The following is a 72,089-nucleotide window of genomic DNA, read 5'->3' on the forward strand; positions in this document are numbered from 1 at the left end:
AAATCTCCTTCCCCTCATTTGTAATTTGGGTTGTCTTTGTCCAAAAAAAATATTCAAATAAGACAAAGAATGAGAGAAAAGGGGAGGGGTGGTGGAAGACACAAACAAAATCCCAACCTACATCTAAGACATTTAAGCAAGATTTGCATACAAATCTCTCCAAAAAAAAGGATTTTGTTTCATTAGAAAATATAAAAGTCAAACAATATTTAATTAAATATTTAAATCTTCATTACGTTTTAATCTATTAAATGTTGATCTTAAGTCTTACGGAGTAATAGCTAATACAATATCTTAAGACTGAGTTGCGTCTACTAATTTCAGTAGTACTACATTTAGGTGATCGGTTTTATTCCAAAAACTATATTACGTATCCAATAATTATCTGCAATTTGCTTACCAAATTTAGTTTCTCTGATAAACAAGCCATCTAAAGTTAATCAAACTTTATTGGTCCTACTCGTTTGACTCCAATCTTTTTGCATACAAACCTTTATTTGCGGTATTAAGGTAAGCAACCAACTAAAGGAAGTAGGAACCAAGGTATATAAAATAGTGTCGGATTTAGTGGAAAGGATTGTACCTCATCAGTTATAATTATGAGGTTATGTGATCGGTTCTCACAAGGCCACAAGGGGCACTTTAAAATTAAGGATTGCTTACCCTCGCGTGCCTCTTACCTCTCCTAAGGATTTATAATTATCCACTAACTCCAGTCATATAGACTTTTACCAATATATGAAATATATATATATATATATATATATATATATATATATATATATATATATATATATATATATATCTCTATTCTATAAGCCAAGAGCTGAGGGTATTATAGTAAATTAACTTTTCGTGTCCACTTGCCAAAATACAATTACACCCTCCCCCGTTAACCAGTTATTCACGCGATGCGTTACATTGAGAGAGAAAACTGAGGAGCGTTACATTGATTCAGGCCTTCCTCCCCGTATTCCTCCCGTTTTCTCTCTCCTTCGATCTTCTTCATCTTCCTCAAATCCTCTCCTTCCTCAATCCTTTCATTAAAAAAGGAAAAGAAACGCTCCTCATACCTCTCTCAGAAATTAATTCCAGTCTCTTTCTCTCTCCTCATAAACCCTCTCTCACAAAATGGGGAATGAGAAATCGAAACCGAGGTGGTGTCGCCCCCGTCAACGATGAAAAGGGCGTCCAATTCCATGTACATCGTCTTCTTCCGTGTTCTCCAATTCCCAATCTAAAGATCTGAAATGGGCATCCTTCGAATTTCAGCATCAAACTTTTTTCCAGAAAATCGAATTGCAAATTCACTCGCGCGCGCTCTCTTTCTCTCTCCCAGGTAACTCACTCAATTTCTTTCAATTCTCAGTTCTTTCGATTTCAATTTTTTAAGATTTGGGGAAGAAATCGAGTTCCAGGATCACTCTCTTTCTCAATATTTAGGTTGCTTAGCTAAATTTTTTAAGATTTGGGTAATTTTTAGGATTTCGGCAAGAAACTCTCCAATTTGAATTTTTATTTTTCGATTTTTGTTTTCAGTTGCATGTAATTTGTTTGATCTTGGTCAGTCAATTGAGTTTTTTGATTTAACAGGCGAATAGGTCGGTGAATTTGAAGCAGTGTAAGCTTGATGCTCGCCGTGAACAATGGCTTTCTCAAGGTACTGCATTCATTTTTTATTTAATTTCTTAATTTTTTTGATTTTGTACAATTCTGTATTTTTCTTTATATGTTAGTTATCGGTTAGTGTTTGATGTTTATGTTATGGGGTTTTGAAGGAAAAGATTGTTTGCAGAGAGGGGTTCTGAAAAATTATTTGAGTATATTTTGGAGTCACATTGGCCTTATTTGGATCTTTTCACATTCAAATTTGTTGTAAATGAGTTTTTTTTTATTATTGTCGGGTCAGTTTGGGTCACTTCTTGCTTCAATTTGGTTTTTTATAATCCCTATTTGGATAAGTTTGGAGACTTGGAGTGTGACACGAACCTCTGTTGTATTCTCTTTGTATTTCAGTAAAATTTGATTTGGTGTGTCTAAATTACAGTTTTGATACAAATGATTAGTTATTTCGAACCAAGCCAGTATCTAAATTTGATTTGGTGTGTCTAAATTATAGTTTTGATACAAAGCACTCTTACGTGCCATTGATTCTTTAATAGTGGTGAACTGTCATGGTGATTTTTTGGCTACTAGCGTTCTTAGATAATGTGCTAGGGTCAAAAGGTTATTAATTTGGTGCCTTGGAAGCTCAGATTTTACAAATGATACCTGAAGTTTAGGCTTTACTATCTTTCTTAATTTCAATCTTGCTACTAAAGCCAATACTATAGCCCGTGCATTTATTTTGTTTTTGGGTAATCACCCCTCTGACTTCTTATTAATCAAACATAGTTTGTGGGTGGTTTCATTGGATTGGATTTATTTTATATTTTACTCATGTTAATAACATCTGATTATCTCTGAGGGTTTGGAAAATGAAATTGGATCTGGATAAAACAATTTATCTAAAAATGAACTAATATGTATGCAGGGGGTTTGGAGAGCTATGCTTCTGATTGTTATTGCTGCTGCTTTCTCTACAGGCTGCCGCTATGGCTCCTCTACTTACAGGCTGGTTCTATTACTCTTGGAGTGTGGTTGTTTCAGGCACCTTCTTCGTGTTTGCAGTGTGTTTCTGCTGTTATGTGGGATGGGGAGGGAGAGGAGAGAGAGAGTGTGTTCAAGAAAGTAGGACGTGTACAAAAATTATGGAGTATTACTATATGTACTTTGTATTTATGAAAAACTATGTGTGGTTTCTTTTACTGTTTTCCTTTCATTCTGGCATTTAAGGTTTATAAGCCTGAGTTCTACGAATTTTGTGCTTAATATTGTTAGCTTTATTTTTTGTAATTTGATCCATTGGAGAAACGAAACAATCTCTTCACTTATTTAATAGAGATTTGAATTTATACTTGAGTTGGTTGATTGAAATTGGCGAATACATATTCCGGGTTTGATTTGATCAAGCAGTTTGGTGTTCTGTATTATGAGGTTCATTTAGATGTTGATTTAATTTTTCTGAATTTTTTGGAATTATTTCTGATTATTTGATTTTTTCCAAGTTCGATCAAAAGTGGAGATGCATCAAAGGAGAAGAATCTGTGGCTGTTCGAAGGAAAAAGGATGGACCCTGTGCTAATTTGCAACAGAACCACAAACCTCTTAGGGGGGGTTTGAAGCAGCGAAATTAAGGGACGGGGAAATCACTACCCAAGCTGCTGATACACAACGATGGGATGCCCCTCCACAGGGGACCTTCAAGATCAACACGGATGCAGCAACAGCAAGTGAAACAACGGGGTTTGGGATGGTTGTACGGGACCATACAGGCGATGTGGTAATGGCAGGGACAAAAAGAATTGAGAAATGCAGTGCCAGCTCCTATGGCGGAAGCAGAAGCAGTAAGGTTTGGCATCAGTTATGCCTATGAAGCAGGCTACAGGAACGTGATGGTGGAAACAGACTGCCAAACGCTGGCTAAGATGTTGCAGGGTCAAATGAGAGAAAGAACCTACACCCAGGTTCTGGCTGATGTTATAGTAGCAATAGCAACACAATTTAACTCCATTTCTTTTCATTTTGTTCGTAGGAAATGTAATTGCGTGGCCCATTCAATAGCAAAACTCTCACTCTCCACTGCAGAGGTGAAAGTGTGGCTAGAAGAATGCCCAACAGATGCTCTTCCTTTTGTAATTTTGGACAACTCTCTAAATGAATGATAAACCCAAAAACTCTTTCCCGTCAAAAAAAAGAACAATTTGGGAAAAAATATCTACTAAAGAAGAAATGAAGTAATATATGCAAATTTTGAACTGTTTTAGTTGTTTTTTACTTTTTAGTACTGAATTTGAGTAAATTTTGTTCATTTCTTATTTTAAGGAAAATCGCCATGAAATATGTAATTTGGTCTGGTTTGTGACAATATATCCATCTATAATTTTAGTTTGTGTATAATTTCGCACGCATCGCGTGCATATAAGATCTATAATTTTAGTTTGTGTATAATCTCGCACGCATCGCGTGCATATAAGACTAGTATATATATATGTGTGTGTGTGTGTGTGAGAGAAACACAATTTTCTCGTGCTCAATTCCAACATTGGATTTGACCAAGATGGATATGGACAGACCAAGTAGGATACACTCAAGAGTGGCTCATGATCATGAAAATTGTCAAGTCTTTTTTGAAATTTTATAATGGGGAGTACGAGTACGTGATGATTTGTGTAGTCTCTTTCTATCCCTTTAAAGTGGCCGATATACTGATGTAATAACCTTCCGAACAATTGTATGTACTATGCATTGGTTTACGGGTAATATTAGATTCTGTTTTATTCTACCTTTTTGTTTTAACTTATTTTATTTTATTTTATTTTATTTAACTTATCTAAACTTATTGATAGAAATATAAATCTACTATGATTTAATCTATTAGGATATTTGATGTATACTTCTATTCATATTAGTGTTTTTAATTCGAATTTATTTTATTTTACGAATTAGAATAATTGAATGCTAGTGGATTGTTTTTTTTTTTTTTTTTTTTTTTTACAGGAATGTTAGTTTATTTTTATTCATTAAAATTTTTGTTAAGTACTACTTTAGTATATAGGCCGCTTTTACACTTACTATCTTGGGAAAACATTGTTAATTTTTTTTTTTGGAAATTGGAAAATTGTTAATTAATATCTAGAAATTAGGAATGCAATAACGAAGTATTTCAAGATCTTGATATGTATGTAAAAAAAAAACTTTCAAGATCTTGCTATAATAATTTAGCTTTCCATTTATATCACTCTTTTTTGCAAATACAATGTGTAAATGTTAGATTTTGTATTTATTTTGTTACGTTTGGCTAAAAAGGGGGTTAAGAATACTCCAAATCTCTAAATGACAAAGCCATATAAGTCAAATAAGGCATATGCACCTCCTTAATTAACTCACCCTACTTAGACCTCACCATTCACACCTAATGCATGGGAATTTTTGGGCCCAATTAAATCTCCAAATTAAAATCCCCTGTCCTATAATTTGTGTATCACTTTCGACCACTTTCTTCAATTGGCTTATAAATGTTATAATCAATGTAATTTTTGTTATAAATGAAAAAAATACCACCTTGACCAAATAAAATACAAATACCGCTATGAGTTAGTCTACACAGCTGGTCACTAGTAGTTTTTTGCTCTATACCCAGGGGTAAAATAGTATTTTCACTAAAGGCGTTGAAAAGTCAAAAAAAGTACAAAGTATCAGCAACAATGACAGTAACAACGACAAATACAACAATGACAGTATTTTAATATAACAATGACATTATGTATGCAAACGATGACAATACTCCGTACTTTAATATGCAACACTTTTACCCATTCATTTAATTATAACCGATGAGGTACTTTAATATGCAACACTTTTACCCATTCATTTAATATGCAACACTTTTACCCATTTATTTAAATGGTCCGGTTACTTTTTTTTGGCAAATAAAGGAGATTTATTACTTACCAAAGAAAGCAGTACAACAGCCTACATGCCAACTGAAAATTTAAAGCTTCAGTTCTAAGTTCCCCCACCTTCTAGGAAGGGTTGGGAGTTAAAACTTCATTGGCCACAATAACAATGTGAGTATGACATTATTTTAACACAACCAATAACAGTATATATACAACAATGACAATACTTATATTACCGTTAGACAGTATATAACAAGTTAGCAACACTTTTACATATTTATTTAAAGATGGACCATGTTTTTCATTTTTTTTTGGTGGGTATGGATGATAAAACTACCAGCGGTGTAGTCAACCTCGTATCGCTATCGCACAAACGAGATACAGATTAAGGAATAGAAGATTCAGACTCGTTAATACAAATATATATAAACTCCAAAAACCTTATGCTAAAATCCATTTCCTTTTCTATTTCTTTCACAACCTCTTTGGCTCCTTTAAACCCTCCATCGATCGCTCTCTCCAAACAAAAACCTTCTTCATCAACTACAACTACTTCAACCTGCCCTCCTACGTACGTAGCCATTTTCAATTCCCATCCTTTTTTCTCTGTCTTTCTCCAAACAGAAAACCATGGCGAAAGCGCCAATCAAGCGAAAACAGAAGAGCAATTCTGATGATAATGTCAAGATATCTACTACTAGTACGAAATCTAACAAGCGAACGAGGAAATGTTTGCCTAGAGAAACCCCTTTTCAGCGTAGCTCCAAATATCGCGGTGTCACTAGGTAATTAATCTCGTTTATGCTAAACCATGCGGCATACTCCCTCCGTCTCAAATTACTTGTGACAGTCACATGGGAAAATGACGCGCTTTTTATTTTATTTTATTAATTATTTTTTTTGGATATATGAGCCAAAAGAGCAAATAAATTGCAAATGGGGGTGGGGAAATATGAATCTGAGATTTATGGTACACAGACCGTCAGACCTCAGTCTTAACCGCTAGGTCAAGACCTTATTGGTATGTTTTTTGTTAAATGTATAGGCATAGATGGACGGGTAGATATGAAGCACATTTGTGGGATAAGGAATGCTGGAATGATACACAAAAGAAGAAAGGAAGACAAGGTTTCATTTTTATTCCTGATCTGTACATTTTAATTGAGTATGATCTGATTCTGGTCTGTTTTTTGAATGATAATGATCAATATTGGGTTGCTTCAATTTCGGAATGGAACCATTGAAATCGCAGTATATCTTGGTATGTTTTTTTAATTCTATGGTTATTTTTTGAAGTGATAATTTGACTTTTCAATATGATGTGAACGGTTAAATCTATGAAACAAAACACTAATTCCAGTACAACTAAATAAATAAACACGTATATAATATTGTTTAGAGTAATACTTGTACATTTTTTAGGGGAATTTAAACTAGTTCAGTAATATTTGTACTTTTAAAAAGTATTCCTATGTTTGTTAATTTAGGATATACACATGTGTGAAAGGCCGTATGGCGTATATACGTTACATATATACTATCGATATGAGAGACTAATAAATAGCGTAAAAAGTGTCACAATTTATTGAAGATTAAAATAAAAGAAAAGTTCATTAACATAATAAACATTCATATAATTGTGGACCACTCACTACTCATAAATTGTGTACTTAGTATTTTGCAACACGCTTTCTAAATCTCACAATTTTTTTTGGAGAAATTAGTGGCACCCAATTAAGCTTGGCCAACTAAATCCAACCTAATATGAGAAGTTGACCCAACCTGACCAAGAGAATAGGCAAATTGGTATTGGGGTTATATTAAGATTCGGTGCATAGAAAATGAGTTAGCATTCTCTCCATTTCCTAAAAGAAGTCGTAATGTTACCTTTTTATTACCTTCTTTGATATTAGTGTTACGCTTAATTGAGATTCATTGTCTAGAATGTCGTATCATCTATATGTGTTTTGTGTGAATATCGAATTCTCCAAAAACAAAAAATGACGACTCAGTATCATAAAGATGTTGTCAATTACCCTGCCTCTATCTTTTCATTTCGAATCTTTCCTTTTTACTTTCGCATATTTTCCCTAAAGTATCCTTATAAATATTCTTCTGTTCTGTTCGACTTATTTTGACTTATTTAAGACAAAATAAGTTCAGACAAGTTCAGTTAAGTTCAGTAAAAATAATTTTTTTTCCAGACATTTTCACACACAAATAAGTTTATTTCAGACAAACTAAGTTTTTTTAGATAAAATAAGTTCAGATAAGTTTAGATAAATTCAGATAAGTTCAGATAAATTCAGATAAGTTCAGATAAATTCAGATAAGTTCAGATAAATTCAGATAATATAAGTTCAGTCAAAATAAGTCCAATAGAACGGATCCTTTTTTGACGGACAATAGAACGGAGCCTTAATGACACATTTATCCTAATTTTTCATAGAAAATTAATTATGTCCATATTGAATAAAATATAAATTTGGAATATTTTTATTTTAATTTAAAAACAAGTTGAAAAAAAACATTAAAACATTAATTATTTTATCTCCTCTCAACATTGAATTGTTAAATTTCCTATAAAAATACAAATACAAACGTATAATAAAAATTACAAATCATAAAATATTTCAAGTAACTTAAATACTGTGAAAAATATCAAACGGGAAGATATACAATACCTCAAAATATAAGTCTAAAATTGAGGAAAATATTTACGAATAATAATTCTAGAGTTCGTTCTAGTAGATGTTAACATCAGTGGTGAATTTGGTTAGGTGCTTATGATGATGAAGCAACAGCTGCGCGAGCTTATGACATGGCAGCACTAAAGTATTGGGGCAAAGAGACCATATTAAATTTTTCAGTAAGTTGGGAAAAACATTATAGAACGGTGGGAGTGATGGATAAAACATTATACCGAATATATTTCTTTCTATTTCTATACTTATCGATTTGGTAATGCACTTACTTTTTATGAGTGTTGCATTAACTAATGATATATGTGGATGTAGCTATCAAATTATGAGAATGAGATGAAAGAGATGGATGGATTGTCAAGAGAAGAGTATTTAGGATCACTAAGAAGGTAATCAAATATGGAAACTTTTAGGTCTTAATTTGTTTCAATTTTTTGCACTAATTATATACAGCGGAAAACTCGGGCTAAATCTAAAATGGTTGTTTATTATTTCAGGAAAAGTAATGGTTTTTCAAGAGGGGTCTCAAAATATAGAGGAGTTGCAAGGTAATTACTCGATATAAGACACTGAGACGTAAAATACTTGTGTTTTTGACGTAGTATTATCTTCAAAGTACATAATGTAGTCTATTTACAAGTCGATCTCTTAATGAAAAATCCTAGCAACTTTTTTTGTTTATTTTTTCCAGACATCACCATAATGGAAGATGGGAAGCTCGGATTGGAAGAGTGCTTGGCAACAAGTACCTTTATCTCGGGACATTTGGTACTTTCTTTTCTTTTCTTTTGATTCAAACAATTTCCTAATGTTGGACCACTCTTCTCATTTAAGAATTGAGTGAGATTTTCTAATGCTTTTATGTCTCAACACTTTCTAACAACATTTTTATACTAATCATTAATGCCTAGAATATACCTAATCTAAAAACTTATCCTTTCGGATAATATATAGAGGAGAATAAATCGTTACAAGAGTTAAATCAATAAGAATATGGAAGGGTGATTAGAACACAACTTCAAACGATTTTCAACAGTATTATAAGTTCATGAAAAATAAGCGCAAATCAGGTAAATAAAACGTACCCTTAGACGATATTCAACAGTATTGTCAATGTGGTATGTGGAGAAGGATCTTTTTCGTTCATTAAAAAGGAGAAAATGGAAATTGTATATTCACTACTCAAGTACTCGGACAATAAGTACACCGTCCAATATCGAGAAAGGATCTCTTTCCATTTGTAGGGTACTCTTATGTTGTTCAATTTTCTCTAAGCAACATGTTGTAATGAATAATGTTACCAATGATGTCAATGTCACTTAGTTAGGGAAGTCCACCAACTTCAACGGTTACATAATATATTATTTTTTATCCAATTTATTTGTAACACCAAATCTTTCCAACTCTCAACTAAATTATGCACACCAATTTATTTTATAATTTAATTTAATTTTGTTGTACGTAACTAACTTCATTCTCTTGTCATGTAACAGCTACACAAGAAGAGGCCGCAACCGCCTATGACATGGCTGCAATTCAATATAGGGGACTCAATGCTGTCACAAACTTTGACCTTAGCCACTACATTAATAATATGGAGAAACCCAACAACTCATGTGATGATCATCAACCAATTAGCCCTAATGATGTTGACCTTAGTACATCTACTTGTAGTAGCAATCAAGGCTTGCTAGAGTACACATTTGAGCAGACACATGATCAAATAGTAGATGATGCTATTAGCATCGATCAACTTATCTGGGACGGCCAACTATCAACAACTGATTGTTTGTCGTCAACAACATTGCTAGATTTTAATGAATACGATGAATTGTTGCAATATACTGTGATGGCGAATAATAAGAATAACTTATATTCGTGTGTGGATGGTCAAGGTGATTCCACGGATGATATAGGAAGCGGTGAAAAAGATTTCTTTAGTGATCTTAACTCACTTTTGTGCGATTTTGATGTTATGGAGTCCCAACAAATTGACATTTGAACGCATGTCTAGAAGTTAAAGTTGAGAAAGGGTGATATACGTGTATTCTTTATCAAGATTTCAATATTTGTAGCACTACCTTAAAGAGGATATAGTATAGGTACTCAGATTATTTGTTATTTGTTATGATTGATTGGTACATATTCAACAATATTACTCCGTATGTGTGGGTTTTCTATTTTCTTCATAGAGTTAAGAGAATTTTCTATTTTCTATTTTTTTTTCGACCAAAAACGCTCTTTTTTCGACTACTATTGGCGGTCGGAAATTCGTCGTATTCTTGTAGTGATTGATTGTATTTTTGGGCTCATAGGAAATGGAACAATGTATTTCGTATTAAATTATTAAATACTCCCTCCATTTCTTTTATTCTTTACGTTTGGTTCATGCACGTAATTTAACAATAAACTAATGTGAATTGAGATTCCTTAATTCTTTTTTATTTAAACAATGCAAATTACATTTATCTATGATATTTGACTAAAAATCTGACTTTGCGAAAGAGTGAGACATTTAATAATATCTCAATAAGAAAATGGTAGAGATGCAAAACCCCGATGAATTTATTTAATTAAAATAATCACTTGGAACAATTTTGATAGAATATTAGGGGCATTTATGATATAAAAGAAAAAAAATTAAAATGTAAAAATTAAAATTGGGACACTCGAAACTTAATAAGTAAATAATGAAAAGGGTTGGAGGGAGTAGCTTTTAGCCCATTTATTGTACAGGTTCTCTTAATTGTTGAAACAATGGTGAAGAAAAGGTTTCATAAAAGAAACGGTTGCTCCTCTTATTGCCATATGTTTGAAGGTGGAACCTCCTATGTTCTTGTAAAATGAATCATCCTTCCTCATGACGGGTGCGGCCTAGACCTGTATTTAACAAACTTGAATTAATGCATAAAGGGTGCGATAACTCGTTGATGAGTGATTGAGAGCGTGATTAGGGGCTCTGCGGCGAGTGAGACCTCGTCCGCAAGGACGGGGTAAGCAATAGTTCTTGTGTTGCGTTGCTTCTGGGGCTACGGTTATTTGGGAATTTCCCTATATATTCAGGGAGTAATATATAAAAACCTTCTAGGTCATAAGTCATAACCATTCATTATTAATAATTTGTATTTTTGATTTTTTTTTTTGACATAGGCTTAATCATACATAAAAGAAAGAGTTTTACAACACTACAAGGTCTTTATAGACCTTTACAAAACCTACATTAACAACATGAGCATTAGTAGCTCTTACATCAAAAACTAGAAATGACAAGCTTAAAGTAATTGCTATCCGTGTTGGCCCTTGGCTGTTGGACTCCTGTTTTAAGTAGCACCACTTCAAATTGTGCGTGCCAAAACCTACAATACACATGCTTCCCAATTTTCCTTTTCTACAAAGGGTGAAGCTTGGGTGAAAACAACTGAGATGGTCCTCTAATAACCTGTGGCATTTGAAAGATAATGCAAGACACAAAAGGAAAGTAACGTCACGGGGCAACAAACCTCTAAACCTCCCTTTAAAGAGGAAAAGACACAACTCGATTAGCATGCTATGAATCCCCCAAAAAGGGGGAGCAACGCTCATATATGAAATTTTGAATGCAATGAGAATGGAACTCATCGCAAACCTAAACTGAGACTTAACGGTCAGTCCCAATGACCTCCGATTAACCAAATCGGAACAAACACCCAAATCCCGTGAAAATCAAACTTCCCCCCCAACATAATCCCACACATATTAAATGAAGACCTACATAAAATAGACCCTCATAAACCCCATCAAACCCACTAACAAGGTCACCGTTGTCATCTTTGACAACATCCAGGACAAGAACTTCCCCAAAAATAAGACACCAAATATTGGGGAAGGGTAGGGCATCTCTTCCCTTGACCACCCTATTCCTAGGGCTTAATCCCAAACTTACTTCACCTAAAACCTTTGTAAACTGATACACCCATAAAGGACATTCAAACAAGAAGCCCACTTGCATCCACACTAAGGAAGCATAAGAACCAACATAAACACCAGGAAAACAACCAACCCCTAAGAAAATTACTAAGCTAAACAACCACAACAACATAACAAACATTCCGAGAAACAACTAAAAGAAACACTAAAACTTAAAACCAACAAAAATAGCCAAAACAGGGAAGTATGAAAACTATCAAAATCTGAAATGGTTAGTTCAATCCCAAAACAGAGACCCTCTACTTATCTTTACCTTTACCGTCAAGATCGGGGTTGTCCGACACTACAAGACGGCGGCGATAGGATCCCTCTACTAAACTTTACCTTTACCGTCAAGATCGGAGTTATCCGACACAACGAGACGACGGCGATTAGAAAAGATTTGAGATTTGAAAAACCAAAAAACCCCAATAACAGATCACAACCAAAAATGGCGATTCCAATCCCAAATCAGACACCCTAACCTAAACTTTTACCTTTACCGACGATGTTACGACGGCGGCGTTTGGGGTGAATTTGGAAATGGCGCCCCAAGTTGTTGATCTGGCCTAATTAACCTCCCTTAACGAATTGGCAATCGTTGATGGCCGGATCTAAAGAACACTCGCTAAAAGCACGACGCTCCTCGAAGATGAGCTTCCACCGCTTCCCCTAAACTCTGGACGGAAACGTAGGACAACTACTTCGACGAACTATAACGAAGCCCCGATGAAGCTTTGATGACGGAAGCTTGCCGGCGACCCGAGTTGAGAGACAGACCTCGGGCCGCCGCCATGGAAGAAAACTTAGGTTTTAGGTTTGGTGCTCCTTTTTTTTAGAGAGAAGTCAGAGAGTTTTTAGAGAGAGAGATTTTTTAATGTATTTTTGATTTTCGAAGAACAACAAAATTTGTTGCGATTAGGTGAATTAAATAACCGTGGATTAATAGTTTAGATTTTAATTTATATGGATAAAGGAATTAAAATGCTGAAGGATTAAAAAAAGTACTACTTTTAATTTGTGAAGAAAAGAAAAGCAGTACCTTCTTTCTTAACCCCTAACCGTGGTACCCGGATACATGCAGCCAGCTCTGGCTGTATTCCAAAAAACAACACGCCTGTAATTGTTGTTATTTTTTGTTGTACTGTTTGTTCTTTCATGTTGTTTTTAAATTCATCATAAAATTGTTCATAATTGTTGTATTATTTGTTTTTTCTTCTTGAATTTTATGTTCTTTTTCGTTGAATTATGTGTTCTTTCTTAATTATTTGTTTGTTCATAATAATCATCTGGTTAATGTTCATAATGAAATTAAGCTCTTCATTGATCTTTTACAAGCTCTTGTATTGTTTGTGCTTTCTTTTTGTATTGTTTGTTCTTTTTTTTTGTATTGTTTGTTCTTTCTTGTTGTACTGTTTGTTCTTTCATGTTGTTTTTTCAAATTCATCATAAAATTATTCATAATTGTTGTATTGTTTGTTCTTTCTTCTGCAATTTTATGTTCTTTTTTGTATTGTTTGTTCTTTTTTTGTTCAATTATTTGTTCTTTCTTGTTTATTTGTTTGTTTATAATAATCATCTGGTTAATGTTCATAATGAAATTGTTCATACTTTTTGTTTTATTTGTTCATACCTTTTGTATTCTTTGTTCTTTCTTGTTCTATTATTAAGCATCTTATAAACCCTTGTATCTTTTTAACCTATTTGTTTTCTTTGCATGCCCGTCATTTTCAAATCAGTAAATGTTCATTTTTATATTAGTTGCGATCATCATATCAAATTACTTACTATTTTCATTTTCAGCCTACAATAATGAGGAAATTGAAACCGTGAGAATCAAATGTTGTGTTCAAATCGCACTTCATACACACATTCAAAAGTATAAGAAATCGAGACTACATCAAAAGCAAGATTCAAGATTGAAGATATAGAAAAATAAGTGGATGATTTCTACCAATATCTTGTAATTCAAGTACAAACTTACATAGGCAATGCCTAAAATGTTCAATTTTTTTGGTGAAATACGTTATTTGACATGTTTTAATTGCTCAATATATGTAAATATATTTTCAAAGTAATAACATAGTAATGCAATAACTATGTTCATTTTAAAATTAGCAACTACTCATTTCACGATCAGTAGATAAATGTTCATTTCTAAATTGGTTGAATAAATGAGAATTGCCAAATAATTAGATAAACTTTCATATTTGAATGAGTAGATAAATGTTCATTTCCAAATAAATAAATAAATTTCATTTCCAAAACAGTAAATGTTCATTTACGAAATAGTAAATGTTCATTTCCAAATAAATAAACAAATGTTCATTTTGGAAATAGTAAATGTTCGTTTTGGATGGGGGTACATCCAACTCTGGTTGTACCCGGATACAACCAAAAATTTGCGCTTCTTTATGTTGAGCGTGCAAAATGAAGTTGGGCCCAACAACCTCTAGGCATTCCAACAGCAAGGAGAAGGAAATGAAGTAGTCAATTCATTTTTTAAGGGGAAAACTGAAACAACCCTTGATTCACTGAGCTGGTGCGCCTGCATGAGAACCGAGAAGCCCTGGTGTTCCTACCAGTTTTTGTAGGGTTGTCAAAAGTGATCAGACCTAAGAAATCGACCAAAATCATCCAATATTCTAACTGAATATATCCGAGAAATAAAAGATCTCAAATGACTAGAGATCTGATCTAACCTGTGAACTCAAGATCCAAATTCAAACCGCTAGCAATTGAAGGACTCCCGTAACACGGTTTGCATCCGGTAACTTTTAAACGAAACAAATTCGCATCGTCACCGATAGCAATCCGAAATCAGTTTCATCCGATAACAACCCATGTCGACCGGACACGACATAACCCGATATACGATTAACCCGACTCGCATCAACTTGTATTTGAATTGAAACGAATTGTTGTCATTCCGACATTCGAAATTAACCGGACTCTAGATAAACCAAACCCGATGTAACATGAACCCCATTAAATTAAGTCGTTATTAATTTGACTCAAGTAAACCAAATTGAACATTTAATTATGTAATGCGATTATAATATGAAAAGTTATCTATATTCTTGTATATTGGAGTAAATTTATAATTTTGAGAAAATGTAATAAGAGTCTAATAAATCTTTATCTAGCATTAAGTCTTAGAATAACACTGAGTAAAAGTAGTGATCATAATTTGATTGTGAACTTAAGAGTCACTTGATCCCTATTTTGTATAACACATGAATACAAGCCTAACCCGATCTAAAAGTGATCCGCAAATTACCTAATCCTCAATTGATCCAAATCAGTCCATCCGCTCCGAACTTGATCCAAACCCGAGACTCACATATCCAAACTTGACTAGAAGTCAAAACGGTATTCGATCCGAACAAGAAACATACACCCAGTAAGTCGGTCAAAATTGTACCTAAACCAAACCGCTACAAAACCATTTTAAACCCGAACTAGTTCCAACCAAATTCGAGATTAACCGAATAAAAATTAAGCGAATCAAAACCGACCCAAACCTGAAACAATACATGATCAGAATTTTATACAAATTCAAAGTTTTTCAAACCGATATGAATTGATCGAAATAGAAACGTTGAACGACACTATGAAATTATGACGTGAACCAAAATATTCATAATCGATCCGATGACCCCGTTTGAAAACCCAGTTATATTTGTTGTTTTTTGGTTCCAAAACGAGTTTCAGATAATGCAAGACACAAAAGGAAAGTAACGTCACGGGGCAACAAACCTCTAAACCTCCCTTTAAAGAGGAAACGACACAACTCGATTAGCATGCTATGAATCCCCCAAAAAGGGGGAGCAACGCTCATATATGAAATTTTGAATGCAATGAGAATGGAACTCATCGCAAACCTAAACTGAGACTTAACGGTCAGTCCCAATGACCTCCGATTAACCAAATCGGAACAAACACCCAAATCCCGTGAAAACCAAACTTCCCCCCAACATAATCCCACACCTAATAAATGAAGACCTACATAAAATAGACCCTCATAAACCCCATCAAACCCACTAACAAGGTCACCGTTGTCATCTTTGACAACATCCAGGACAAGAACTTCCCCAAAAATAAGACACCAAATATTGGGGAAGGGTAGGGCATCTCTTCCCTTGACCACCCTATTCCTAGGGCTTAATCCCAAACTTACTTCACCTAAAACCTTTGTAAACTGATACACCCATAAAGGACATTCAAACAAGAAGCCCACTTGCATCCACACTAAGGAAGCATAAGAACCAACATAAACACCAGGAAAACAACCAACCCATAAGAAAATTACTAAGCTAAACAACCACAACAACATAACAAACATTCCGAGAAACAACTAAAAGAAACACTAAAACTTAAAACCAACAAAAATAGCCAAAACAGGGAAGTATGAAAACTATCAAAATCGGAAATGGTTAGTTCAATCCCAAAACAGAGACCCTCTACTTATCTTTACCTTTACCGTCAAGATCGGGGTTGTCCGACACTACAAGACGGCGGCGATAGGATCCCTCTACTAAACTTTACCTTTACCGTCAAGATCGGAGTTATCCGACACAACGAGACGACGGCGATTAGAAAAGATTTGAGATTTGAAAAACCAAAAAACCCCAATAACAGATCACAACCAAAAATGGCGATTCCAATCCCAAATCAGACACCCTAACCTAAACTTTTACCTTTACCGACGATGTTACGACGGCGGCGTTTGGGGTGAATTTCGAAATGGCGCCCCAAGTTGTTGATCTGGCCTAATTAACCTCCCTTAACGAATTGGCAAATCGTTGATGGCCGGATCTAAAGAACACTCGCTAAAAGCACGACGCTCCTCGGAGATGAGCTTCCACCGCTTCCCCTAAACTCTGGACGGAAACGTAGGACAACTACTTCGACGAACTATGACGAAGCCCCGATGAAGCTTTGATGACGGAAGCTCGCCGGCGACCCGAGTTGAGAGACAGACCTCGGGCCGCCGCCAAGGAAGAAAACTTAGGCTTTTACGTTTGGTGCTCCTTTTTTTTAGAGAGAAGTCAGAGAGTTTTTAGAGAGAGAGATTTTTTAATGTATTTTTGATTTTCGAAGAACAACAAAATTTGTTGCGATTAGGTGAATTAAATAACCGTGGATTAATAGTTTAGATTTTAATTTATATGGATAAAGGAATTAAAATGCTGAAGGATTAAAAAAAGTACTACTTTTAATTTGTGAAGAAAAGAAAAGCAGTACCTTCTTTCTTAACCCCTAACCGTGGTACCCGGATACATGCAGCCAGCTCTGGCTGTATTCCAAAAAACAACACGCCTGTAATTGTTGTTATTTTTTGTTGTACTGTTTGTTCTTTCATGTTGTTTTTAAATTCATCATAAAATTATTCATAATTGTTGTATTATTTGTTTTTTTTCTTGAATTTCATGTTCTTTTTCGTTGAATTATGTGTTCTTTCTTAATTATTTGTTTGTTCATAATAATCATCTGGTTAATGTTCATAATGAAATTAAGCTCTTCATTGATCTTTTACAAGCTCTTGTATTGTTTGTGCTTTCTTTTTGTATTGTTTGTTCTTTTTTTTTTTGTATTGTTTGTTCTTTCTTGTTGTACTGTTTGTTCTTTCATGTTGTTTTTTCAAATTCATCATAAAATTATTCATAATTGTTGTATTGTTTGTTCTTTCTTCTGCAATTTTATGTTCTTTTTTGTATTGTTTGTTCTTTTTTTGTTCAATTGTTTGTTCTTTCTTGTTTATTTGTTTGTTTATAATAATCATCTGGTTAATGTTCATAATGAAATTGTTCATACTTTTTGTTTTATTTGTTCATACCTTTTGTATTCTTTGTTCTTTCTTGTTCTATTACTAAGCATCTTATAAACCCTTGTATATTTTTAACCTATTTGTTTTCTTTGGATGCTCGTCATTTTCAAATCAGTAAATGTTCATTTTTATATTAGTTGCGATCATCATATCAAATTACTTACTATTTTCATTTTCAGCCTACAACAATGAGGAAATTGAAACCGTGAGAATCAAATGTTGTGTTCAAATCACACTTCATACACACATTCAAAAGTATAAGAAATCGAGACTACATCAAAAGCAAGATTCAAGATTGAAGATATAGAAAAATAAGTGGATGATTTCTACCAATATCTTGTAATTCAAGTACAAACTTACATAGGCAATGCCTAAAATGTTCAATTTTTTGGTAAAATACGTTATTTGACATGTTTTAATTGCTCAATATATGTAAATATATTTTCTAAGTAATAACATAGTAATGCAATAACTATGTTCATTTTAAAATTAGCAACTACTCATTTCACGATCAGTAGATAAATGTTCATTTCTAAATTGGTTGAATAAATGAGAATTGCCAAATAATTAGATAAACTTTCATATTTGAATGAGTAGATAAATGTTCATTTCCAAATAAATAAATAAATTTCATTTCCAAAACAGTAAATGTTCATTTACGAAATAGTAAATGTTCATTTCCAAATAAATAAACAAATGTTCGTTTTGGAAATAGTAAATGTTCGTTTTGGATGGGGGTACATCCAACTCTGGTTGTACCCGGATACAACTAAAAATTTGCGCTTCTTTATGTTGAGCGTGCAAAATGAAGTTGGGCCCAACAACCTCTAGGCATTCCAACAGCAAGGAGAAGGAAATGAAGTAGTCAATTCATTTTTTAAGGGGAAAACTGAAACAGCCCTTGATTCACTGAGCTGGTGCGCCTGCATGAGAACCGAGAAGCCCTGGTGTTCCTACCAGTTTTTGTAGGGTTGTCAAAAGTGATCAGACCTAAGAAATCGACCAAAATCATCCGATATTCTAACTGAATATATCCGAGAAATAAAAGATCTCAAATGACTAGAGATCTGATCTAACCTGTGAACTCAAGATCCAAATTCAAACCGCTAGCAATTGAAGGACTCCCGTAACACGGTTTGCATCCGGTAACTTTTAAACGAAACAAATTCGCATCGTCACCGATAGCAATCCAAAATCAGTTTCATCTGATAACAACCCATGTCGACCGGACACGACATAACCCGATATACGATTAACCCGACTCGCATCAACTTGTATTTGAATTGAACCGAATTGTTGTCATTCCGACATTCGAAATTAACCGGACTCTAGATAAACCAAACCCGATGTAACATGAACCCCATTAAATTAAGTCGTTATTAATTTGACTCAAGTAAACCAAATTGAACATTTAATTATGTAATGCGATTATAATATGAAAAGTTATCTATATTCTTGTATATTGGAGTAAATTTATAATTTTGAGAAAATGTAATAAGAGTCTAATAAATCTTTATCTAGCATTAAGTCTTAGAATAACACTGAGTAAAAGTAGTGATCATAATTTGATTGTGAACTTAAGAGTCACTTGATCCATATTTTGTATAACACATGAATACAAGCCTAACCCGATCTAAAAGTGATCCGCAAATTACCTAATCCTCAATTGATCCAAATCAGTCCATCCGCTCCGAACTTGATCCAAACCCGAGACTCAAATATCCAAACTTGACTAGAAGTCAAAACGGTATTCGATCCGAACAAGAACCATACACCCAGTAAGTCGGTCAAAATTGTACCTAAACCAAACCGCTACAAAACCATTTTAAACCCGAACTAGTTCCAACCAAATTCGAGATTAACCGAATAAAAATTAAGCGAATCGAAACCGACCCAAACCTGAAACAATACATGATCAGAATTTTATACAAATTCAAAGTTTTTCGAACCGATATGAATTGATCGAAATAGAAACGTTGAACGACACTATGAAATTATGACGTGAACCAAACTATTCATAATCGATCCGATGACCCCGTTTGAAAACCCAGTTATATTTGTTGTTTTTTGGTTCCAAAACGAGTTTAGGATCTGCCCGCACAAATCTGGCCCAATTTCTTTGTTTGGGCGCCTACCCTCTTCTTTACCATTTATTTAGAGGGTACGATTATTTGAAACCGAAAGTGGAGCTTGGGCGGATTATTCCTTTGTATTTCTGTTAAGGTAGTTTGAATTAGGTTATAAATCTAAATACTAGAGTTTGTATTTAAGTCAATTTGCAATTCTATTTTCCTACCTTAGTTTATAATCATATTACTAGTATGATTTGAATAACACTGGCGCTATATATTTGATGTTCGTAATTCAATACGATCAAGCTTGAAGCCTTTAATACAATATATTTTACATGGTATCAAGAGCATGATACACATTAACCATTTTTTAATGGTTGGCGACGACGAGGCAACCCCTCCTCCGCCTAAGAGGATCGAATCAGATTCTTCTTTTAATTTGGGTAGTCAAGATCGTCTGAGTGATTTTATCACCCTTACTCGCTTAAGTAATAATAATTACAATGAATGTGCTAGTGATGTTCAAACAACATTAAAAGCACGACATAAATTTCAGTTCTTGGATGGCTCCATCACAACTCCTATTCCACCATGCACACAATCAGATTGGACTACGATCAATGCCATGCTTGTCTCTTGGATTACCAACACTATTGATCATGAGGTAAAATTTCAATTAACAAAATATAGAGAGCCCAAATGCTTATGGGATCATCTTAAACATCGTTTTTCTAGTTGTCAATGTTCCTAAAATTTAACAACTTAAATCATCTATTGCTCGTTGTGAACGAACAAAGTCTATGTTGGTCTCTCCATATTATGGAAAACTTATTGCATTAAGGGAAGACTTAGGTAATCTTGAACCTATTATTTCCTATACGTGTTGTTCTAATTGTTCTGCTGCAAAAAAGCATGTTCAAAGACGTGAAACGGCTAAACTTCATGAGTTTTGAGGGGTCTTTATAGCCCGTATTATGCTCAACAACGTACTAATATTTTTCTCAAGATCCACTTCCTTCCCTGGATCGGGCTTATCAGTTGGTGACACAAGATGAACGGGTCCGAAAAGCCATGTCGGACGACAACCCAACTGAGGTCGCTGGATTTATATCCGTACACCTACTAACACTAAAAATGTACGAGCCCGTGTAGACACACCATACTGTTCACATTGCAAAAAATCAGGCCATGAGAACTCCTCTTGTTGGGCCTTGATTCCGTGTACTCATTGTAAGAAACATGGCCATTCTGCTGAATCATGCTATGAACTAGTGGGCTATCCAGAAGATCAACCCAAGATTGCGCGCAGCCGGCCCTGGTCTAGTGGGCGTGGCAGGGGGACAAGCTCACGTGGGCCAGCTCGCGCAAGTGATGCCCACTCACCATCACTAAAAAATTCCAATAATGCTGCCCACTCACCATCACCAAATATTTCCAATGCGAAAAATGGTCAAGAACAACAAACCTCGACAAATCAAGCCCAATTGTTCACGCCTGAACAGTGGAAAGCTATTGCCGGGTTAATCGGTAATACACCAGTTCCGGATCATCGTCTAAATGGTAAGTTTAATACCAATTTATGGATTATTGACTCCGGAGCAAGCACCATGTCACAGGTGATAAAAATTGGTTGTTTGATATTACTGATGTTAATTATCAGTGTCCCATATCTCTTCCTAATGGCAAGAATAAAAATGCTACACATGAAGGCTTGGTTCGGTTGTCGGATAATATAATTCTCAAACATGTCCTTTATGTTCCTCAATTTACCTGCAACTTACTTTCTGTTTCCCAACTAAATGATGACTTACATGGAATTGTCAAATTTAATTCCTCGGCTTGTGCTATACAGGACCAAACGGGGGGGGGGGGGGGGGGGGTTGGAACGGGAGTTAGACGAGATGGACTGAATCGGTCCAACATGTTGCGGTGAATGGAGCAATATCGATGTTGGAATTATGGCATAAAATAATGGGGCACCATTCAGAAAAGTAGTAAAGTTACTTTCTCCCGTTATTAACCTTAAGGGTAGTGTAGACACCTAATTCGCGTCTCCCCTCTGGGATGATGACGATACCATTATCCTTACTAGGCGGTTGGAGCAACTCCGTGCGGAAATCCCAATTGCTAAGAACATCTCCAAAATACAAGATCCAAAATCCAATCCCCGAGGCCGTTCCCCTCCCGGAACTCGATACAAATACAATTCTCATAAACCAATTTCAAAATCCAAGTACAATCTCATCTAGTAGACCATTCCATTGGTTTTACTAGGCCTTTTCCACTCAAAATCATATAAGGCAAGTCAAATTCGGGCGCCGACCCACAAAACCGAGCAAGCCGGGCCCAGTCCCGTACAACCGGAATTCAAAACCCGCAACGGCTTGTTTTTTTATGCAAAATCAAGTCTTAACCTCCAAGAAAGCACTACGTGCCAAGCATCGTACTATTCGTACGAAGGTACATCAATACAAGACAAATCAAGGACGGAGTCCGCGTCCTTGATTTTGGCAGCATGCATGCCACGTCACCAGCGCCCAGCGCTGGTTTGGCGTGCTGCGCTGGCACTGGCTGGCGGTTTCCAGCCATTTTTCCTACGAATACCCCCTAATTTTCAGAATTTAGGGAGGCAACTTCAATATACAACGTCGTAATACAAAAATTACGCCTCAAATTCAGATCCAAAAATCCTTCAAAAACACATACAAACTTCAAGTTCTAAGCAATTGGGAGCTCTAAAAGGAAATCTTGCCTAAACCTAAACAGGTAATTCCGAATTCCACAATATTCAATCATGTTTCTTTGATTTTCCTATTTCAAAAATTATTAGCAAGTTGGCATTTTTACTACTAAAAATGTCACTTGCAACAATCATACATCTTTTCAAAATCCAAACTTTTCAAAATACAAAAATGCAAACTTTCAAGATTCAAGGATGTTCAAAGTTGTTTGTAATTACTTCTTTGAACTAGAATCACTTTCAAGTATGGAGTATAATCAAAGATGACACCTTTTTAACTTCTAAAGGTTTAATCTTTTGAGATTCAAGACTCCATTTTTCAATATACAAGTTCAAGTTTTCAAATTTCAAGATCCCACAATGTTTAGGGTTGCTCATGACTACTTCCCTAAATTAGGATCCTTTCAAAGTAAGAGCACATCAAAGATCTAACCTTTTCAACATTAAAAGGCCCGATCTTTGAGATTCAAGTCTCTTAAGTTTCAATATTTCAAGTACAAGTTCAATATTTCAAGTTCAAGATTCAAACTTTCAAGTTCAAGTTCTATATGCAAAATCTAGGATAATTTGGGATGAGCAACTTCTCCCAAGTTGAGAATTTTGGCTTTGAATTCGTGTCGGGCGCACTTATTTTTAAGGAGCCGCTTGGCGTTCGAATTTCATGTGCTCAAGTACAAATTTCAATATCGCAATTTCGATTATGCACCTTTCAATATTGCATTTTCAATTATGCACCTTTCAATACCGCAATTTCAATATCGCACTTTCAATATCGCACTTTCAATTCCGCATTTCAATTCCGCATCTTTACTTGCCTAGTCCTTCTAGGCAATGTGGACCTAATCCCTAGTCCTTTTCTAGGGGGTCTTGTATTTACTAATTCCGCACTTATTTACAATTGTGATGTTGCTTTATTTGCTTTATCGCTTTCATCACCATACATGCTAAATACAACAAAATGCAAGGTTACATCACGCTTAACAAAGATAATTTCTTGGACAAACCGATCTTAGGTTCCCTTAAATTACCTTTAAAGCAAAGTGACCGCCATACAATTAGAGATTCTATTTGCTCTAAAATTCAAACCCACATAATCTAATCTAGGGTATATTTTCGAAAATGTTATGTCACGTACTCGAATAATTTCTAAAGCTTGCAGAATAACCATCTCGTTCCCGTGCCCGGATCTCACCCATCCGTTTCGAGGATTCAAAGCCTTATCCAAAATAGAGTCACTTGCGGTCTTTCCAAACGAGACTTTAAATAACGTTTGGTGGCGACTCCTTCGAGGTACAAAAATACAATGGTTTTCTAAAAAACCGCCCCCTTGTAGGGAAAGAGAATACTTGCGATGCGACCAAAAAACACCCCCTACAATTCTGGCGACTCCACTGGGGACATTTCTAATTTCAATTTCGAAAATGTGAGCAGACTTCGAGCAGCAATCCACTGATCTGCTTAAGTACTGGATGCCAGCACTGGCGCCAGGCGCAGCCACCTGCGCCCAACGCCACTGCCTGCATCCAGGACAGTGGCTCACAGTGGCTTGTCGCCCACTTTTGCTCAACTTTTCGTGTTGGGAGTTAGTCTATTTTTGAATCTGGAAGGACGCTCCCAAACCTCGTGAACGAATGTCGAAAAACGAGCTTTACAAATACAAATTCGAGTAAGATTTCAAATTTCAATTTCTAGGCATTTCATGCATTTTTCGAAAACCATATTGTGCAAAATGAATTTCTACCTTGCCCTAACGGATGTGTTCTACAGTCGGGCTAGCCCCGGGGGCAACGAAATGGTGACTCTCCATACGGTTCCCGACCAAAGTGTGTGACCATTTCCGCGCCTAACGAAACTTGACATTTTCTTGACATTCCCGATGTCAAGTATGGAGGCCGTCTGCCGACACACACGTCCCTTAGGCGGATGTGCAAGTTGTCGCCGGATCCGTCTCTTAGTCAAGTACCTTTTTGACACCCTAAGCCGACCACTTGCATCATACAAAACTTAGACCGACCTTAGGTTGAGAACTTTGCATGTCGCATTCATATACATGTTAGTGTGACAACGTGTTATTTGTGCATTGTGTGGGCGTCTTTGCACGCGTGAATGGCTTACCTCGAGTTCTAGCTTGCCAAACCAATTAGCCTCCAACTAGGAAACCAAACCCCTAGGAGCATCATTCAAACCTCATGCATCTAAAATCGCCGATTTAAGGTCTTTTAGGAGTGCCACTCCTTTTGATTCAAAACCCTTAAACAAGCCTCACACACAAATGTCAAATTCAAGATTCAATCCAACGGCGCCATAATGCCGGATTTTCTAGTCAAAACTTCTATTTTCAAGTTCAAAGTTCAAATCCAACGGCGTCATAATGCCGGACCTTCTAGTCCAAATTTCAAATTCAATCCAACGGCGTCATAATGCCGGATTTTCCAATTCAAGTTTCGAGTTTCAAGTCAAGATTCAATCCAACGACGTCATAATGCCGGATTTTCTAGTCCAAACCTCAATTTTCAAGTTTAAATCCAACGGCGTCATAATGCCGGATTTTCCAAATTTCAAGTTTCAAATTCAAAGTTCAAAACTCAAACCCAACGACGTCATAATGCCGGATTTTCTAGTCAAAATTTCAAATTCCAAGTTCAAAACTCAAATCCAGCGGCGTCATGCCGGATTTTCTAGTTCCAACATTCGAGTCTTCAAATCTCAAACTCAAGTTGCCAATTCCAATCTCAAAACCTCAAGTTCAAATGTCTAAACTCATGACCGGCGTAATGCCAACCTTTTTGACTCAATCTTTCAAAACCTCCAATCCCATGTCAATCTTTCGAGTTTCAAGTCCTATGCTCAAAGTTTCAAGTTCCAAATTCATACCGTCGTAATGCCGACTTCTTTTCCATTCCATATTTCAAACCTCAAGTTCGAAGTTCTAAAATCCAACCTTTCAAATCTCAAGTCCTATATTATGTCACTAGCACCCTATCAAAGATCTGGAAACCCGCAGGGCCGATGAAAACAATTTCGATGGGAAAGGGATTCTTTTTGTCATCATTTGGTCTCAAAAATGATTATGATAGAGTTTTTCTCAAAGGACCTTGGTTCATTAATGGAATCTTCATCTCTGTTTTTAAGTGAACTCCGGGTTTCAAACCATCTCAATCGACTATTGTGGAGTACCCAGTGTGGGTCGATCTCCCGAAACTGCCTATCGAATTTCACAACGAACCAATGCTCCAAATATTTGGAGATTCCATTGGCTCCTTTGTCAAATCTGACTATTTCTCAACCGCTCTTAACAGGGCCAGTTTTGCTAGAATTTTGGTCCTCGTGGATATCCTTAAACCGAGAAAAGAGATTATTTGGCTTGGAAAAATTAAACAGCAGATCTTGTTCAAGGATTGGCCGTCTCTGTGCACACAGTGCAAAGCATTGGGGCACAAGTAGGAAAATTGTCCTGTAAATGGTAAGAAACCACAACATCAGGAGGACTTGGGTAATCAAGGGGCAGTTAGTGGAATTTGAAGGGGAAAGAAATCAGTTCTCAAAAGTTTGACCGGAATTCTAAACCCCAGGCCAAAACGATGACCGGAGAGTGGAGGGAAGTTCAGCGACAACCACAACGGTCACCTTCCAAAAACAGGGAATGACGCCAAAATGACAGTGAAAAGGCTGCAGTAACTCTTTCCACTGTTGCTTTGGTAAATATATTTGCAATGTTGGAAGAGGTGAACCTCTCCCCAAGCGAAACGTGGCCTGCTAATACCACTCTACCTCTAACCCCAGTTGTCCCTAGCCCCACCTTTATTCCCGTTGATCCTAACCGAACACGTGTAAAAAAGACCCCAAACCCCTTCTCCATCCCTCCAACATACCTAATCTGGCATTCCAAGCTTTTTTCCCCAATTCAAACACGAAATTCGCTATTACACTCTCCCTCCTAAAAAATCCTTCCATTATCTCCTGCACCGATAATGGCGGCATGGATTCCAGCCGAAGAGATCAAGCGGCCTCGGTACCTAGACGATCCAGCGTACCACCTCAACTTTATTATGCCGCCGATCAGATTTCCTTCTCAAGTAACCCTAATCTCATCAAACAGTCGAAGCATCCTAACACTTACACCACCCACCCTCACCTTCCCGGAAAATTACCCGAACCAAACAAGCTTTTATGTCGAGACTCTCTTCAAAGACGAATGGATTGGAATCTCGAAATGGGTAATACGGGACCTCATTCTAAGACCGGAGTTTACACCTCAGTTGTTCATGAATTTCTCAATGGTCGACCCGGACCAACCGGGGGTGATGGTTCCCGCTCACCTTCTCCGGATCTCAGATGTGATAGCAATGTCACCACCATTCGGAATTCTCCTGAAGTGGTGGGTAAATCAACTTCGAGAAAAAAAATCCAATCCAGCGCTGCCGGCCGAACTACAGTTTCTTGCGGACCCAACTCCTGTATTACCACCCGTAAGAAAACTCCTGTCAATTACAAAGCAATGGCTGGCGGTACAAGCAGGAAGCGGGACAAACAACGTCAAAATATTGCTACTAACCATGAACACCAAACAGTTGGAGATGCGATGTGCCTGGGAGAAAGCAAAGGAACCATGGTCGAATTGGTTTGTGGACTGCATCTCGGGGGTAAAGATAAGGGCAAACGAGAGAGAAATGTTCAGCCAAATTGTAAGGGGACATGTCAAGATGACACACAATACACCAAGGGGGATCTTTCACGAGATCTTAGTGCTGCCACAAATTGAGCAAGGAATGTTAATTCTTTTATGGAATGCTAGGGGAATTGGTCGTAAAGGTTTTAATAGGAATATAAACCAGTTGATCAGAGAGCACAACCCAGCCATTATCATCTTGACAGAAACAAGGGTGCCTAGGTCTGGGGTCATAAAAAATATTTCGGGCCTTCCGTGTGATTCATTTGAGGCAATCGATCCTGTTGGAGCAACCAGCGGTATTTTGGTACTCTGGAACGGAGCTGCAACCTCCTTCACCATTGTCGCCAAAGAACCGAGGGTACTGCACGCCACTGTACAGGTAAACACTCAAAACCCCTTCTGTCTTTCCGCTGTTTATGCTCCTACTAAATTTAAGGGTCGTCTAGAGTTGTGGGATAACCTTAAATTGTTTAGCTCTTCTGTTGTGTTACCTTGGGTTGTGTTAGGAGACTTTAATGAGATTACTAGCTCCATTGAGAAGTGGGGAGGGAATCAGCCAAAAGAATATAAAATGCGGGCCTATAGAGAGTGTATGGACTTCTGTAATTTAGTCGACCTAGGGGCTATTGGGTCCAAGTATACTTGGTTTAATAAGAGAAAGATCCTGCCTATATATGAGAGATTAGATAGAGTTTGGGCGTCTCCGGAGTGGATTATGGCTAACCCTGAGTCTTCTGTCACTAACCTTCACCGGATGACGTCAGACCATAACCCTCTCCTTTTGTCCAGCAAGGCGATTACCCATAGTCGTCCTGCAAGTAACTTCAAATTTGAGCCTATGTGGTTTTCTGACCCCATGTTTGTGGATTGGTTTTCGGGTAAGTGGAAGTCTAATTCTGAGTTGTTCACTGGGAAGTTGTGTTTCATGGCCAACGAATTACAAAAGTGGGGGAAGGAGAATTTTGGTGATTTGAAAAAATCAAAATCTAAAATCCAGGCTCGCATTAGGGGTATTCAATCAGCCATGGAGCGTGATCCTCTTAATTTTTACCTTTTTGATTTGGAGAAAACCCTTAACAAGGATTTGGAAGAAATCCTGGATCGAGAAAGATGTTTTGGGCAACTAGAGCTAGGTCGGATTGGTTATTGTTAGGAGATAGAAATACTTCCTTTTTCCACCTTTCAACCATCATTCGTAGGAAGCAGAATAACATTTTATTTCTAAAGAATAATGTTGGCCAGGAGCTTCATTCTCAGCAGGATATTCAAGCCCATATCCTCGCTTTTTTCTCTGACATTTTCACTTCATCGGGCTGTGATTTACATGAGTCCTACATCTCCAACAATTCCATTCATTGTGCCCACATGCCAAATCCTCTGGAAATTAAGGGTGCTCTCTTCTCCCTTGGTCCTAATAAGGCCCCCGGACCGGATGGGTACCATGCCTTAGGGTTTCACAAATTATGGGATGTAATAGGGCAAGACCTTTGCTCTCTCATCCAGGGGATCTTCTCCACTCAGTGTGTTCCTGAAAATCTCAACAAAGCCTCCATTGTTCTTATTCCCAAAGTCGACCATCCCATCAAAATTAACAATTTCAGGCCAATTAGTCTTCTCAACTCCTCATACAAAGTAGTCACGAAAATTCTGGTGCAAAGAATCAGACCCAACCTCTTCAACATTATTTCACCGAACCAAAACAGTTTTATCCCCGGAAGAGGTTGTGAGACTAACCTTATAGTGGCTAGTGAGATTTTGCATTCAATGAGTAAGAAGAAAGGGAAAAAGGGGTTCTTTGCCATCAAATTGGACCTTGAAAAAGCTTATGATAGGATGGAATGGCCCTTTATCCACCTTTGCCTCCAATTTTTCAATTTTGACGATCAGACTATCTCCCTTATTATGAGTTGTGTTTCGTCTGGCTCCTCTTCTATCATTGTCAATGGCCACCATATGTCTTATTTCAAGCCCTCTAGAGGTATCCGTCAAGGGGATCCGTTATCGCCTTACATTTTTATCCTTTGTATGGAATTTCTTTCTAGGAAAATTCACCAGGCTTGTGAGGATAAGAGTTGGACACCGCTTAAAGTTAGAGGGGGGCAATCTGAAATTTCTCACCTGTTATTCGCTGATGATGTCATGTTTTTTGGGGAAGCCAATGCCCACACCCTCGATGCTATCCAACTGTGCCTTGAGTCCTTTTTCTCTATGTCTGGCCAAAAAGCTAACCCACACAAAAGTGCTATGGTCTTTTCGAAAAATACTCCCTTGGGAATCATAGATGAGTTTGAACAGCAACTTCAAATAAAAAACACCACTTCCCTTGGTACCTACTTAGGGTTCCCGCTCCAACATAGAAAGCCTTCCAAAGCTAAACTCTCTTTTATCATTGACAAACTCAGTTCTAAACTAGCTTCTTGGAAGTCTATAACTCTCTCAAAAGCCGTTCGTGCTCTTTTAATCCAATCTTCTCTCCTGGCTATTCCAAGATACTACATGCAAGAAACCCACTTTCCTCTTGCTATCACGTCCAAGCTGGACTCTAACTGTTATAACTTCTTTTGGGGTGGTGGTGTGGGAACCAGGAAGATGTCTTGGATTTCTTGGAACAATATGTGTCGCCCTAAGGAAACGGGAGGATTGGGTTTCTTGAAAAATGAGGAGATAAATGCCATTGGTTTAGCTAGACTGTGCTGGAATTTGGAAAAAGGAAGTCGCTAGATTCTAAAATTATTTTTGACAAATACATTAGGAATAAAGCTTCCCCTACTTCCTTTAGGTTGGGATCTCATATTTGGAAGGCCGTAGGCAAGGGTTGGGGTTTATACAAGGAGAGTCTGGCCTGGGAGGTTGGAGATGGTAACTCCATTGACTTGTGGAACGACAAATGGGTGGGAAATGAGCCTTTGAGGGCTGCTCTCGTTGGGCCTATCAATAGAAGGGAGGAAATCCAGTTAGCTAGTGATATTGTGGGTATGTCTCCTTCCCAACTTCAAAATTTCTTGGCTTTTCCTATTTCGCTTGACATGTGCAATCTGATTTGCTCCATCAAGTTCTCCTCAAAAGCTGATTTGATCTTCTTGGATTGGCAATCAAAAGGAAAATTCAGTTCCCGTTTGGCTAGAAAATTCCTTGACTCAAATAAAAAATGCATTCCAACTCGTACCAGGATTGGGCTTGGGTCTGGAAGACTGTAGGACACCCTAAAATGAATTATTTTCTTTGGCAACTCTGGTGGGATAGATTAGCAACAAAAAAAAAAAAAAAATCTGAATTTGAGGATCAAGTCTAACCCTTACTGTTGTTTTTGTCCGGGTGTAAAAGAAGATAATGAGCATATCTTCAGAAATTGTGTGAGGGCCAAGGAGTTCTGGGGGGCAGCAGATATTATGTTAGATATGTCCCCTTTTAATGATTGGGTAAAGTCTTCCCTGCTCTCTAACACCACTGGCAGGGATAATATCCCTTTAAATGTGTCATTTGCCTTTGGTTTGTGGGCAATCTGGAAACGCCGTAATGCTTGGTGCTTCTCGAGAAACAACATCCCCATTGCTTCCACTTATAAACACTCTTCTTGGGCTGCTTTGGAGTGGTTCTACACTCAGAACCTTCTCTCCAAGGAAGAAAAGCCCACCCCCCCAAAGTGGTCTCCCCCACCAGTTGGCTTCATTAAGATCAACTCGGACGCTGCCTTTGTGTCTTCTTCTTCTATCTCAGGTTTGGCGGCAGTAGCTAGGAACCATTTAGGTGTGTGGTTGGAAGGGCGAGTTTCAGCTTGCTACGCTCATGATGCGTATATGGCGGAGCTTGTGGGTATTAAAGAGGCCCTCTCTTGGGCAGAAGGAAAGGGTTGGGACCATTGTATTTTTGCAACTGATTCTAGCAATGCGGTGACTGATATTACTAATGTTTCTGTTTGTAATTCTAGATACAATTCTACAATTGGTATTTGCAGGGCAAAGCTTGATAGGTTACAAGACTCGACGTTGATTTTTGAGGGACGCCCGGCTAATATGGTGGCTGACTTGTTGGCGAAAAAAGCGAGGAACAAATTCACCTTACACTCGGAAGTTTGTTTTTACCAATCCCCTACCCTGGATTGTATTAAACTTTTAGCTGATGATGTGCCTGAGAATGATAGTATTAATAGGGTTGTTGGTGTAGCGCCACACCCATCTGATGTAACCTTTGAGAACTTAGGGGCTAGCAGCAGGTCTCTGCATAGCTCTATTATTTAATTAAGTGTTCTTTTATTCCAAAAAAAAAAAAATCTCATTTTCAACACTTCAAAATTCCAAGTCCACGGCGGCATAATGCCGGACTTTCAAATTCCCAAATTCAATGTCTCAAATTCATGGCGGCATAATGCCGGATTTTCCATATTCGAAGCCTCGCATTCTATATACAAAAGTGCGTCCTTTCCAGTTCAAAGTTCAAACTTCAAATCAAATCCCAACTTCAAACTCATTTTCGAGCTGCAAATCCTTGCCTTCCATTGCTCTCAAATTCAATATTCCAAACATTTCCAATGGGTTGAAACTCCCCTGAAATAATACAAATTCGATCCCTCAAAACACTTCCAATGGGTTGAAAATCCCTTGAAATAGTACAAATTCAAATTCCTATTCAATGGGTTGAAAATCCCCTGAAATAATACAAGTCCAATTGTCAAATGGGTTGAAAATCCCCTGAAATAATACAAGTTCAAAACCCTCTTTTCCAATGGGTTGAAAATCCACTGAAATAATACAAGTTCCAATTCTCTAAAGGGTTGAAAATCCCCTGAAATAGTACAAGTTCAAATTTCGCATCCAATGGATATTCGAAATCGACGGATCTTGGTTTCAGTGGGAGCTGATCGAGATCGTCAAAAGCAAGAAATGAATACTCCGGAAACGATGATATGGATCGTATGGGAAATATAAATATTATCCAAGTCGTAGATGTTTCCAGAAACGGAAACATGGTACGTATCGGAAAATATTATTGGAAATGGAAATATTGCCGGAATCGGAAATATTGCCGGAAACGGAAATATTGTCAGAATCGGAAATATTATCGAAATCGGAAAATAATTCCGAAAACGGAAATATTAAATATTTGTTCGAAACGGAAACTAATTCCGGAATCGGAAATATTAAATATTGTTCGTATCGGAAATGAATTCCGGAATCGGGAATTTAATCGAAAGCGTATCGTACGAATTAGCATCGGACGAGGCTCGCTAGACGAAGGCCCAGCACGAAGCCAGGCCGTCGCCCAGCAGGCCAAGCGCAACAAACCACACGCCAAGCCTCGACCAGGCCCAGCGCAATGCCAGGCCCAGCCTAGGCCTGTGGCGCGCGCGGAGCAGTCGTGGGCTGCGACGATCGGCTGCGAGCAAGTGCAGCTCGCGTGGGCCGCGAGGCTTGCGCGGGCTGTGCTCGTGCTCATGCTCGTGTACGGTTGTGTGCAAAACAAATCCTAAATCTATTAGAATTTGTCATATGATTAAATCCTAATCCTAATAGATAAAGTTTATTTAATAGAGTCCTAGCAGGATTCTAATTAACCTAAACTAGTATTCTAATAGGATTATAAGTCCTTTTCCATAACTCTATAAATAGGGGCCTAGGGTCACAAATTTATACACAACATTGAAGTATTCAAAGGTAAGATTTTGAAGCAAAATCAGCCAAACACTTGCAACCTATTTAGCCGAAAATCCTAGGAACCTTAAGGGCGATTCTAGTTGGTCAAGCTTAAGGCGGATCCGGACGTGCTGTGGACTATCTTCGGAGGGACGACACTTGGAGTCCTAAAGACTTGTTCTTGTTCGGTTCGGGCGCAGCTAGGGAAGGCACGCTACAAAGTGTATGCATCTGAATTATGCTAAATGATTATGTGTAAATAATATGTTTCCTGACATTAAGGTTTTCCGCATGATTTATGTTTTGTCATATGTATCATAACCTAACAGTGGTATCACGAGCCCCTTATTATTTACATAATCTAAATTGCATGACATGGTTAAATTTTACAAATTTTCAAAGAATTAAAAGGGGTGATTAATTTTCGTAATTGTTAATTAATTGCAAATTGCGTTTATTTAATTATATGTACGCAGTTTTTTGGCAGTTTCTTTGTTACTCATCCAAATCGAGTGATTTTTGTGTCAATTCTGCATGTAAAAGGCATTCTAAAATTTTGACAAAAAGAGTATTTTTCGGCCGAACCCAGAATTCCCAAATTCGAAGCCTAACTATGACTTTTCGGAGGTTTTAGTTTTTCGAACGCAAAAGTTTGTAAATTTAAGATATTAAATTGTATATATGCGATTCTTGTTGATAAATCTTGAGTTTTTTATTGACCTACAGTATATGTTTAATAACTTTGAATACCTAGACTTGTTAATTATACAACCTAATTTGTAATTATGATTAATTTGTTGAAATTCGAATAATTTAGAATTGATTTGTTTTTCATAATTAATTAATAATTTAATTAAGGTATCCATGATTAAAATCCACCATAAAAATTGTTAATTTATGTTAAATTTTAAATTTTTATGACCTAGATTTGAATCCATGTTAATCGGAAATTAATTAATTAATAAATTTTCGATTTTTCGCCCTAAAATTATGAAATTAATATGTTTTATTAATTTGTCATTAGTTTTGAATAAAAAATTTTAAATTTTTTAAAAAACGCCCATTAATGTTGCACGCACAAAGCAATGGAAGCTAGATGTTACCCTTAAGGGGTGTTGTATAGTGCGGGCACGCGACGACGAGCAAGGGAGCTCGTCGCCCGTGCGGTACGAATGCAGCGAGCAACCAAGCATATGGCGCGCGCCCGAGGCAAGGGAGCCTGGGCGTGTGTGCTGTGTGCTTTGTGCTATGGGCGAAGGTCGATGGGCGTGGCACATGACGAGGCGCGAGGGCGAGAGCTGGGTCGCCCAGCGATCGCTGCTCCGCGCACCAAGGAGCGCTGCCTCGCCACGAGGGTTGCTGCGATGCATGCGGGTAAGCAAGCTGCGCGCAAGCGTGGCTTGGCTTGCTGCGTTTGCGCGTGGCTTCTGCTACGATGTGCCATGGGTGTGCGATCGGTCGTGCACACGATGGGGCTTGGGCGCAAGCCCAAGTGCTCGTCGTGTTACGATTGAGTCGTTTTGAATTTTAATTTGAGATTTTCAGTTCGGAAATAATTTTAATAAATTTTAAAATTAATAATTTAAATTTTTTTCTCGGATTTTAATTTTGAATATTATAATTATTATAAATTTTAATTTATACTAATTATTTTACTAAAATTAAACCTTGAATTAATTTAAATTCATTTAATTCAAGTGAAAAATAAATTAAATAAATGGATTCGACTATAATTTTATATGAGCTTTAAATTTTAATTAAACTTGTATGTTTCCAGTTAGACTAGAAATACATTTTTATGTTTAAATTTAGTAAAGCATATAAAGTTATTGGTTTAAGTGGGAGCAATTTTAGTCATAAACTCTTGATTAGGTCTACAAATCCTTTAAGGTTAAACAACTTGATTAGAATTAATAAGGAATGAATAATTGGTAGATTATTGGTGCCCTTGATTAATTGCTGCAAATATTTATGTGATGCATAACGTGTTTTACTAACCAGCTATGTGGGCCATTCATGATAATGAATGGGTGAATGGTATATATTATATATGTACTATTTTGCAGGTTATGAAGTGACTAGTATGGCCCAAATAGGATAGAAAATATGGTCTGCGTACCATTAATTTGAATGTAATTGGTCTAATGCACCAAATTTGTTTTTTAATTCAAATATGGTCTGCGTACCATCAAATAGTTGTAATTAGTTTAATTATAGCTGATCCTATTTGGAGAAAATGGCGCCTCCCACGGTGAAATTCTAGACGGAGTTTCCAATCCATTTTCAAGACGGACTTTGAAGTTGAAGCTTCAGGATGAAGTCGGGCCATACTAGATCACATTTATCTTATGCATGCTTTAAGTTATTTATTGCTTTTAAATATGTCTTAAATATGCATGAGATTGAAGCTTGATTATGTTGCATGATTAAGGATTTTAGTTCACTTAAAATCTAACCAACATAGTAAGAGCCTTAAGTTCCAAACATAAAAATTGAGTTAAAAGGTGCCATGCCAAAATAACACTTACTTGGATAACCTTTACATCAATCTAGTAATAGTTTTATGCTCAGCGAGGTGTTACTTATTGATCCTAAAGGGGTAAGGTACACAAATAATTGTGAGTACATGTTAGTTTTGGTGAAACTCAACGATATAAGTAAGGAGTCCTTTTATGTCGTGGAAAAATTGATAGGTTTACCTAATAAGCTCTTAGACGTACCTATTAACCAAGAGTAGTTTCTAGACTATTAGCAAAAGGCTTTTGCTTACCTAAAAGTTTTTAGAATTGAGTCTAAATACATAATGTGCTTAAATCTTCAATGGTTTTTAGGGTCTTGGAATCATTTTATTCACACCTGCCGGAATAATAAATTCGAATAAAATGCTAATAACTTGTTTGAATTGCATGATTGCTTTAATTTTCAAGTTATTATTCATGATAAATGTTTAGACTTTGCATGCTTCAATGTATGTTTTAATCATTGTTTATAATTAAATATCTTGCACTGCAGTAAATCCTTTTAGAAAGGTAACAGTAAATTTCCTCGATTGGTAGTGAATCCAAGAACGATTCACGGAAATGAGAGAAAGTGAGCAATTTAAAATGTACGTTTCTTATATCGACTTTTATGGTTGTTTTCGAGTATCAAAGTCGAATGGCAAACCGATTGGTGCTTGTGAATTCAAAATACAATGTAGTTTTGAGATCATAAAGCATTGAGTTTAAACGCTCAGCTTTACCAATGGTTAACAACCTAAAAATCTTTTTCCATTTAATTCTCGAATGAGTCTAGACCCTAGACATTCGAATAGATCGATGCTTAGAGAATTTTAGAAGCTTCTGGTAAGATCATCTAGTTGAAGCAAACATTCAACATAAATAAAATGGTAAGAACTTTGTCGAAGTGACATTGGACATGTCTAAACAAAGTATAAAAGTCAACACTAGAGAATTCAATTCTTAAGACTATAAGAAAGGGTACAAGAAATAGGAAAACAAAGGAACAAATGAAAGGAATTTACAATTCCGTTTCTACCTATAAGTTTATGTTTAAAGAGAAGTGACCTAGCAATCAAACTTCCTTGGTATCACATACCGCTTGAGGTTCTTACTTCGGTAATAACTCAAACAATGGAAGCTAGGCTACACTAATGGCCTACAAGTGGGAAATGAAGAATGGCAATGCTGCATTAGTTGTAGGGTCATCTAGTTTGTTCTTAAGTCCTTTCAAGGCTGGAACTTAATGGCTATTTTGTTCCATAATCAGCATACCTAAATTTTTGCTTCAAGCACAGAAAGACTCGCATTCAAGAAAAACAAAAACAATGTTTGTTTGTTTATTTGAATGAAATGGACATTACGAGTTGAGTCAATATGCTTAATTAAAACAAACAAATCTTTAACAATAAGAACTTTACTAGGTTCAAACCAACCCCTTGATTTGAGTTCCACTAATCTTTGGCATTGTTGCTTAGACCATATTAACAAGTCAACGTTCTAAAGCTCTATTTTGATGGACTTTTGAAAGTTGGTTGATTTCTAGATCAATTCAAGACAAGCTAGTCTTACTTGTTGAAAGTAACAAAAGATATGAACTATTGTTAGAACGCCTAGACAATAGAATTCAAAGCTAAAGAAAGGTTTTATAACTTTATTATTTCACACAGATTTGAGTGAATATAGGTTTATTTACTCAATGTGATATAAGTTTGAATCTGTTTGGCTAGTTCAAAGATTCAGAATTATAAATCCCACTTGGCAAGAAATCATAAAGATCTAGGATAGATCATGTGGATGATTACTTGAGACCGAAAATGATCATCAATGATTGTGTGTTGTAATTTCACGATCTAGCTCCATAAGATATGGCATATCTACGTTGGAATGATCAAAGTTTATTAGTATTTTATTCGATCAATGATCATAAACATTTTTCCTATAATTTCTAAAACAAAATGCTCAACTACGACCAAACTAAACTAAATTCGTCAAAGCTATTGAAAAGTAATTGCAGAATATCTTTTCAAAAAATATATATCTAAAGACTTGCTAAACTCAGTGGGAGCTTAGCGTTTGTTATTCAACAAACTAAGGCCCAAGAATAGATATATGTTTCATTGTGATTTATTCAAATGAGACACAAGGGTATTGTTTCTACAACGAATTTTTGAAAACATAATGTTTGTTTGCTCGAAATAATGTCCTTTTGGAGATTCGTTTCCAAAATGACAAGTGGGAGAAAATAGACCTCGAAAGTCTTCGAGGCGAACAACAAACATAAACTGACATTTCGGAGGCTTTTCGAAGTTCTTCAGAAAATCCGAACACGTATTCTTTAAGGACTTTAGAAGTGGCTTTAAAGAATAGAAATCTCTTAGAAGACTTTACAAGTGCTTCAAGGAGAACAGAATATTCAAAGAACTTTCAAGTGTCTGTTGATATTCTATCGTTTGATGTTCTATACCCTAGTAGGCATAGAGTTCAAGTCACTGAAACTATGATATTCTTCTATTAGATAGTGAAGAAACATGGAGTTCAGGTCACTATACAATTCTTCTATTAGATAGTGAAGAAACCTACAACTTACAGTCAAACTATTATCATGTAGATTAATGAGTTTGTGACTTGTAATAAAGCTATGCCGAACCCTAGATTCCCTAAAATGGTTAGAGGCCGTATATAGACTTAATGTTTAATTGTTTAAAGGCCATAAAAACATACTCAATGTTCTGATGACAAATTTGAAATTTTGTTGATTTGCAAGAATGATTTATATCTATTGGTTGCAAATTGGTTTTAAGGATAAAAACCATCAAACATGGAAATGTGTTCAGAACACAAAGCTAGATTAGTTGCTAAAGGTTACAAGCAAATTGACGGCGTGGATTGTGTTGAAACCTCATGCATAATCGTAATGCTTAAGTCTATAATTCAAGCAATGATTGCATATTGGTACATATGGCAATTGGATGATAGAAACGAATTCCTCAATCAAATGTTGGAAGAAACTATGTACATGGTATGTCATAGGATTTGTGGATCCAAATAAATAATTGAAAAGGAAAGCTAGCTTATGAAATCTAAGTACAGATTTAAGCAAGCAAATTGGGAATGAAAACTGTATTTTAGTGAAACTAATAAGTATTTTAGTTTCATAAAATGTACATGATTCTTATAGATATATAAGAAGTTTAGTGGGAGTACATGAAACTTAATTGGTCCTATGTGTATCACACACATATCTCTCTATTGTGAAATAACATTAAAATGCTAATAACTTAGATTTGAAATTCTTCATCAATGATGGACCATGGCGAAACTTAGTACATACTGGGTATTAAGATCTATTTACAAAGATCTTATGATATTGTTTTGGATTAAGTAATGGCATTTACTAAATCAAACACGAAAGACTCCATTGGAGATATTCGATCCATATGAATAAATCTAAGTAATGAATGTTTGAACTATGTATAAGCATTTACTAAGTTAAACATCAAAGGATCTAAGTGAGATTCTTAACCTATATTATATGTCAAAGAATTTAGCTGGATTTAGTATCTACTGAAACTAGAATGAGCTAAAGTTACATGAATAGAATTCAATTGGGAATTATTCTGCAAAAGAATTTATCATGTATGATATAATATGAGGATCGCCAAAAACGTATCGTATGACTTTAGGCATGACGAACATATACCAATCTCTATTGATCTAAGTGAAGATCAACTAGATTGAGATCAAGAATACTTATGGTACTTGAAAAGGTACATAGGAATAATTCTTGATTCAAGGAAATAAATATATGCTAAATATTGATGCTACACGCATAAACATTGGTAAAGGATCAAGCAAGATCCCTTTGGAGTTAACCATTGGCAAGAACGAGCTATAGAGCATCGTGTTTTGAAATGGCAACATGGATCGGAGACCACGAGTTGTTGCGTGGGAAATTAAATATTAATTTCTATGTTCTAAGATACAGCTGGAAAGTCTTCCATATATCTGTGAACTGCTTGGATAAGTAAATCCAACCAAAGCATCACTAACAACCTATACAGTTGAAGTAAAAGTACTTATTGCCTAAGAATCAATAAAACAAGGTTGTTTATGTTAAAGAGTTCTTCACTGAACTTGGGTAGATCACCTATCTGTTGAGTTAATGGTTCTTCATTGCAAAATGCGTAGAACCACTAATGGAGCAAGAAAGACTAGATCACAAAATAAACATACTCAAAAGATCTTATCATCTATCTCGAAGAACATTCGATGAAAATGATATTAAGATTGGCAAAGCATGATAACTAAACCTATGCAACAAGTGAGAAACAACACTCACATTGTGGCACTGGAAATCAAGCATAGCTTTGAATTCCATGAACTGTTTTAAATATGGGTTAGAGGCCCATGGTTGTAAAACATTGGGATTGAACATTTATCATATATGAAATGCATTTTCATATTCCATTTAATCTTGGTTTAGTATTAAATGATGAGTACCTTCAAATTTGACGATATATTCAAGATAGACTGTCAGGACCAGTCCTGTGACTAAGAAATGTCTATCAAGTGAACTTGAATGTCAAACGTTGAAAATGGTCCCTGGTCGGAGTTTTATATAAGGTGGACTCATAGAAAATGTTAGACGACTAGAATGCAAGATGACTAGTAGTTCTGTTTCTTGAACTATGTAGACATGGCAATGTCATAATCATTTGCATAAATACTTACTTTGGGAAGACTAGTATCGGACAGACCTATGAAACTTTACTGTAAGAGATGAAAATCTGTCATAAGTAAATTTCATTAAAATTATTAGACACTAATCCTCAATACCTGAGTGATTTGAGATTACTTGTTTGAGAACTGCTTACTTTGACGTTGACCAACCGTCGCACCGTAAAAGGAGGCTATAAAGGTAACGCTCAGGTAATCACCTATCAAACGAAGTCTAATCTCAAGATCGCAAGATTGGGATTGTCCTCCCATAAATCGGGATGAGATGCTTAAAAGTTGTACAAGGCCACTCGGAGAGCTAGAAACTGTAAAATGCATGGCCGTGCTCAGATGAATCATAGGCTATGATTATCTGTTTATTTGATCAGTTGAACTCTGAAACCGAGAAACACCTCTGGACGTAATAAGGATGACAACTCTTACCTTATGTTAAAGAGCAAGCATCGAGCGACAAAGGAATTAGGAAATGCACACTTGTCCTTAAGGACAAGTGGGAGACTTAAGGAAATAATGCCCTTGGTCCAAGTATGCATTTAATGATAAGTCTAATAAATGCGGTTCAGTATTAATTGACAAGTTAATAATTCAGTGAGATCAAGTGAGCTGAATGCCTAGCTAGAGGCCGCTTCAGTTCAAGTGGAATTAATGATATTAATCCACAGCTTACTCTTGACTGAACCCGTAGGGTCACACAAATAGTACGTAAACGAATCAAGTATTTAATGGCATTAAATACTCCATCTATGGATATTCGGAATCGACGGATCTTGGTTTCAATGGGAGCTGAGATCGTCAAAAGCAAGAAATGAATACTCCGGAAACGATGATGTTGCCGGAAACGGAAATATGGATCGTATCGGAAATATAAATATTATCCAAGTCGTAGATGTTGCCGGAAACGGAAACATGGTACGTATCGGGAAATATTATTAGAAATGGAAATATTGCCGGAATCAGAAATATTGCCGGAATCGGAAATATTGCCGGAAACGGAAATATTGTCAGAATCGGAAATATCATTTTCGAAATCGGAAAATAATTCCGGAAACGGGAATATTAAATATTTGTTCAAAACGGAAATTAATTGCGGAATCGGAAATATTAAATATTGTTCGTATCGGAATGAATTCCGGAATCGGGAATTTAATCGGAAGCGTATCGTACGAATTAGCATCGGACGAGGCTCGCTAGACGAAGGCCCAGCACGAAGCCAGGCCGTCGCCCAGCAGGCCAAGCGCAACAAACCACACGCCAAGCCTCGACCAGGCCCAGCGCAATGTCAGGCCCAGGCAAGGCCTGTGGCGCGCGCGGAGCAGTCGTGGGCTGAGACGATGGGCTGCGAGCAAGTGTAGCTCGCGTGGGCCGCGAGTCTTGCGCGGGCTGTGCTCGTGCTCATGCTCGTGTACGGTTGTGTGCAAAACAAATCCTAAAGCTATTAGAATTTTTCATATGATTAAATCCTAATCCTAATAGATAAAGTTTATTTAATAGAGTCCTAGCATGATTCTAATTAACCTAAACTAGTATTCTAATAGGATTATAAGTCCTTTTCCATAACTCTATAAATAGGGGCCTAGGGTCACAAATTTATACACAACATTGAAGTATTCAAAGGTAAGATTTTGAAGCAAAATCAGCCAAACACTTGAAACCTATTTAGCCAAAAATCCTAGGAACCTTAAGGGCGATTCTAGTTGGCCGAGCTTAAGGCGGATCCGGACGTGCTGTGGACTATCTACGGAGGGACGACACTTGGAGTCCTAAAGACTTGTTCTTGTTCGGTTCGGGCGCAGCTAGGGAAGGCACGCTACAAAGTGTATGCATCTGAATTATGCTAAATGATTATGTGTAAATAATATGTTTCCTGGCATTAAGGTTTTCCGCATGATTTATGTTTTGTCATATGTATCATAACCTAAAAATTCCCCTAAAATATTGACGGGTTGAAATTCCCTTGAAATAATACAAAATTCAATCTCCCAGTACAAGTCCAATTTCGAAATTCTCAATGGGTTGAAATTCCCCTAAAATAGTCCAAGGTCCAATAGGTCGAAATATTCTTTCGGCATCCCAAGTTCTAGTACAAAGAGTCAACTTCCACAAAAGAATGAAGGCTCCTCTCAAACACTTCCAACGGGTTGCAAATCCCGAATACAAGTACAAAAATCCAAAATCCCGAATCTTCGGAGTGGCACTTAGAGTCAAGTCTAGGTCTCATTCATTACATGCATATCATATCATGTGTCGGGAAGTTCAAGTTTTAAGGTTCAAAATCATGTGCTAAATAGGTGTTCGGACTCCTCCTCTCAGAATCCTATTCAAGATGACTTCACTAGCAGTAGCTGGAGCAGAATTCTATGAACGTGTTGAGGAGGCTGAGGCCCGCATAAGGGCTCTCGAAGACAATCAAGAAACTCTTTTCCATTCTGTGGGCCCTTTTGAGGTAGAGGAAATCTTTCATAACCAGAAGCCTGTGCTCCACCCTGCGCAGCCAAGTGAAAACCCAGAGCCTGGATTACCTCAAGAAGATATTTGTGGGATATGGGCCAGCGATGATGAAGACACATATCAGGACCCTCCTATTGAAAACATCTCTGACGATGAATGCCGAGAAATTATGAGCACCGACTGGTACTTGGGCCCTAAGGCAGAAAACAGTGTTCAAGTCATGACTAGGTCCGGTCGGATTCAAGAGCCAGTCAACAGGACGACACCGGCAATTAATATCCCTCTACCCACCGAGGAGAACCCTTTGATCAAACAATTGAAGTACACTAAGGCAGAGGTTAATATTTGGCAACTCATGGCTTCCTTTGTGGACCACCGCACTACTCTAATCAATGCTCTTGTCAAGCTAAATGTCACCCCAGAAGTCACTCTTGACGAGTTAATCGGGTTGCTTAAAAATCTGGAAGAAGGAATCACCTTTACAAATGAAGACTTCCCACCTGAGGGGGCAGGCCATCACAAGGCCCTCTATCTGACTGTTGAATACAAAGACAAAATCATTCCCATGACTCTAGTGGACAATGGGTCAGCCATCAACGTGTGTCCTCTTCGCACTGCTGAAAATTTGGGTTTCACCCCTAGTGACTTTTCTAGTTCCTCCCAAGGTGTTCGTGCCTATGACAACACTCGTCGGGAAGCAATGGGAACTCTCACTCTACTACTCCGCACAGGACCAATCGAGCGCAAAGTAAGCTTTCAAGTGCTCAACATCAAAGCAAGTTTCAATCTCCTGTTGGGGAGACCTTGGATCCATGACCTCAAAGCAGTGCCATCCTCACTCCATCAGAAAGTCTGAATGGAGGTCCAAGGAAATGTCATTACCCTGCATGCGTCCCATCCGAGGACCAAGATAGCTGACAAAGCTCTGATACTAATCGAACATGATGACAATGATGAAGAACTTTGGGGATTCATTGCTGAAGTCAGAGCCATCAAGTCCAAAATGAATCCCATGGCAAAGCGCATGATGATCAAGCGTGGGCGCTTCTTGGGCACTACTCTGCCACCGCCTACCGAATCTCCTTTCAAGGCCCAAGGACAAACTAACTGTTGCGGTCTGGGATACAAGCCAACTAAGTTCGATGACAGGCAGCAAAAGGCTAAGCTAAAGGCCCGTCGAGCTGGCAATGATCAATTCAAAATATCTCCTCATCAACTTACACTCAATGGGAAATTCGTAAAAGAAGGAGAGGATGACCTATACTTAGACTTCCCAGAGCCTTTCTATGAATCTTCAGAGGGGATCCTTTACCCCGGATTCGAGATCTTTCAAGATTGTCACTTTCGAGAGGATGCTCCTCCGATACAAGACAAGGCTACCCCTGAATGCCTTGATTCGTCAGCTTTCGGTCTACTGTTTGGCCAGGAAATAACCCCAACCATTTTCGTAGACACCATGGTTCAGATGATCACTCAAATCGAAGACTTCGACCCATCTAAGCTAATTACTCCAAGTGAGAAGATGGTCAAGGGCTAGAGAAAGTCTCTCAAGATATGTGCTCCAAATGGCAAGATGTTCAAGATTACTGTGGGCGAAGGATCTATGATGAGCGAGTCCGAGTCGGAGGATGAGTCTGGATCTGAGTCTAGCAATGAGTCTAACAGTCTAGAACTAGAGTCTTGCATCAATCAAGAGCCTCTAAAGGCCGAGCTTCAAGTCAAAACAATCGATGTAATGATTGCTGATTTCAATAACACTTCAATTTCTACTTACTCTTCGAGTTCTAATTCAAAACACAATCCTAATTCAAACAACTTTGCTTCACAAGAAACTGACTTAGAAATTCTAAAAGCTATCGAAAATCATGAAAACAGGACGCCCATAATTGAGGAAACAGAAAAAATTAACCTTTCTAACAACAGTGATTCAAAGCTAGTTCAGATTGGTTTAACTCTATCTCAAGCAGAGCGGGATAATCTTATCAAGCTACTTTCAGAGTACATATACGTCTTCGCACGGTCCTATCATGATATGCCAGGGGTTGATCCAAGCGTCGGTCAGCATACAATTCCTCTTATTCCAGGTTCAAAGCCCATCAAGCAGAAACTCCGTCGCATGAAACCGGACGTTTTCCTCTAAATTCAAGAAGAGGTCTCCAAGCAGCTAGAGGTCGAGTTTATTCGAGAAGCAAAGTATCCAGAATGGATTGCAAATGTCATCCCAGTGCCAAAGAAGGATGGCAAAGTACGAATATGTGTGGACTACAGAGATCTTAACAGGGCCAACCCTAAAGATGGTTTTCCATTACCCCACATCGACATCCTGGTCGACAACACCGTAAATCATGCCTTACTCTCTTTAAGGGACGGGTATGCAGGCTACAATCAAATTCCCATGGCAGAGGAGGACATGGAGAAGACAACCTTCATCACTTAGTGGGGTACATATTGCTATACAGTTATGCCGTTCGAACTGAAGAACGCAGGAGAAACCTATCAAAGAACAACCACAGCCATCATGAGCGATATGATTCACAGGGAAATTGAGGTATATGTCGACGACATGATTGTCAAATCCAAAGAGACACGAGCATACCTCAGTACTTCGAAAGTTTTTCAACAGGCTCAGGCAATACAACATGAGGCTCAATCCGCAAAAGTGTGCATTCGGGGTAACGTCAGGCAAGTTACTCGGATATGTTATCAGCTCTCGGGGCATAGAGGCTGATCCTTCAAAAATCAAAGCAATACTCGAGATGCAACCACCAACGAATGAAAAGGAAATTCGGGGTTTTCTCGGCAGACTACAATATATCAGTAGGTTCATTTCAAGACTCACAATGATCTGTGAACCGGTATTTCGAAAGCTCCGAAAAAGCAAGCCCAAAGTGTGGGATGACGATTGTCAGCATGCATTTGACGCTATCAAGGATTACCTTTCCAACCCACCAGTACTAAAGCCAGCCATACCAGGGATTCCCCTCAGGCTCTACCTCACAACCACAAATCTAGCAGTAGGGGCTATGCTCGCCCAGGAAGTTGAAGGCAAGGAGAACGCCGTATACTACATAAGCAAAAAACTGATCGAGTACGAGACCAAGTACACTCAGCTCGGGAAACTCAGCATCGTCTTGGTTTGGGCCACAAAGAAACTACGGCACTACATGCTCTCCCATACAGTACATGTGATCAGCAAAGCCGATCCTCTCACGTATCTATTCGAAAAACCAGCTCTCAACAGACGGTTGTCCAGGTGGTTGGTCATGTTAGCATAATTCGATCTCAAATACATCCCGCAGAAGTCTATCAAGGGTTCAACAGTCTCAGACTTCCTAGCCGACTGTCCTATCGAGGCAGAAGAGGAGGATTACGACTTACTCGACGAGAAAATCTTAATGACCAGTGATGACAGTTGGTCAATGCATTTCAACGGTGCTTCGAATCAGAACGGGTGTGGTGATGGAGTAATTCTAGTAGCCCCAGACGGCACTCACATTCCTATATCAGCAAAACTGCAATTCAACGTCACAAACAATGCGGCAGAATATGAAGCATGCATCATGGGCCTGAAAGCCGCCTTAGCATTGGGTGTCCAGAAACTTCGAATATACGGGGATTCTTCCCTAATCATCAATCAAATTTCTGGCAAATGGAAAGTAAGGAGCGAGAGCTTGGCTCCATACAAGTCCTACCTTGAGCAGCTGTCTGAGCAAATAGAAGAGCTTCGTTATACATACCTCCCGAGAGAGGAAAACCAATTCGCCGATGCACTTGTAAAGCTGGCCTCAATGATCAACATCCCAAATGGCATGGCTGAAATGCCACTTACAATTGAAACACGTCAAGAAGCAGCATATATCCATGCTATTGACGACGTCGAGCAAGACGGGGATGAACCTTGGTTTACAGACATTCAAAGGTATCTACAAACTTCAGAGTATCCCCCACACTTTTCAAACAAAAATCAAAGGGCTCTACGACTACAATCAACCAATTTCGTCATAGAAGGCGGCATTCTATACAAAAGTTCCTTTGGCGGTCCTAACCTCCGATGTGTTGACAAGCACGAAGCTTAAAGAGTCATGGACAACATACATGCTGGAGTCTGTGGCACCCACATGAATGGCAAGATGCTAGCCCTCAAGATCATCAGGGCTCGATACTACTGGACTACCCTCGAACGGGATTTCTACTTCTTTGTCAAGAAATGTCCTACCAGCCAAAAGTGTGCAAATCTGAAGCACATTCCTCCATCATTTCTATACTCTCAATCATCACCGTGGCCATTCTCAGAGGCAAGTGGTGGGGTAACTGTCCATAATAGCGCAGAGGGTCAATTGAATGCTCTCTACTTTAATGTTGGCTCCTCAACCAATTACACGTGTAGAAAGTATAGGAAAATAAAGCGAGTCAGCACATGTCCAAATGTGAATCTTTGGTTAAGGGAAGAACAGGCTAGCTATGGCAAGAGGAAGGATAGTATGGACATTGATGGTGAAGAGGAGGGGTTTGGCACTATGTGCTCAGTAGCGGAGGTTGGTCTTAACCAACCCCGCGAACAACAATGAAAATTCTGAGCTGGAACTGTCAAGGGCTTGGCAACCCTTGGACAGTTACGGCCCTCCGAGATAGGTGTTGGAGGGATAGGCCGGAGATTGTCTTTATTATGGAGACAATGATTGATGCTAGGAGGTTAGAAAGGGTGCGTAATAGCTGTGGGTTTACGCAAGGCTCATGTATCAGTAGTATCGGCATTTTGTGGAGGGATGTGAACGTGGTAATTAAGTCTTATTCTGCTCATCATGTGGACACGGAGGTAAGGAGACAGGATAATCGGGTTGCTTGGAGAGTGGCAGGTATATATGGGTGGCTGGAGCGGGAGAACAAACACCTTACATGGAAGCTTATGGAAAGGTATTGGGGCAATTGTACTAAACCACTAGTGATGTTTGGAGACTTCAATGAAATTCTCGGGCCGTCAGAGAAGGATGGTGGGGCTATTCGGGGTGAGAGACAGATGGATGCTTTTCGGGGGGCCATTGATGGTTGTAATTTGCGTGATATGGGGTTCTGAAGTAGTGTATTTACGTGGCAAAGGGGAACTTCACCCCAAAATGTTGTCTGAGAAAGGTTAGACAGGTTCTTAGCAAATGCGGGATGGTATAATATCTTCCCAAAATCGGAGGTCCTTCACCTTGCAAGATACTGGTCTGATCATACTCCCTTATTATTGAATACTGAATATGACCGGGGGAGAGGACGTGAGGAGCGTTGCTTCAGATTTGAGTCGCTATGGTTGTCCAAGGAGGAGTGGCGGGTGGTAGTGGCAGGGGCGTGGCATGAGCAGGTCGGGGGATCAATGGCTGCGAGAATAGAGCGGTGTTCGACAACACTTTCGGCATGGGCAACTACAACATTTGGCTCGATAAAACAAAAAATAAAAAAGGCAGAGAAAGAGCTGAAGAGGCTACAGGACATGTATCCAGATGGGCGTACTATGGAGCAATGTGGAGAGTTGAGTGCGCAGCTTGATGAGTTACACAAAATGGAGGAGTCGTACTGGTATGCACGTGCAAGAGAAAATGAGTTACGTGAAGGGGACAAGAATACGAAATATTTTCACCATAAAGCAAGCCAAAGGAAGAAAAGAAACTATATCAAAGGCTTGAATGATAATAATGGGGTTTGGCAAACAGGAAAAGAAGATGTGCAGCATATTGTGGAGGATTACTTTGAGAAGTTGTTTGCTACTGACTTGCCGGACAACTTTGAAGAGGCATTGGCAGGTATGTCCCGTATTGTCACGAACGAGATGAATGAGGTCATGAATGCCGAGCCAACTGATGTGGAGGTTAAACAAGCACTTTTCCAAATGCACCCCAACAAAGCGCCGGACCGGATGGTATGCACGCCCTCTTTTTTCAGAAATTTTGTCATATTGTTGGTGATGATGTGGTGCAGTTTGTTAAAGGATGGTGGAGAGGTAATGTGGACATTAATATGATTAATAGAACTTGTATAGTACTCATACCGAAGTTCAATAATACTACTAATATGAGTGAGTTTCGACCTATAAGTCTCTGCAATGTTCTTTATAAATCATCTCCAAGACCATGGCAAACAAGTTGAAAGTTTTTTCCCTCAATAGTGTCAATCCAACAGAGTGCTTTTGTGCCGGGTAGATTAATCACAGATAATGCTCTTGTGGCTTTCGAGATTTTCCATACTATGAAGAGGAAAGGAGAAGGGAGAGATGGTACTATTGCTCTTAAACTTGATATGATGAAGGCATATGACCGAGTCGAATGGTCTTTCTTGGAGCGAGTTATGTTTAGAATGGGATTCAACAGTAATTGGGTTCAAAGGGTGATGGGATGCCTATCTAGCGTCTCATTTTCCTTCAAAATCAATGGCCATATCTCTAGTTCTGTAACACCGGTCCGAGGTTTACGTCAATGTGACCATATATCCCCGTATTTATTCTTACTTTGTGCTAACGCTTTTTCTACTTTAGATATCTAAAGCAGCAAATGAGAACTTAATACATGGTGCTAAAGTCTGTAATAGGGCCCCAAGAATTTCTCATCTTTTCTTTGCAGATGCTAGCATTTTATTTGCAAAAGCCAATATGCAGGAGTGCTCTAAGATAGCTGAAATTATCAGTATCTATGAGAAAGCATCCGGACAGAAAGTTAACCTTAGCAAAACCGAAGTGGCTTTTAGTAAATGTGTCAATGTTGCTCGAAGGGAGGAAATTGTGGAGACTCTAGGTGTTCGGGAGGTGGTTAAACATGAGAAGTATTTAGGCTTGCCGACTATTATTGGGAGATCAAAGAAGGCGGTATTTGCAGGCTTAAAAGAACGTTTGTGGAAGAAACTAAATGGCTGGAAAGAGAAACTTCTATCTCGACCGGGGAAAGAAGTAGTTATTAAGGCCGTGGAACAAGCAATTCCCACCTATATGATGAGTGTATTTCGGATACCGAATGGATTGGTTGATGACCTCCATGCTCTAGTTGCCCGATTTTGGTGGGGATCGACGGATACAGCGAGGAAAATGCATTGGCACACATGGGAGACGATGTGTCTTCCTAAGTCGATGGGTGGCTTGGGATTTTGCGACTTTCGATGTTTTAACCAAGCACTTCTTGCTAAACAAGCCTGGAGACTTCACACCGTTAGGGACTCTCTCTTATATGCGGTATTGAAGGCGAGATTTTTCAAAAATGATGAGTTTCTTGAGGCTAGAAGGGGGCATGACCCGAGTTATACATGGAGAAGTATTTGCGGGAAAAATTCACTTCTACTCGATGGCCTTAAGTGACGAGTTGGTAATGGGGCCAGCATTGGCGTTTGGGACGAAGCGTGGTTACCCGGCAATTCTGCAATAATTGTCCCTACCCCGAACTTAAACTGTTATCTTGGCCTAAAGGTTGCAGCCCTTATTGACTTTGAGAAGGGTGGGTGGGATGAAGCAACAATAAGATATACCTTTAACGCAGAAGATAGTGAGTTAATTATGAGCATACCAAGCTAAGACTTTTTCCCACAGGACACGAGGTATTGGTGGCCGACAAAGCACGGGACATATACGGTAAAGTCGGGCTACTGGTTAGCACAGTTGGGGCATCGAAACACATGGAGCTTGTTCCATGGTGAGAATGAAGACAAGATGTGGCAGCAGGTCTGGAAAATTCAAGGGTCACCGAAGCTCTGCCATTTCATTTGGAGGGCATGTAAGGGGAGCCTTGCTGTGAGGGAGAGATTGCACGTCCGTCACGTAGTACCTGATGCAGTTTGCGTTGTGTGTGGTGAGGCAAATGAGACCATTTTGCATGCTTTGTTCGAATGTGAAGATCCTCGGGACATTTGGGCTCACAGTGATTTTAGAGACTTGTTGCTTGCTGCCCCGTCTACCACCTTTGCTGAACGGTTCGAACGGATGGCTGGCAAAGTAAGTAATATGGAGCTGCAAACCTTTTGTACCCTTGTTTGGGCCGCGTGGTTCTGCAGGAACGAAAGAATACATAATGGAGTGCCCTTGGCACCAAGCCAAGTTGCTGTGAACTTCCTGAAATTAGTGCACGACCACCAGGAGTACGCTACATCGGTTTTCGAACCGATTACAGGTCTGGATGCAGGGGTAGGAACAGGTGGCTGGACATGTCCACAAGGGGACCGGGTGAAGGCAAACACGGATGCACATGTTGGGGTGGTCGATGTTGGGCTGGGTACGGTGGTGCGCGACAATGAGGGGTGACTGCTAGCTGCTGCAGTTATTAGGGTGAAGGCAAAGCGGGAAGTGGAGCAGGCCGAAGTTGCTGGTGCTAGACTTGGGGTACAACAGGGGAAACAAATGGGATTCTCCAAGATCATACTGGAATGTGATGCTATGAATGTGGTTCGCACCATTAATCAGAAGCTGAAGGGTTATTCACCACTGCTGCTCTTTTACGAAGACATTGGTCGGATGAAAAATAGCTTTGAGTCCTTTATTTGTAATCATGTCCGTAGGTCGGGTAATACTTTAGCACATCTTATAGCAAGATGGAATGATGTTGTAATTGACCACTTGTGGGTCGATAATTTCCCCCAAAGTTTCATGGCTTTGGCGGGAATTGATTTACTTTAATAAAGTCTCCGGCCTAACGTTTCTTTAAAAAAAAATCTTTGTAGAGGTGTAACGGGTACAAAAGAACTAATAAGACTCGAGTTACAAACTTGCACACACATAATTAATAAATATATTTATTATGATGGTTACTCGAGCATGTAAGGTGGGTAGTGAAGTGGGTAAGGTGAGTCCTTGCACTTGGCGAGTTTGTATACCTAAGTAATGGTGTGGTAGATAAAGTTTTAGATTTTACTTCAGTCATATATAAGTAATGAGCGGGATTACATGATATGTCCACAGCTCGTTATAACAACAAAGCCTTAGTTCCAAAAGGCTAATCTGAACTGTCGTAAGGAAATGGCGTGAAACGCTAAATATGAAAAGTAAAAAATTATGTTAAAGAGAGTAAACACGCAAATTGAGACACGAAAAATAGGAGCAATAAAACAAAGTTGGTTTAAGTTTGTGTTAAGTCCCTATTTTAAAAAGACATAGTATGCCGGGTTCTTGAGCGAATATATTTTATAGCCTCTCTATGGTAATACTTGGAAGGATGGAACCATTGAAAGTTTCTTTTATAACCTACATATGGTCCTTATTTTAGACTTAGTGTTTTATTATGATACTTGTGAAAAAATAGACCATCTTCTCGACGCAATTTCCGTTCCGTACAAAAGGATAACATACAAAGTAAGGGAAATGTGACAAACGTAAAATACAACTTGCTCTATTCCCAAATTATTGTTTTCATCTCTAGAACGAGTATATTTAATACAATAGCCAACATAAAATATAAGTCGCTTCATGCCTCAAATTTTTTTTATTTTTTATTTTCTACTTTGATATTATTCTATAATTTAAAAAGTTTTAAATTTGTCAAATAAGATATTAACCCAAAAAAGTACTTACAAATCGGGTATAGAATATTGTAAAGGAAATAGTAATAGATTAATAATAAATCTGGAAATTTAAATGGTAGCGTAAATTATGATAGAGTATGGGGCACGAAGCACGATGTACGTTGCAATGAGTTGTAAATATTAGAGCGTAAAATTTTAATAACTAACTCTATTATTTTTAATCTTTAATGATATGTATATTATGAAAATTTAACTATTTCTTATATCATTTAGATTTTCTAATCAGTACAAACTTAATATTTAAACTTATTAAACCGTGCAATTGCACGAGTAATATACTAGTTATTATATAAAATAGAGTTATGTTATATGATTTCAGATAGAAATCTATAGGACTTAGAAAACCTACGAAATATAAGATATCTAATTTGTAACATAAATAGAGGCGTATGCCCCACGAATAATATGAGACAATCAAATACGGAGTAATGTATTCTCCATAATTTAATACCTACCTATCTCGTTAGTCTCCCCGTCAAGCTATCTAGGGTTTCAGTATCTCCCCGTCAACTAATTAAGGGATCGACTATGGATTTAGATCTCGTTACTGAGGATGTAACTACGGGTTCAGATCTCGTTGATGAGGATGTAACAAATACATCATGAGATGAATTATCATGAGATGAATCATGGTAAGCGAGTCGATATGGAGACACTTTGTAACAAATACATCTGTTTTTATTGTTATTCCTTGCCAAAGGAAAAGGAAGATGGCAGTTATAATTGGGACGACACTGAACAACATTCCCTCGAATCTGATGTCCACTTGCTTAGAATTGTATGCCGCTCGAGACGATTTTGAGATGATTATAATGATTTAGATTATCATTTTGGTCTATTTGCGTGTGGCTTCCCTCGTTCCTGTATTGTGGTACCATTGGAGGACGTCAAACGTCGTGACTTTATATGCGACTTTATTGGTCTTGGTAGTGATCCAGGTTACTGTAGATGCTTGCTTATCAATTACAATAAAGGATATATGTTCCCTGAAGCAGCACCTTACCGATTTGACGATTATCCAAATTATGTCCCCCTTTCTCTGAAGAAACTCTTACGACGTAGTCGTATCAACTTCCGACACCGAATTTCTTATGATAGGCCTGTGAAATCATTGTGGCCTGTGAGCCCTAACGAGATTGATAATCCCTGCCCATGTCCTATTGCCAGAAAATTCAAAGATATGGAACCTGAATATCCCGATGATATCAAGCAGTTAGTTCTCGAATCAAAAAACTCTAATCACATTGAGATTGAGATTGGTCAGTCTTTGGATGTTACATCCTTGTTGATGGAGATGAATTACCTTGATCGGATTAATGGTGAGCGTGTTGATGTTAAGAAGATGAAGTCATTTAGTGGGAAATACAAAATGGTTTGTTGTTTTTATGTGCCTATATTGCGTGAACACACGGATGACAGTCACTATCTGCTATGAATTGTTTTTATGTGCCTATATGTGTCTAGTAGATACATGCTATGAATTTTTTTCATATGCAATTACCTTAACTTGGATAGACATCGTATAAACTGTCTCCTTTTAGATAATAATAATGGTATAGATGATCTCAAGAGACATATTTTATTCTATGGTTCTCCTCGCTACACTTATGGAGCCGATGCATTTCCCTTTACTCTAGAGAAATTGTACCAACTTTATAAGGAGGAGCGGCTTCTAGTCTGGAAATCTCCTAGTACTCGCAACCTTGAATGGCTTTTGAAGGCCAATCCTTATGATTCTCTTCAAAGTATGAATCATCCAGGATCAGAATCAGATGACAGTAAGGTGGTGACTACTAGTATCTCAGAACTGAACAGGAAAGTTGTGGGGTTGTACTTGTGTGAGGATGGAGATTTTAGTCCAACATTGTGGAGGGTGTATGAAGAGTGCAGAATTCGGGAGTTGGAATTTGAAATTTTGGTAGTATACTTACCCTTTGATGACTGCCTTGGCCTACAGTTCATGTATAATCAATATCACAACTTTGAATACAGTGATTATACCATCGTAATTCATAAATTTACGGGGGATTACAGGAACACATGAAGAAAATGAATAGATTGTTTCAGCGGAAGAATATAGGAGGATCTAATTGGTGGTGTTTTCCCTTGAACTACTATGTAAGCTGCAGGCTGGACCGACTTGTGTACACCCAAGGTATGGACAAGCTTATCATTGTGGAACCCAATGGTTAATACGTCGATCCTTATGGAAAGTTGGTCATGTGCTTTAGCAGTTACCAAGGAATTGATACATATCCCTTCACTAGAGAATCACTTATTGAAAGGAGATTGAAAGAATTGGAGGAACTCTGTAGAAAAACAAATTCTTGATCTTGGTTTTCTGATGGATCAAAATGATCTCATCTGTTTCTATATTTCAGTGTTTTGTGTGTTTGTTTATTACAACTCAAACGGCACCAAGCCACTACTCTTTTATATATATACAGACTATGTAAAACCCTAGCAAAAGCTAGCTGTACAAAACAACAAAAGACAGCAATGCTCCTAGGATCAACCAAAGGAGACAAACTAGGACAAAAGTAGTAAAAAGTTAAAAGTAATAAATACAACCAGCAATATTCACATGGGGATTATTAAGCACAACCAAGGACCAACAACGGATCCTTCACCTACTGCATTGCAGTGCCACATTCACACACAGAAGAGTGGCTGCACCATCATACACAACACACCCATATTCTAAACACCCCCCCCCCTCAAGTTGGACTTGTGTTAAACAGTCCTAACTTGAAAGAAAGAAGATTGTACTGTTGTTCACTTAGGGCTTTTGTCATTAAATCAGCTAACTGAAGAAAGGACCTGATGTGCAGCACCTTCAAAAGACCATTAGTGATGTGATCTCTAACATAGTGACAATCCACATTGAGATGCTTAGTTCTCTCATGAAACACATGATTGTGAGCCAAGTGCAATACTGATTGATTGTCACAGAACAAGTCAATAGGCTTGGGGACATTGTGTCCTAAATTAGAAAGGATGCCTTCAATCCAGACTATTTCACTAGTTGTGTGAGACTTACATCTGTATTCAGCTTCACAGGAATACTTGGATACAGTCTTCTGCTTCTTGGTTTTCCAGGATACTAGAGATTTTCCCAAGAAAACACAGTATCCTGTCAATGATCTTGCACTAAAAGAACAACTTCCCCAGTCAGAATCACAAAAACTTGACAGTGTCAGTTCTGAATCTGCTGAGTAGAATAATCCCAAATTTACAGTGCCTGCTAAATACTTAATCAGATGAATTGCTGCTTGCAGATGTGGCCTTCTAGGTTCATGCATGAACTGACTAAGTTGTTGAACAGAATAGGATATATCTGGTCTTGTCAGGTTGAGGTATAGTAACCTCCCTATGATTCTTCTGTATATCTCTGGATCATCCAGAAGTTCTCCATCATCAATGGATAACTTCATTCCCTTAGGGAAAGGACACTTTGTGGGTTTGCATCCCTCCATTCTAGTGCTTTTCACAATGTCAATGATGAACTTTCTTTGGTTCAACATGATACCGTTGTTGCTTCTTGCCACCTCAATTCCAATAAAATACCTCATCTCTCCCAAATCTTTCACAGTGAAGGCTTTGTCAAGACCTTGTTTCACTCTTCCAATTTCTTCTTCATTATCTCCTGTGATGAGTAAATCATCCACATACACTAGTATTATAATCTGCTTTCCATCAACAAGTTTGGAAAATAGAGAATAATTTCTCTTGGATTGCTTGAATCCTTCCTCGGTGAGAAACTTGGTGAGCTCTATGTTCCATTGCCTTGAAACTTGTTTTAATCCATAAAAGCTCTTCTTCAGCCTGCATACCTGACCTTCAGTAGCTCTTTTGTAGCCTTTTGGGGGTTTCATGTACACTGCCTCATCTAGATATCCATGCAGAAAAGCATCGTTGATATCTAGATGGTGCAATTTCCAGTTCAATGATGTGGCCAAAGCTACAAGAGTTCTTACTGAAGTGAACTTGGCCACAGGAGAAAATGTATGTTTGTAATCCTTTCCTTCTACCTGCTTATCTCCTCTTGCTACCAATCCTTCTTTCAGTCTTTCTATTCCTCCTTTTGGTCTGAATTTGATCTTGTACACCCATTTACTATCAATAGCCCTTTTTCCTGGTGGCAGTTCAGTGACCTCCCATGTCTCATTCTTTTCTAGAGCTTCAATCTCCTCTTCCATTGCTTCAATCCACCCTTCATCTTCTTTTGCCTCCCCATAGTGCATGGGTTCTCTTTCTCTCAGAACATTGTTCAGAGAAGCCAGATATTCTTGAGTGTAGTATTTAGATTCATTCAGCATTTGCACAAAGAAATATGATGCATGAGTTTCTTTGCCTTCCTTTCTTTTCCCTGGTATGTCATACACATAATCTCTGAACTTTCTTGACACACCCCCTTCTCTATTAGACTTCCTCACAGGTTGTTGATTGTTCTCAACATTGATTTCAAGACCATCTTCTTCCACTTCATTACTTGGGCCATGTTCTTCATTTTTCTCAGTTTCAATTTGATTTGTACTTTCATCATTTTCAGAAACTTCCTGATTTTCAAGGTCATTCAATATGTCAGATAAATCATCAAAAGACATTCCATTTTCATAACCAGGTATTGAACTGTTTTGCTCCATACCAAGTTCTGACATGTTCTTTCCTTCTCTTATCAAAAAAAGGAAATATCTTTTCTTTAAAAACAACATCCCTACTTACAAAAATCTTCTTGGTTTGTAATTCCATTACCTTGTATCCTTTCTGACAGTAAGGATATCCTATCAGAACACACCTTATTCCTCTAGGAGCAAACTTATCTGCAGGCCTTTTGTGAGGACTAGCATAACACAAACTTCCTATGATTCTCAAGTGATCATAGGATGGTTCCTTCTTCATCATTCTTTTATCAGGAGTCTCCCAATTCAATACAGCAGTTGGCAGGAGATTGATCAAATGTGTAGCTGCTAAGATGCATTCTCCCCATAGGTAATTAGGCATTCCTGCATGAATTTTCAGTGCTCTAGCTGTTTCAAGCAGAAACCTATGTTTCCTTTCAACTCTAGCATTCTGTTGTGGCACACCTGCCACACTTCTTTGATGCATGATTCCCTTTTCTGCAAATATTCTCCCACAATCTTCCTGAAAAATCTGAGTTCCATTATCACTTCTTAAGGTTTTCACCTTAGCATTGAAATGATTTTCAACATGAGCAAAGAAAGCAATAAAAATGCCTTTTACTTGCTCTTTGTTGGAAAATAAATGTGTCCATGTTACCCTGCTGTGATCATCTACTATGGTTAGGAAATAGCTAGCACCTGTTAAAGCCTTAGTTCTGTAAGGCCCCCACAAATCAACATGAATTAAATCAAAGATGTTTGCTGCAATTGATTTACTAGGTATGGGAGTTGTGATGTTTAGCAACAGAACAAGTATCACGGAAATATTCCTTAAGGTTTTTACACTTGCAGAACTCCAAATGCTGCATTTTAGACAAAGAAACATGCCCTAGTCTAGCATGATTTAATTCTAAACTCACTATAGTACTACAATTAGCATCTTCATTCTCCTTGACTCCTGCTGTCATTGACATCTTTCCCTTCTCCTGCATCTTCTCTCCATTTCCCTTCTCATACTTATACAGATCATTCACCTTTCTTCCAAAAATTCCAACCTTCTTAATGGAAGGGCCCTGTAACATATATCCATTTTTATCAAACAGGACACTCAGATTTCCCTTTCTCATCAACTTAGCAACTGATAGGAGGTTATGTTTAAAATCACTAATATATAGAACATCATGCAAAATGATTTCTGGGTTAAAAACAACATCTCCTATCTTAGTAACATGCTTAATACTACCATTAGGCAATCCTACTTTCACTTCCCCTTTTAGATTTCTTAGGTTAACAAGATTCTATGAGCCAAGTTTGAAATTCTGGTGTGTTTTTATTTAAAACTGCATTAGAACAACTGATCTTACCTTCAAAGTTGATATGGCTACTTCCAGATCCTCCTTGCTTTTTCATCATGGCCTTCATTACTTCCTGAACCACAGAAGATATGAACTTGTGGTCTTGTTTTCCCCCACTTGACTCTCCACTTTGAGGTGTGAAATCCAAAGGGTTGTCATCCATTTGAGTTCCATCCTCTCTCACCACATTGGCTGCCTGTCTGTAACTCCCTTTTCCCTTAGGATTGTTCTTAAACCATTCTGGATAGCCAATGATTTTGAAGCATTCATCTCTCACATGCCCCTTCATTCCACAATATTCACACTTCTTTGCTTCCCTGTCCAGTTTCTCAGTTCTCATCTTCTTATATTCCTTCTTGTCAAAATTCCTCAGTGGCCCTAGACTAACAGTGTGCCTGTTTACAGCCAGTGCACTAACTTCATGCCCTAGAGCCATCTCTCCCATCATTTGCTTCTGTCTCTCTACTTGCAACACCAGATTGTAAGCCGTGTTCATAGGCAACAATGGTTCACTACTTAGAAGCTTGTTTTCATCTGGTCATACCCATCATTCAACCCCATAAGAAACTTAATAAATTTCTCAGTTGCTTGAAGGTCAAGCATTTTCTTTGCCAAGTTACAGCTACACTTAGCCATTGCTCCACAGCTACATTCTGGTACTCCCTCCAAATCTGCTATCTGATCCCACAACCCCTTGAGTTTACAGTAGTAGTCACTCACACTTGAGTTACCTTGTTCAGCATCCCACAGTTCTTTCTTAAGTCGAAACAACTGTGGTACGTTTGTCTGATCATACCTTTCAAGAATTTCCTCCCATAAACTCTTAGTGGATTGCATAGTTACCAAACTTGAAGCTATTTCTGGTTTAATGGTCGCAAGCAACCAAGATCTTACCATATAGTCACATCTGATCCATTTCTTTATTCCATCTGCACCTTCTGTGGGTTCTGGATGCTTTCCCTCCATGAAGGCAAACTTGTTCTTAGAACCAAGTGCTATCTTGATCCTTCTGCTCTAGTTCATAAAGTTACTACCATCAAGGATGATACTTCCCAGAGGAACATAAGCATTTTTATTCACAGCAATGAACAAATGGTCCTTGTAAGGATTCATTGTTTGGCTTGTTGTGTTTTCATTTGCTGGTGCCATTTTGTTTCAAAGTAAAGATTGGATTTTTGATTTTGGTTTGGCTAGATCAAGCTTAAAATAATTTTCACACAGAATCTTCTTAATCCTGCTCTGATACCATGTAGAAAAACAAAGTCTTGATCTTGGTTTTCAGATGGATCAAAATGATCTCATCTGTTTCTATATTTCAGTGTTTTGTGTGTTTGTTTATTACAACTCAAACGACACCAAGCCACTAATCATCTATATATATACAGACTATGTAAAACCCTAGAAAAATCTCAACCTAGCTAGCTGTACAAAACAACAAAAGACAGCAATCCTCCTAGGATCAACCAAAGGAGACAAACTAGGACAAAAGTAGTAAAAAGACAAAAGTAATAAATACAACCAGCAATATTCACATGGGGATGATTGAGCACAACCAAGGACCAACAACTGATCCTTCACCTATTGCATTGCAGTGCCACATTCACACACAGAAGAGTGGATGCACCATCATACACAGCACACCCATATTCTCAACACAAAGTCTTGATCTTGGTTTTCTGATGGATCAAAATGATCTCATCTGTTTCTATATTTCAGTGTTTTGTGTGTTTGTTTATTACAACTCAAACGGCACCAAGCCACTACTCTTCTATATATATACAGACTATGTAAAACCCTAGCAAAACCCCAACCTAGCTAGCTGTACAAAACAACAAAAGAAAGCAATCCTCCTAGGATCAACCAAAGGAGACAAACTAGGACAAAAGTAGTAAAAAGACAAAAGTAATAAATACAACCAGTAATATTCACATGGGGATGATTGAGCACAACCAAGGACCAACAACTGATCCTTCACCTATTGCATTGCAGTGCCACATTCACACACAGAAGAGTGGATGCACCATCATACACAGCACACCCATATTCTCAACACAAAGTCTTGATCTTGGTTTTCTGATGGATCAAAATGATCTCATCTGTTTCTATATTTCAGTGTTTTGTGTGTTTGTTTATTACAACTCAAACGACACCAAGCCACTACTCTTCTATATATATACAGACTATGTAAAACCCTAGCAAAAGCTAGCTGTACAAAACAACAAAAGACAGCAATGCTCCTAGGATCAACCAAAGGAAACAAACTAGGACAAAAGTAGTAAAAAGACAAAAGTAATAAATACAACCAGCAATATTCACATGGGGATGATTGAGCACAACCAAGGACCAAAAACTGATCCTTCACCTACTGCATTGCAGTGCCACATTCACACACAGAAGAGTGGATGCACCATCATACACAGCACACCCATATTCTCAACAAACTCACCTTGGAGTCATTATTACAGGCTGATTATCTTTATAGAGGCAAAGAGGAGGAGGAGATTCATGTGGAACAACTAAGAGGCAGGATTATACTTGTTTGCATTTTTTCTGTGCAAGACCTTAAGACTTATAATAAGCTATTAAGATGGTATAATCACTGTATTCAAAGTTGTGATATTGATTTTGAAGTGGTGTTTGTTCAGCAACATTATAGTATTAGTAATGATGATGATGATGATGATGATTTGGCAATATCTGCACTAATGCCTTTGTTGGTACGCCCTAAATCCCGAGCACTCAGCTTATGTGGCGAACAAAGTATGGGGCGGCTACAAATTGAAGTGTGCAGAAATTCTTGAATTTGAAAAGAATGGCTCGGTTTGTTCATTAGGAGTTATACCAGGTAGAATGGATGATTATCAATTTGGTGTACGTGATCTACACAATAGAGTCGTTGGAGAATTATGTGCCCTTCTAGGTGATGGTGCTTTCGAGGGATATTGGGAGGACTATATAAAGTAGCAGTTGTCTCAGTTTTTGAGGTCAACTTCCTCTACTCTTGTTGTTAGTTTTACAGAGTTCCTCAAGAGGGGGGTGAATTGATATTTTATAGTTTCATAAAAATTAAACTACTAGAAACAGAAACAGTAAAATATGCAAGCAAGATTTAGCGTGGAAAACTCTCTAGGCCCAATAGAGAGGAAAAAAACCACGGCCCCTTTGGGGACTTAAACACATTCACTAATTAGGCAAAACAACTCAGTTTCTTTACAAGCGTAATCTACTCGGGCCACCATCTGTTAATCGCCTCTGATTACAGATGACTAGGAACAACCCTCTTTGTTCCTTCCCTTATGGAAACAGTCCCTCTACTGCTTCACCTCACAGATCCCTCACGAGATCTTCTCTCTTGCTTAAGTAAGCCTGACTCAGGCTTATCATACAATAACTCAATACAACAATGCAACGAATAGATATTAAACTATTACTAACACAAGATATAAAACCAAGTAACAAATACTGCTCTATATGGGAACAGGAACAGACTCTTTCAAAGATTAAAACTTTAAAGGCGAAACCTGAAAGCTTCCGGTTTTATGTTAATAAGTCTGATAAAAACTTTCGTAAATAACTTGAGGTTTATTTATAAGAAACTAAGAGTTAACCCTAGATTCCAATTCAACACAATTTAGGACTCTTTTCAAAAGATAGATTTTTGCAAATAAGCTCATTAAAACGCGTTTTTATAATATCTATCTCTACGGATTTAAGAGTTGTATAGCAACTCAAATTCTCAAGCATAATACCTCAAGTAGGATTGTGAAATCAGTTTTAAACTTCAACGCTTATCTAAAAAATAAACTGATTTACTTTTGTTTCAAAATAGTACTTGGACTCTACGAAATACTTTGTTCCCATACTAAGCAGTATTTAAATTACACTTATACCTTTCGATACTTAGAAGACTTGCTAGCCTTCATCCTTCTTGGTCTTGGCTCAATCTTTATCCATGTTTTGAACTTGTTTTCTTCATGGCTTCTCAGCTGGCATCTTTGTATTCTGTTCTTGCTAAGTGTACTGGTGGCTTTATATTAAGTTGTTCCTGACATTCCTTAGATAAACAGTTGTGAATATAGCTTAAGTTTGTCATCGTCAAAACTCAGGAATCAACAATTTCCCCCTTTTTGATGATGGCAACCTTACAACTTGATGTAGACACCTACTTTTGTCCCCGTTCCCGCAAGGGAAAGGTTCGATGATGAAAGCATAAAAACTCCACTTGACAACGCATCTCCTATAAAATAAACGAATCTCGATTCCCCATTTCATTTCACCCGAAACCTGCTATTTATGGAAACCTGCTAAAAATAGTAACTGCCGTAAAAGGTAGCGTCTAAAAGTGGCAAATCATAAAAGATAGAAACCTGTCAGAATTAGGCGTTGCACTCCAACATAAATCCTAAATGAGATAGAAAACCGCGAGAATCCTATTCCCAATAGGATTCGGATCTAGGAGTTACGTATTAATTAAAATCCTAACGAACCTAGAGTTCGTAACGGGCTCAGACGCATTCCGTTATAAAATTGATACCCGCTAAAAGACTCGAATTAATCTCAAACTCTACGGATTTTAGGAATCCGAATCTGACTAAACAAAACTGCCCAGACCCTATTTTCAACGCCTGGCTCTGGGCGCTGAAAATACCTGGGTACGTCTCTTTTCCTAATTCTTTGTGGATTAGAACTCTGCAATTCTATCTTTCCACGAACTCTTCCCTATAAATAGGCCCCTAGTTTCGACGTGAAAGAACACACAACAACACACAATTATATTCTGAGTATTGACTCCAACCCTTAGCCTAAGCCTCTCGCTGCGAAACTGTTCACGCGTTCTATCGCAATCGATCCATAAATCGAACAGAACGTATCCTGTCCCATAATTGAGATTCGTTAAATAAAAAGGAGAAATAGCAAAGTCAAAGTGGTTAGTTTTCTAAGAACCGTGACCCACCTCTCAAGGGTGCGTCGTAATGTGTCCCTTTTCGATGATTTAACTGCTTTCCTCGCCCTTTTTATGAACAGTTAAACTAACCTAATCTGATTGTTCTATCACGCCTAACAAATATAATATTTTTGGGAAATCAGATTATCATGCTAGGTCCCTTAATGTTATTTAAATCAGATAATCACGATCGAATTAGTATTATATGTTGCATATTGCTAAAATCAACTCAGATTAGTTTAATAGTTAACGCATGTCCCTTCAATTATTTATGCTGAGCTAGTAAGGATATCCTGCCTCTGGAGTTATCGACGAGCGAAGTACTCCTCTCGGTAGTTACAGTCCCCCCAACCCTCAATCTCTACCTTGCGGGTGTATATTGAGAGATCCCCACACCAGGGATCACAAGGGAACCTACGGCCGTCGTGGTCAAACATAATTGCACTCCCTTTATGTCACGGTAACCGGGTTTTGTCAGTTTTTCTCATTGTCGCTAAAAACTGAATGGCGACTCCTATATTACTAGTCAATTGGGTGTATACTCACAGGAAATCCAATTACACTTGATTGAATAAAAGAATCGTCACACCCACGAGGGACAAGGTCACGCATTAGCCTCGCGCTTTTTCGACCCCCTCACAGTGGCGACTCCGCTGGGATAGTGAAGGAAATACTCGTTCTTGTAGGTAATCAAAATAGCCAAAGGGTGAAACGATCCTACCCCGCGTTTATTTCCCCATCAAGTTGGGACGACCTGAAGAATCAGCATATTAATGTGAACGGGCAGAACATCATAACGAATCTCGGCTCCCTCGGGAGTTGGGACTAAGGATACCTTTTTTCGCCAATAGGAGGGTGCATACGCCGCACATGTTTCCCACTCGGTACTTGTGCAGGTAGTACACCTATCCCGAACCCAATCGCTCGCTCATTAGGTCCTTCTCGCCTGCATGCCCTCTTGGCTTGCACTTGCGGGTTGGCCTCTTGAGCGAAATTCGTCTGTTAAAGTCTGTTAAACACACTACCTCGACCGGGGCATGTGTTGGATCTACGATAGAAGCGGTACCAAGCCAGGCGCAAATACTACCCATAGAAGCCTATCATAAACTACGTGACATATTTAATTTTCAAATCCATGTTTGTAATGTAGTTATGTGTAGCGAACTATGTGACTATGTTATGATTGTGCGTACGAATAATGCTAGACAAATAATGCTAGAAAACCAACGACCTTAAAAGTTGCCCAAACATTCATGAACCAATTGGCCAAAGAGTTATACCAACATACGTGTTCCGCAAGCCCGAACGATCGCCACAAAAAATAAGCGACGCTCGGGATGGCCTGTAACGAATCCCACAAACGCTGCACAACGCGTAAAGGACGTTATAAGGCAAGCACGCAAAATTGAAGTCGCATAAACAAAAGTAGACGCAAACAGAAAACGAGAACCAGCCAGGGACGCATTTTCAACGCCCTTGGCTGGGCGCTGAAGTTGCTGCCTGGCCTTTTGGTCAGGCACAGCAGCCTCGGTGCCCGCGCATGAAAAAATATACGTAGCAAAAAAAAAAAAAACTTTTCGTAAAAATTGCTGCAAGGGCGTATGAAAAAGCACTCGATTTCAAAAGCGACTCGTAAAAAATAAATAACTCTTTGTGTCGTTGTTAGGCCTCCTACGACGACGATGTTCGGCACCAAAACCGAGCATGCTAATTAAAATAACCTTGAATGTCACATGGGCAAAGTATTCAAAAAAAAAATTGATGTTCGAATAAAGTTTTCAAAGTAAAAATAATGTTCAAATGAAAAAAAAAAAATCCGAGTCTAGACTAGGTTATGCCAAAGTACAATCTAAATCCTAAGTCTTAGTTGTCTTATCCATAGAATCGGTCCTAAAGCTTGGTGTCGTTCTGCAAGTTAAAAGGTTAAACCATATTGAGTCTCCTCTCCTAACATTTAAATCAATAAGCACCCATATGTAATTGTCATCCTTTGCTAAGAATCAACGGCCTTAATACTCTCTCTCGCCAATAAAAAGAATATATTATAGTATTTGCAAAATGGAAACGGTCACATTGTGAAAATCATTCCCCCATAGTCGCACAACCCCCAAAGTGAACCCAAGGTGTCAATACCGTTAGCAAAAAATTTAATGGCCTCAAGGCTTATGATCACATTGGGTCAGGACTATCATAGTCCTCTTGAGCCACTCGCTCCTTGAAGTACCCCTAAGTACGGACTAAAAAGATTTTCCATAAATACAACATGACAAACCATGAAAATACCCAAATCGGCATGCCATAAGGCTACCATTGGGGTAAAGCAATACACACTAAGAGAGAAGCCGCACTAATGATTCTAGGCTTGCAAAAATAAAAATTCGATCTCCCCAATTAACTACCTTGCCAACATTAAGCAAAATGGCGCATGACAAATGAACACCCAAGGGTTAAAATCTAAAGTGTCAACCAACGAAAGTTATGGTCCAATTAGCCTAAGTCTGAGAGTCGCTTGGTCAAGTATTATAGGCTTACGCCATGTCATTATTTTGAGTCTAGGCCACCTCCTTGTATTCATGCACGGGTTATAATCAGAAAGATTAATGAAAGCTTGAGTCTAAATCACAACTTCCAATTAAATCCCGGAAACCGGAATCTGAAAAGAAGCAAAAAATTATCTTCGATGTAATTCTTTCGTTAAATTTCAATAAGGTAAAAATAACATTTTGAATCTACGCTATTTGCACATTTTAAGAAACGACTAAATACGCTTGCAAAGTAAGACAATTAAAAGGTCCACTATAGGCCTACCAAACGAGACTCACTCAGTCTCGCCTCGTGACTCAAAGACCACAACCATCTACCTTTTAGCCCAAATAAACAAAAAATTGATTGAAGGATTTATGTTAGGGAGAAATCCCAAGCAAAAAGGAAAAAAGAGAAAGAGAAAAGGGAGAGCGAAAAGAAGAGCCATGAAATACTTAGCCCGTACCTCCCAAAGTGCGAAATCTACCCAAGTAAACGAAGGAAAAGAATTGAGTCGACCAATCCAAATCATAAAATTCTACGATGTCTACCCTTTCCAATCCTTATGTTCTTAGACGCTTTCGCTCTGGGGCCCCTGTTCAGCTCATTTAACCCATCCATGTTCTCATTGTCATAACCCAAGAAACCATTACCTCGACTCTTGTTCTTGAACTTGTTGTCAACCGCAAACCACGCACGGCCATTGACACGTGCGTCATACCCATCATTTCCAAAGCCCAAAACCCATTATTACACCACCTTTAGCATAATAACCATATATCTTGTTCAGATACATCCTGTTGATATACCCTTGAGCCGTCCTCATGCTACTCATTGGCCTTGGTTGATGTAAACTTATGACACTAGCTCGAAGCTGCAAATTGTGAGTCCTAGCAAATATAATCCTCACGCTTGACCAATACCTATACAACTCATTCAACCCATCTTTCAAGCTGTCTTGAGTCACGAATAAAAAAGAGACAAATGAAAAAGTACATTCTACGCTCAATGTAAGAAAAAATTAAAAAATAAAATGTGAATAATAAAAAAGAAACTTTGCAAAACGCCTCTAAAGTTAGTCTAAAAAGAAAAAAAGCATTTAGCGCACCAAAAGATCCGCCCAGAAGTCATTTTCAGCGCCCAGAGCTGGGCGCCTAAATCTTTAGCGCCCCAGCCTAGGCGCCGATTCTCTCTGCTTGCTAAAATTTGTCCAGAAGTGCTCGTCATTGTATCCGCACATGCACGGAAAAAATAACGAACACTTGGAGGGGTACAACACGTATTCAGATATACGTACCACCAAAGAAATACATGTACTCAAATCAAAAAAAATAAAACAAATTTTTGGCTTACGCAAGGCATCAGATTAGAATAATAATAGACTTCACTTATTCTACCGTTTCAAATAATATGTTCCCGCCTCAGGACATACTTATCGAATTCGGCATTCTAAGAAACCATTTTCTAGGCTAAGAACTACGCAAGACCTGATTCCAAATTAAATCTATTTAAGGCGGATACGTAGGCAATCCATGATTCGGTCCAACCAATTTGCAAAAATATTAAAGCCTATAGAAAAACAAGAATAAAAAATAGAAGTCCCTTATTGAAATTTAATTACTTGCAATCCAAGTCGAAAGAAAAATTTATGTCAAAGAAAGAATCCAAGCCGTCAAGATGCCAAAATGAGCACACATCGAAAAATAATAAAGGGCACGTACCCTTGTCAGAAGGAGCACTCACACTCCTAGGCACTTAGCCAAGACTCAAAAAGATCGCTTTGCCTCAATTGAATGGGGGCTAGCACAAGCGTCCATGACCTCTAAAGTACTCGACTTGACCTCTAAAGCGAACTAACTCACTTAAAGACTTTCTTTCACCACTAGACATGGTCGTTCGCTTAAAGACCTTCTTTCACCACTAGACACAGTCATGATCGCCAACAAGTAGTAAAGGCAGTAAGCTTGCAATAAAGAGAATTGTTCTACGGCATTGCCCCATCGTTCCTTCGAACTCAGGGCACCCGTTCATGGTAATTCAAATGCTTGCTAATCCCCTTTGAAAAAAAAACAGACATTGTCAATAGGACTTGGCACTTAACCAAGGCTCACCCTACCCAGACATACGACATGGGCATCTAAAATCGAAATCTGAAACATCATTAATGGGAAGACATAACAGCAACTGGGGGCTAAAAAATTGAAATGAAAGAGCTAGGGAAAGAACTAAGTATACCTTGACCTTTTGTGCAGACATACACCAAGAAAATCTAAGTCAATTTGAAAACGGTTTATATTCCCCCAATTCTGGAAAAGATGGCCTTAAAAGCCTAAAGCATATGCCAAACGGGCACAAGTATGTCTTGACGCCTGCACCCTGGCTTCCAGCAAATCCTTAGACAGCATTCCAAAAATCGTAACAGTATTTTGATTCATTCATGTAATCCTGTACGAACCCTTCTATAAGTCAACTTACTTAGGACACCTCGGACTGTACACAGTAGGATTCGGATTTTAAATAATTTCCAAATAATTTTCAAAGACTTCTTCGAACATAATAAAGAGTCGTTGGTTTAATCTAAGTATGCGTTTGTCCCGATGTTGCAAGTGAGTCAAAAAAAATTTCTAAATACGATTATGGGTAAAAGAAAGGCACCTAACTTTTGGTCAAGGCACACTTCAACATGTGACTACTTTGACCATGGCAATGTCGCACAATACGACATTTACAAGAGAAGTAGCAAATCACTACTCGAACGTACCTCGCACTAAACGAGTCTGGTTCAAACTATTCATGATCCATGTCACCATGAATGCATAAAGACGTATGCAAAGCATTATAGCACCAAGCCAATCCCGTAGCTACAATTGGGGGCTTGAGAAAAACACTCTAAAAATGCTCGAAATGACGATTTTATCGCAAATTCTCGACGCTAATGCTATACATACATCATAGGGGCTCAATCCTAAGCTTTAATCGTGCAAAACGAACCTAATTATGGCTACAACACCTCCCAAATTCTAAAGCACTACTTAGAATATATAAAGTCACCCCACTAACAAGGGTAACTGAAAATCGCGAGTCACCAAAACTCCGATCAAACCACTGCACATAACGCTTGCCCTATAAAGCGCCCGTTACACAGTCTACATCGTTCCAAAGCAAAAGCGAAAGAAAAAAAAGAGAATAAAAAAAAACTGTGAAAATTCTGCCCAGGAATCATTTTTAACGCCCAGATCTGGGCGCCGATATCTTTAACGCCCTAGCCTGGGCGCTGAATCTTTCTGCTAGCCAAGTTTTGCCCAGATATAAAAATAAGAAAGAAGCACCTATGAATCCTCGCATCGAACGAAGTGATAAGCCGTGCAAGCCCACGCAGAAGGTGCTACACTTATTCGAGCACCTGAACAAGGCATGATGAAATACTCCAGTGCAAAAAAATAATAACAATATCCCAACACCTGGAGGAATGTTCTAAGACACGCCGTTAGGCCACACAAGCCTACGTTGCACCATAAGTTCAACCGTCCCACGGTACAAGTCCAAAAAAGAGTAAGGCATATTGCACTAATGTAGGCACGACCAAGAGCACGTGTAAAAGAGGCAAAGACTACTTATCAAAATGCAAGCCCCACGACTTCTACATTAAGGATTAAAGATAGCAAAATATTACCTACCACGAAAGGGATAGCTCGCACCTACACGAGCGGAACCCCAAGGCATCTTTCTCGAAAGAACCTACAAAAATCGTACGCCAAAAGGAAGCATCCCAACATGCATACTTGGGAGCTCCAAGCTACGAAACAACCATAACAAAATAAAAAATCTTGAAGGAAATGTTTGAACAATTGAAAGGGCACGATGTTTGAGCCCACTTCATGAATGGGCCTGAACCCTATCAAGCTTCTAAGCAAACTATTCAAAATCAGTCATTGCTCAAAAAAAAAAAAAAAATATGATTCAAGCAAACTGATTAATGGACCGCACACAACGGCCATTCTATGAACGCTCGTTCGCACATACATATCATCATTCAAGAACACGTTCAAAAAAACATAAGAGCGATCAAAGTCTTACACCTCAAGGTATGTTTCTCGGGCGATATAGACTCGCCCGACTATTGCAATAACTGTACACCTTAAGAGCAACAGTTCCTTAAAATAATCGCCCCAAAGCGACAAGCACCGTAGTCCACCAATCGGCTACGGTTTCTCAAGAAAATCATCACGTTCTAAAAACAAAGAAAAAACAAAAGAAAAGAGAATACATAGAACTTCCAAGTGAAATAAACGAATGAACAAGAGGCCAACTGTGTCATCAAAAGACCAGCCTAAACAACACTTTCAACGCCCAGGCCTGGGTGCCGAAAATTAACCCAGGCTCAAAAAAAAAAGGCCCTAACTTCTATTGGGCCCTGCCACATCCATTCGACTCAAAAATTACAGATTTCCTTACTAAAAGTCGCACCTCACGACTTCGTCAAGAATAGCACACCACTACAAAGATCGCTCGCACTTACGAGCACGATCCCAAGACACGATCAAGGACATTACAAAATGCGTATCCCCAAGGAACCTCTTTGACAAGAAATGACCGTCAAGCACGAATGCTTGGGGGCTCAAAAGAAAATATAGAGTATACAAAGTTAAAAACAATATTCCCAGACTACGCTGTACGAAGTCCCGTGTTTGGATAATCTCAAAATATAAAACCGAATTACGACCTCAAGACAAAGGTCACCGTTGATACTTATACATAGTCCCCTAATCAAGGACCCAAGTAGTGGCAAGATTGAGCCGAAAAGACTAGCTCAAAACCATGAAAGAAGATGACCACAAGACAATGGTTTGTCTAAGCACGTTGTCAACCCACATTCAGGTTGCAACTAAATCCGAGCATCCCTCGAAAGAATTCGCTCTTGCAAGAATAAATAAAAAGAAATTCTCAAAGAAATCACAAAAAACCAAAGAAATAGGAACTTGCCCATCTTCAGTTGGCAAGACCGCGGCACGCGAATCCCAAATCAAAAAGACGAATTCAGGTTCGCTCACCTCCAGCGAGCGGGGCGTCCACCCTTAGTGGACAGGGCTTGCCCACCTTTCTCGGGCGGGGTCTGCGTCACTAGCCGCGCAGGTCCTCAGTTTTCGAAAGAAATAAAATCTTCAAACTTAAAATAGGCTCGCCATCTTCAGCCGGCGGGGTCTACGGCGCAAACCACGTAGGTCCTTATTTTCAAAAAAGCAAAATAAATTTCAAAATAGATTCGTCCACTTCTATCGGACGGGGTGTCCACCCTTAGCGGACAGGTTCGCCATCTTCAACCGGCGGGGTCTACGCCACAAACCGCGTAGGTCCTTATTTTCAAAACATCAAAACAGATTCGTCCACTTCTATCGGACGGGGCGTCCACCCTCAGCGGACAGGCTCGCCCACCTTCAGCGGGCGGGGTCTGCGTCACTAACCGCGTAGGTCCTTAGTCGCTGCAGCGATAACCTTTTTCGGTTTTCCCTTTTTCCAAAAATTAAAGGATTGGTTTTCCCTTTTTCCAAAAATTAAAGGATTGGTTTTCCCTTTTTCCAAAAATTAAAGGATTGGTTTTCCGTTTTTCCAAAAAAGAACGATGTGCTGGATTTTCCTTCGTTTTACGTCCTATAAAAACAAGGGGGTTTTCTCGTTTAGCTAGCCCTGAAAATGAGAATCTTTAAAAACGTTTTACCTCGTGGTTGGGCTTGGCCAGGCCCAATTACACTTTACAGCTTTGATTTCGAAAACATCTGTAGCTACTCCCAATGACAAAGTGAGGGAGTTTCTACGCACCTTTAGATTCTTCCAATGAAAAAGTGAGGAAGTTTCTATACTATCAGTTGACAAATCCCAATGACACGTGAGGGATATGTCGACACTTCAAGTGATGACCCTTAAGTCAAATGCTATCACTCGGGGGCTCGTGAGACCCTCGCAAAACAGGTCACATACACCATGGCTTGTGTGACGCACTCCGTCTAATACTTTGACCATCGTCTTACTCCAAGACTCAGTCAAAGTGGGGGCTAACTGTAGACACCTACTTTTTTCCCCGTTCCCGCAAGGGAAAGGTTCGATGATGAAAGCATAAAAACTCCACTTGACAACGCATCTCCTATAAAATAAACGAATCTCGATTCCCCATTTCATTTCACCCGAAACCTGCTATTTATGGAAACCTGCTAAAAATAGTAACTGCCGTAAAAGGTAGCGTCTAAAAGTGGCAAATTATAAAAGATAGAAACCTGTCAGAATTAGGCGTTGCACTCCAACATAAATCCTAAATGAGATAGAAAACCGCGAGAATC

General features: G+C 38.3%; 5 protein-coding genes across 6 annotated transcripts; 4 read left to right on the forward strand and 1 right to left on the reverse strand.

Moving 5' to 3' along the window:
* Window positions 1–5,881: 5,881 nt before the first annotated feature.
* On the forward strand, window positions 5,882–10,566 carry LOC110789139 (AP2-like ethylene-responsive transcription factor At1g79700). Of its 2 annotated transcripts, XM_021993789.2 has the most exons (8): window positions 5,882–6,286; window positions 6,547–6,629; window positions 6,754–6,762; window positions 8,282–8,370; window positions 8,519–8,592; window positions 8,701–8,751; window positions 8,895–8,971; window positions 9,697–10,566. In XM_021993789.2, the coding sequence occupies exons 1-8, from the start codon at window positions 6,132–6,134 to the stop codon at window positions 10,203–10,205; spliced, it is 1,047 nt and encodes a 348-aa protein (XP_021849481.1). In that variant the 5' UTR covers window positions 5,882–6,131; the 3' UTR covers window positions 10,206–10,566. The 2 variants fall into 2 exon arrangements, with proteins under 2 accessions (XP_021849481.1, XP_021849482.1); XM_021993790.2 differs by lacking the exon at window positions 6,754–6,762 and having other exon boundaries at window positions 5,883–6,286.
* A 20,285-nt stretch (window positions 10,567–30,851) lies between these two features.
* Window positions 30,852–31,700, forward strand: LOC110789129 (uncharacterized). Its single transcript, XM_021993782.2, has one exon. It carries the CDS (start codon window positions 30,852–30,854, stop codon window positions 31,698–31,700), a length of 849 nt encoding a protein of 282 aa, XP_021849474.2.
* Window positions 31,701–48,137: 16,437 nt separating this feature from the next.
* On the forward strand, window positions 48,138–50,102 carry LOC130467316 (uncharacterized). The gene is made up of 4 exons (XM_056835791.1): window positions 48,138–48,680; window positions 48,740–48,836; window positions 48,927–49,207; window positions 49,293–50,102. Exons 1-4 carry the CDS (start codon window positions 48,138–48,140, stop codon window positions 50,100–50,102), a joined length of 1,731 nt encoding a protein of 576 aa, XP_056691769.1.
* Window positions 50,103–50,450: 348 nt separating this feature from the next.
* LOC110789128 (uncharacterized) lies at window positions 50,451–51,038 on the forward strand. Its single transcript, XM_021993781.2, has one exon. It carries the CDS (start codon window positions 50,451–50,453, stop codon window positions 51,036–51,038), a length of 588 nt encoding a protein of 195 aa, XP_021849473.2.
* A 7,767-nt stretch (window positions 51,039–58,805) lies between these two features.
* On the reverse strand, window positions 58,806–59,438 carry LOC110789127 (uncharacterized). Its single transcript, XM_021993780.2, has 2 exons — window positions 59,370–59,438; window positions 58,806–59,303 (listed from the first exon to the last, which is right to left on the reverse strand). The coding sequence occupies exons 1-2, from the start codon at window positions 59,436–59,438 to the stop codon at window positions 58,806–58,808; spliced, it is 567 nt and encodes a 188-aa protein (XP_021849472.2).
* Window positions 59,439–72,089: the final 12,651 nt, after the last annotated feature.

The sequence above is a fragment of the Spinacia oleracea genome, chromosome 2 (assembly GCF_020520425.1).
Source record: "Spinacia oleracea cultivar Varoflay chromosome 2, BTI_SOV_V1, whole genome shotgun sequence".
Lineage (NCBI taxonomy): Eukaryota > Viridiplantae > Streptophyta > Magnoliopsida > Caryophyllales > Amaranthaceae > Spinacia > Spinacia oleracea.

Coding starts and splice junctions, on each gene's coding strand:
- LOC110789128 (XM_021993781.2), top strand. CDS start 50,451: ATGTGGCAGCAGGTCTGGAAAATTCAAGGGTCACCGAAGCTCTGCCAT.
- LOC110789127 (XM_021993780.2), bottom strand. CDS start 59,438: ATGGCACCAGCAAATGAAAACACAACAAGCCAAACAATGAATCCTTAC. Junction 59,304..59,369: donor AGGACCATTTGTTCATTGCT/GTGAATAAAAAT, acceptor TTTATGAACTAG/AGCAGAAGGATCAAGATAGC.
- LOC110789139 (XM_021993789.2), top strand. CDS start 6,132: ATGGCGAAAGCGCCAATCAAGCGAAAACAGAAGAGCAATTCTGATGAT. Junction 6,287..6,546: donor AAATATCGCGGTGTCACTAG/GTAATTAATCTC, acceptor TTAAATGTATAG/GCATAGATGGACGGGTAGAT. Junction 8,752..8,894: donor AAATATAGAGGAGTTGCAAG/GTAATTACTCGA, acceptor TATTTTTTCCAG/ACATCACCATAATGGAAGAT.
- LOC110789129 (XM_021993782.2), top strand. CDS start 30,852: ATGTTAGATATGTCCCCTTTTAATGATTGGGTAAAGTCTTCCCTGCTC.
- LOC130467316 (XM_056835791.1), top strand. CDS start 48,138: ATGGCTGCGAGAATAGAGCGGTGTTCGACAACACTTTCGGCATGGGCA. Junction 48,837..48,926: donor CAATAATACTACTAATATGA/GTGAGTTTCGAC, acceptor TTCCCTCAATAG/TGTCAATCCAACAGAGTGCT. Junction 49,208..49,292: donor ATGGCCATATCTCTAGTTCT/GTAACACCGGTC, acceptor TTTCTACTTTAG/ATATCTAAAGCAGCAAATGA.